Below are 69668 nucleotides of genomic sequence, written 5' to 3'. Positions count from 1 at the left end.
ATATGCATATACATACAGTATGTATTATATGCAAATAGACATATATATTTGTGCAATCAGCATTGCTCAACCGAGGCAGGAGATTCAAAGTATCAGGTATGAGCACCTAGACAGGAAGGATCGTAATTCTTCATTAAGGAGAAGGGTCGGAATTATACTTCTTACACAAAGTTATATTTCTTCTCACACATTTTCAAATATGCATTCTACGTCTTCTGTTTAAAGATTTTTTTTTTTGCAGTTCATTCTCGAAATGAAAACTAAAGTCAAATGAGATTAAGTGGCAACTGGTCCATTTCGAACATGACTGACAGGTGGTTGGTTTGTCTCCTATTGTTTTTCCAAACGCTAGTCATACCTAACAAACCTGCGGGACGTCTCCCACGAACACGTCGAAACACACCTCCTGGTTAATTTATCGAAAGAGCGAATTCCTCGGAGGAGTTGATACGACTTAGGAGACAAATACCGGCGGTAATTGATTAGCGTTTGCGTCTTCCACAACCGACAGTGAAACATTCACGCACGTAATCGCCGCGCTTCCACCCTCAGACCCCAGAGCGCCGAGTCAACAATTACGCCGCTTCATTCATCTCCTGCAGATTTCGGCCACGTGCGCGTGTGATTTAGCGCTCGGCCCACGTCCTCGGAACGAAAAAGTGGGAGAGGAGGGGGAGGGGGGGTGCTGCGAGGCCCCGGCGCCCGCACAACGTGGAACTGAGCCGCTCCGTCGTTTCTCTTTCTTCCTTTGTTTCCGCCGTTGATACGTTGGCCACTGTGAGTATTTCAGTATCTCAAAGGCTGCCACAAAAGAACGCTGGGAAATCCATTTGTCATGTCGCTCGCGGTAACAATTCATTATGGATGGTGCGCGGAGCTGCTACAAAAGAAGCAATTGCTTTAAAGGGTCAGCGTTTTGTGTGCGTGTGCATGTGCGTGTGTGTGCGTTTTCTGAAAAGCCAATATGGGGACATAATTAATGTTCGGCTGGGGATGTTTTTGTCTCGGGTCTTTGAGGTGGAACTACTGCTTTCGGACAGTAATTGAGAACAGCCAATGGTAACACAAGCACAGGCTTTAAATACGAGAAACTGACCTTTTCTTTTCTCTCCGTCTGGGGTCGGTTGGGGACGGATGTCGGCGTATTGTCCTCGGTCGGTGAAATTAGCCGCGAATAGAAGCTCTGCGAAGAGAGAAATATTTCAAAGAGAGGCATTTTCCAAAAGTTGAACTGCCTCAATTTGCACTTTTCCCAAACAAACGATGTGACGCACAACAGAGAGAGGAGAGGGGCCAACCACTGACACGCTGTTCTAGCACACAGACACACAGGTTTGTGATTAAATATCCCGATGTTTAATTCAATTTAAACGAGAGGGACGTGTTTGTGCAGCTGTCCTTGCCGACTGCCAGTGGTTCTCAGCGGCCAGTGCCTCTGTAAATGCACCGATCGGTCCAAATAATTCACACCAGCATATCCAGCCTCAATCACAGCTTGATAAGGACTTAAATGCTACAAGACACTACATCTACAAAACAACTCAGAGGCTAATATCAACCAGGAATATTCACAGGGAAACCCATCCAGGTGTTTGGCTGCACTTGCTCTTCTTCATCTTCTCTAGTCCCTCTGGCGCCCTCTGCCATTTGCAAAAACCCAACAGCCTTGCGAGCTAGCAAACGTCTCATGCTGCTGATGCTAGCAAGTGCGTTCCTGCAAGAGAGTGCCGAGCAGGTGACCCAACGCAATATAGTTGCACTTTAACTTGGCGAGTTGGTAAAATGATGTAGTTTTGTTTCTTTCCAGCTGAGGACGCTGTGTCAGTGGCATTCTTCCCACTATGAATCAATCATGAAAGAAATTTGAAAAAAAATTCAAAAACGATTTAGAAACTCATCATTTTAGGTTCAGAGCTACTGTCGCTTGTCTTGGGAAACGTGACGTGTTGCAACATCCAGGCCCTTCAGTCTCGCTGCTGGACAACTTTAGGGACTCGGTTCGCCAGGCGCTGAGTGGCACATTACAATATGGACCGCACAAGCCGAGGAGATTAATGTCACTGTCCCAGCCTGTCAGACGAGCACTCTCTTTTCTGCATATCCTCTCATCCTCCCACTGATCAATGACCAGCACTGCTGAGATCCAGGCTAAGTGCTGCTGCTGCTGCTGCTGCTGCTGCTGCTGCGTGATTCTCAGCCAATGCACCAGACTGTTGATCTGGAAAGCGTTTCTAATAGCGACACAAATTAAAAACCTATCTCCATGTTGCATTTTTACGTTGCTTTCCAAAAACTCTCTTCGGATAGCCGTTGCCCCGTGATTTCTGCCCTCGACGGAAGATTTAGGAGGACACAGCCAGAGAAAAATATATAAAGATATATATATATATTTGCAAGACAAATTGGCTAACACCAGGCGCACAGGGAGGGCGTGCGGGATGAAAAGAAGTGCGAGTGCAAGGGAACATTTCCCAATTTATCTACCCATGCTCGGAGTGGCCAGGTACAGAGGTATGGCAGCCTTACAAGGTCAATATTTTACTTTGACACGCGCACTCTAATTAAATTACAGGCAACGTGCCACAGGAGAGAGGCGGGGAGAGAGAGAGAGAGAGAGAGAGAGAGAGAGAGAGAGAGAGAGAGAGAGAGAGAGAGAGAGAGAGAGAGAGAGAGTCCCCTCCCTTTGAAACCACCTCCCCTCACGCAACTTTGCGAGCCAACTAATTGTAGCTCGAGTATGAGGCATTTGGCTCTGTCATCAAGGGAATTGCATTGCAGAGGCACAACAGGGCTAAGCTAACACGCTAGATGACATGTTTCCTAAATTTATTGCGGAGAACTCTGGATCTGGCTCTACATAAGAACCCGGTTAATACATCTAGAATGGAGAGATCGATTTTAGAAGAAAATACTGGAAATAAAATAAAGTTGATTGGACCAATCACATTTATTCCTGCCAGTGAAGGCGTGAAGCTACAGGTCATGGCTCCAGTATCTGCCCCCATTGTAAGTGTGCTGCAATGTATTGTGGTCTGGCAGAAGCCACCTGGGAATGAGGCAAACACGTTTTCCACCCAGAAAAGCCTTCAATGCCGCTCTTTGCCATCCAGTTTTGACTGTTGACACCCCAACGTGCTTGCTAGTAGCGCAATTACATATTTTACAAGCCTGTTTTCGAGAATTCATCTTATTATTTGTGGGTTTTTATAAGGGCAGTTTGCAGTCACCGCCTCCTTCTTCTGTCACAACTAAAGATGTGGTTTTAAGGTGAGAAATTTATTTTTAAAAGAACTTACCTTGCAACTTTGTGAGAGGTATTCGTGAGATTTCAGCCAAGCGTTGCAAGGTTACAAAGGGCAGCTCAGCTGGGTAAAAGAGAATCATTTAAGTGATGCTGACTTATTAAAAAAAAAAAAAAAAGCACATTCAACTACTGTAGCTTAGGGGTAAATTATCTCTTTTTTTTGTGAGCTATTCTCTAAGAAGTGTCACGCACACTGTACCGTAATAGCCGATGTGTGTCAACACTTGTTTGTCTTCAAGGTAGTGGTGGGGGGAACTGCAGACAGGAGCTGTTGATAAGTCTGACTGATGTGTCTCCTTTGTTTATAGCAGGGCTCGGGGTGCAGACGTGCGAAGTACAGACAGGCTGTCCAAGCAAAGTCACAGATCTTCTTCAGCACTACACATATATATATATATATATATATATATATATGTATATATATATATATATATATATATACATATATACATATAAATATACATACATATATATATATATATATATATATATATATATATATATATATATATATATATATATATATATATACATATACATATACATATACATATATATATATATATATATATATATATATATATATATATATATATATATATACACATGTATATATAATTTTTTTTTTATATATATATGTGTACATATATGTATATATATATATATATATATATATATATATACATATATATATATACATATATATATATATACACACACACATATTGTGGAACGACAGACTTCAGACCAAGCACCTGAAAAATTCAATAAGATTTATGCATTAGGCACTATGCTGCTTTGCGTTGTTATTATATAGCTGTGTATCGCTGATATTGGTTCATCTATAATGATTCAGTGACATCAGCACTCTCACTGTGTTCTCGCAAAATGGTGCCACATTATCATACGCAATATCAGATGCTGACGTCTTCTCTGGAGAAGTATTGCTGTATAGTTAGAAGCGTATTGTCCATCACACAGTTCTAAAAACATTGGCACCTATGTGACATCACAAAGGGATACATTTCCCAGACGAGGTGTCAGCTCAACTCCCTGCATCAGCCCCTTTGCGATGTCACAAACGGTACTGACTATACCTGGCTCGGGTCGGGTCCTGCCTTCACCCCCAGTCAGATGGCAGATCTTTCTTTTTCTCCATTCAAACACATTGGAACTAACAAAAAGCTGTAACAATGGTTAAGCATGATATGATATGACATATTTACAGCTTTCAGTTCTCACAGATGAACTGAAGTGTTAATATTGCCATAGTGTGAAAGGTGTGTGTTGTTATATTAGAACAGGAAACACGTCTTTTGGACAGAAATAAACGCATTGAAATAAAGCGAACCTCACTGGTGATGGGAGAACTGAATGGAGAAACACCCGAGGGGAGACCAGTTTAAAGCCTCTCTGATTGGCTGAGCGCACCCGGAAGCTGGCGTCACCTGACTCGTGACGCAGCAGCAGGCTGACGCTACACCGGCTTCCCGAAAGTGAAGCGCGACAGCGAGGGAGGAGGAGGGAGCAGAGGAGGAGGATGAGGAAGTAGAAGAAGAAAAAGAGCGAAAGCGTCAACATGGCTCCCAAAGTTCAGCTGGCGAACGCAGCGGCCGTCACTCTGCTGACGCTCCTCTCCTGCTTCGTGGCCCCGGCGGAAGCCTACGACGCCGGGGACGTCGTGGCCCTGCTGCTGGCCACCGTCGTGAGCACGGTGGGTCTGTGCGCCTTCCTCGGCTGGTACGCACGCAGGCGGAATGGACAGCTGTGAGAAAAAAAGACAACCCGCGGATGGAGACCCCCCCATTTTCCTCCTTCTCCTCCTCCTCCTCGGCCGTGTCACGTTCTCATCCGCCGACTCATTACCGGGAGGTAATGAGGGTCCGACTTCCGGCACATGGTTCGTATCAAAGGGACAGATTGGAAACGTGCCTTATTAATGGGAATGGAGTGGTGGGGGCTGTTTTCACGGAAGACCACGTGGTGGAAGGTGGCCGAGATCAACCCGGAAGTTGGAACAGAGACGTTTGTTTTGCTGCTACTGCCGCTGCTGATGCTGACGTTTTAGACCAAAACACTGTTGGGTTCACCTTGATAAGAGCTCCGCTGCTTTTACTGATGGATCCTCCTCGCCAGGATATGGCTTTTGATCAAGTCTGTTTTCTTTATTTCCAAGTACAGCCCCAGCTGTTGTTGCAAGATCCGCAATTGTGCTTTTGCTAATAATAATAAATCGCCTTACCTGTTGCTTTTTAGAACTTGTGGTTTCCATTGTGTTTTCTGCTCACACACACACACACACACGTCTTTCACACTGTGTGCACAGGTGGCATCCATCATATCAAGGCCTCCCTCCCTTTCCTTTTTTTCAACGGGGGGGGGGGGCATTGAACTTCTTCAAATTGAAAAGGAACACTGACAACTGCAACATGAATTTGAAGTCAAGTCAAATAAGACATTTATGAAAAAAAAACAACTTTAAAAACAGCTCCATTTACACTGTTCCATTGATGAAGAGATTTTGGGTAATGTAAATTAATCAGTTTGATTTTAGAACGGGTTTTTTGATAAATGTGATTTCCTGTTTAAAAACTATTGTTACAAAAGGTGTCTTTCTCTTCCAATCACTCAAGCTTAATACTAATGCGTCATGTTTTAAAAAAAAAACAAAAAAAAAAAAAACATCAAGCTGACAAGCTTTTTTTTGCAAAAAGCTTGTCAGGAATATTTTGACATTTTTTTAAAAGTCAATTTAAGAATACATTCAAGTAAAAAGCCAGTGTATGATAGGTGTAAATAAGACTACAGTAGCTGAAGTTTTTTTTAAACTTTTTTTTTTTTTTTTCAAAATCTGTTCTTCTTAAACAACTGTACAAACAAAGAAACAAATATGTAGACTTTTTTAAATGCAATAAAATAACAGATTTTCATCTTGGGCTAAAGTAAAACTAAATAGAATTTCCAAATCTAATTTGTATTATCCACCAGTGGAGCGGATCTAATTAGCTGGAGGTGTTTTAAATATTTGTCAGATGATTAAAGAGATTATCCCCGGGAGGATGATAAAGTGCTTACAAGGTCTGCACCCAAATGAGTGATTGTTCATCACGGAATATTGGTACGTGCTCCCAATCATTAAGGGCTTTGCTTTAATTTGTCTGGAGGGCAGCAGCGGGCTGTCGGTGAAGGATGAATCAAATGCCGGCCACTACATCCGAAAACTGCTGAGTGCACGTCTGGAGGAGTGTGCACGTCTTCACGTCGAGGAGGGGGGCGCGACATCCCCTCCCCTCCTTAGTCACACGTGTGCTATCATGATAAATTCATGTGTTTCGCAGTCCAGGCGGACGCATCAACCGATGTCGGTCTGTTTGGCTGCGTCATCCTTCCACTTGTTACGCCACGCCGTGACATCCCAGCCTTCCCATACATGGCTGAGAAATCAAGTCCCATGAATTTAACATGTGGGCAGACTGAACAACAGTGCGCAAAGTGCTTGTCAATTATGCATATATGCAGTGAAGTAGGGTTGGAGGGTAGGGGGGGGGGGGGCCTTCCACCCGGAGGTAAACGTGGTCGCCTGATTTAACCCTTTGTCATGTACAGGACATAATGCGCAACATTTCCGGCCGGAGTGAAATGTGCATGAGTGCGTCAGGGTATGGCCACGAGAGAGGACCGGGCAGCTATTGCACGACAGGTTTTCCTAGTGAGTCAAACGCCACTTACTCACGCTTCGTTGGGAATAGATTAAATAACAGAATTAATTTGGATAACATGAGTTGGCAGGGAAAAATAAGCCAGAATTTAGCGTGAAGTGATAAATAGTTGTTGCACAAGTGTTGATGGTAAACTTGTCCCCCGTGGCAGCCATTTTGGATCAAAATAGTTGGCACCAGAGGCAGTCGACATGCTGCTTCTGGTCCATGGCATACTAAATGGTACTGAGCACGTCTGTAAACCGCGTTGGATAAATCTGTTTTTTTCCCCCCTTTTTTGTCTTGTAAGCATGTCAGACTTTCAGGATGTCTGTATCTGATGTAGCAGATGTATTTCCGTGTTTACCGCTCGAAGCAGCTGACTCCAAAACCTGAATTCTCGCTAATCTCTTGCTGAGCTCCAATCAAAGCCTCTCCAGATGGTCCTTGACGTGGCAAACCAATCGGTGTCTTTCAAGTCGCGCTGAAAGCGCGAAGCAAGAGGAACTGCGGGACGCGCTGAGAACGAAACAAAAGAAGACGACGAGGAAGGAGATCACAGGTGTAGCTGTTGCTAATGAGATTAGCACGGGTGTAGCGTGGCGGCGTCTGAAAAGTCTTCGCTTTCACTCTAATGTGGTTTTAGCGAGAGTTCAGTCCAGTGGCATGCGATGCGACACCACTGGGTGGCGTCGCATTGCATGGCATCGCCATTCATCAGAACTGAACATCTTTTTGCATAGTAAAATATCAAAGGATTATAAAATATTAAAACATTAAAAAAAAAAAAAAGTTGGATTCCTAACTCGCTTTTTTGTAAGAATTACGCAAAACACCACAGGATAAATAGGCTAGCCACGGTATAAAGAACAAATTAGCATGTTCATATCAACACAAGCATCAATGGGAGGCCTTCTGGCCCAATTAGCGTCAACAAATCTGATTAGTCGTAATATCGTAATCGACTCGACTGGCTCTAGCAAGAGTTCTTGGAAACGCTTCTACGAATCATGGCTCAACAGAAGATAAGGTGTCTCTAACCAATAGGAAGCCTTGAACTGTTGCTAAGAGGCAGAGGGGAGGGAAAAATCTGATTGGTTCGCCTTGAATATAAGACAGACGATTCATCCAATCGCTTTGCACGTGCTTTATTTTTGTTCCATTCCATTTTTTTTTTTTTTTAACCAGATGGAGGAATTCCAACAGATTTTGGGGAAACCTTCCATCTGCCCTGTTTTTTTATTCTCCTTTTTTTTTTTTTTTTTTGTTACATCCAGCATCTCAACTTCCGGTTTCAAAGTTGGCTTCCGTGTTACCAGGAGAGGAAAAATAACCGTTTCTGCTTGTTACCGGCCAGCAGCGGCACCGCTGAGCAGATGTTTCACCATGAGAGAGAAAGAGGGAGGGTGTGTAAGAGTGTGTGTGTGTGTGTGTGTGTGTGTGTGTGTGTGTGTGTGTGTGTGTGTGTGTGTGTGTGTGTGTGTGTGTGTGCGCGCGCGCGCGCGCGCGGGAAGGAAAGAGTGTGTGTCAGGGAGAGAGCGAGAGAGAAGGAGGGAGGGAGGGAGGAAGGAGGGAGGGACGGAGTGGTGCTGCTGCTGCTGCCGCTGCTGCTGCAACAAGAGACAAGACGCGTCTTGGATCACAAATAGGGATGCAGGGCGCATGCGCACTGGGCTCCGTTTACTGTAGGATATTCGCCGTGGAGGAAAAAAAGGGGGGCAGGCGACAAATCGGGCTTTTTTAGGACGGTTCGGAGAAGAGAGGGGGGTTAAAAAAAAAAAAGAAGAAGAAGAAGAGGGGGACGCGGTGGTGCAATGTAAATACGTCGAGGAGGGGGAATCGACGACGGATTGTCAACAGGTAGGATTGTGATATTGATCATTAGCGATCGGCTGTTTGGTTCTCCTCTCTCCCCTCTCCCTGTCGCGATCTGGTCGAGGTGTTTTTTCTCCTTCTCTCGTCTCCCTTCATTCCTTCCTCTCTTCCTTCCTGCCTTCCCCGGCCTTGTGGCTGATGATTTGTGTCGAATGGAGGAGGTACGTTGCGGGGCTGCGTCGTTGTGTTCCATCCAGCGGATACTGATGCGGGACGAAAACAAGATTGATTCATTTTTCTTTTCTTGTTTTCCCCCTCATTTGACTTTTTCTTTTTGAATTATGATTTGACGCGTGCTCTGGAAATAAGGTGGAAGGCAGGGCAAAAAAAAAAAAAGGGGGGGGGGGGGGCGAGGGGGGATCCGGAATGTAAACGCGGTGTTTAATTATCCGGATGATTTGTATGTACATATGAATATGGCCATCGAGCCCGTGTTTTTATCACCACCGGTGTTTTTGTTGTCGTCGCCGATCCATCCAGTCGGATAATCACACCCGCGCGTGAACCGCTAACACGGCGCAAAAAAAAGAAAGAAAAAAAAAATCATAATAACAATTTTTTAAAATGCGGCTTGAGTGTCAGCATCAGGCTCCCGATACGCGGCCAGACGACCTGGATGTGAGCGCTGCTTATTGAGCTCGAATGGACATTTATTTTTATTTATTTATTTTTTCTTCCAGATAGATAAAAGGGAAGGGAAGAAGAGCAGGGATGCTTTATTGTGTATGCGCCCGCCGTCCGCCCGTGATTTTGTCCCCCTCTTTTTCCCCCACCCCAATCCTTCCATCTTCTTCTTGTCTCCACGGTGCGTTCAAGGCAAAAGGGTGTAAAAAAAAAAAAAAAAAGAAAAGAAAAGAAAGGGGGGGGGGGGGGTATTCGAGGCGGAGAACGTCCTCTATCCCTGTCGGGGTGTTGGTCGGGTGTGATCGAGGCTCGTTCTCGGCTGTTTGGGATCCAGTCGGATGGGGTGTAATCCGTCGAATTGATGCCGGTGCTTGTTTTTTTTTTTTTCTTCTTCTTTTTTTTTGTGGGGATGCCATATATTTTGTAATTTCATTTTATTTTGTTTGGCATCCACCCCTCCCCCCCACCCTTCTACTAATTTTTAATCTGGTGTGCAGATGGATTCTTGTCTCCATACCCTCCCGTCTGCCTGCCTGTCTCCCTGCCTGCCTGCCTGCCTGTCTCCGTCTGTCTGCCCTGCAATCCAGACAAAGTCCTCCAGCTGAGGCACTGCTCCGCACTGTGCACACCCCCCCACCCGCACCCCCTCTCCATCCCCATGCACGGGGAAGAAATATGAGGCAGACGAAAAATAAAGAAAGGGGCAAATTAGCACATTCTAGATTGGAGCAGAAGCGGCGCATCTGGGTGGGAGAAAGAAAAAAGAGAATAACAATGCAGCTGTCGCGTTTCTCTCTCTCTCTCTCTCTCTCTCTCTCTCTCTCTCTCTCTCTCTCTCTCTCACTGTTTGTGTGTGCGTGTGGCTGAGCGTTGACGGCTTGGATGATGTTTTTTTTCTTTCTTTTTTTTCCGGGGAATTTTTCTCCACCCCTCTCTTCTTCTCCTCCACCTCCACCCCCCACCACCCCTGTAGGTGTGATGAGACAAAGGAACAAAGAATGCCTTAGAGGAGAGGTCGCTTCTACGCCCGGAAACCTCCTGGAAGAGCGCCGCCAAATGGATCTAACGCCTCCTCCTCCTCCTCCTCCCGCCGCCGCCGCCCCCGGATCATGATACTTGGCTAGAAAGCTGCTCCCGCCGCTCATCTTTATGATCCCTCCTCCATCTATGGCGAACTATAGCCATGCGGGGGACCACGCCGCCTTGCAGAACGTCTCTCCGCTCGCCACCTTCCTCAAACTGACCTCGCTGGGCTTCATCATCGGCGTCGGCGTGGTCGGCAACCTACTGATCTCCATCCTGCTGGTGAAGGACAAGAGCCTCCACCGGGCGCCCTACTACTTCCTGCTGGACCTGTGCGCCTCCGACGTGCTCCGCTCGGCCGTCTGCTTCCCGTTCGTCTTCACCTCGGTCAAGAATGGCTCGGCGTGGACGTACGGCACGCTGACGTGCAAGGTGATCGCCTTCCTCGGCGTGCTCTCCTGCTTCCACGCAGCCTTCATGCTCTTCTGCGTGAGCGTGACGCGCTACCTGGCCATCGCCCACCACCGCTTCTACACCAAGCGGCTGACCCTGTGGACGTGCCTGGCCGTGGTGTGCATGGTGTGGACGCTGTCGGTGGCCATGGCCTTCCCGCCCGTGCTGGACGTGGGCACGTACTCGTTCATCCGTGAGGAGGACCAGTGCACCTTCCAGCACCGCTCCTTCCGCGCCAACGACTCGCTGGGCTTCATGCTGCTGCTGGCGCTCATCCTGCTGGCCACGCAGCTGGTCTACCTCAAGCTCATCTTCTTTGTGCACGACCGGCGGAAGATGAAGCCCGTGCAGTTCGTGCCGGCCGTCAGCCAGAACTGGACCTTCCACGGGCCCGGCGCCAGCGGCCAGGCGGCCGCCAACTGGCTGGCGGGCTTCGGCCGGGGCCCCACCCCGCCCACCCTGCTGGGCATCCGGCAGAACAGCAACGCGGCAGGCCGCCGGCGCCTCCTGGTGCTGGACGAGTTCAAGACGGAGAAGAGGATTAGCCGGATGTTCTACGTCATGACCTTTTTCTTCCTGGCGCTGTGGGGGCCCTACCTGGTGGCCTGCTACTGGAGGGTGTTCGCCCGGGGCCCCGCCGTGCCCGGCGGCTACCTGACAGCGGCCGTGTGGATGAGCTTCGCCCAGGCGGGGGTCAACCCCTTCATCTGCATCTTCTCCAACCGGGAGCTGCGGCGCTGCTTCAGCACCACGCTCCTCTACTGCAGAAAATCCAGGTTACCAAGGGAACCCTACTGCGTTATATGAAGGTTGTTGGGGCTTTTTTTTTTTCTTTGTTTTTCTTTTTCTTCCCCTTCCCTCCGCTGTGATATTCTTTTTCTCTCGCTCCTTCGCTCTTCATCAATTCCTCTATTTCCCTGATTGATCTTGATCCGGGCCCGGCTCCCGTTGTACAGCGCTCTCTTTCTCTCTTCTATCTCTCTTATCTGCATCCTCCATTTTTTTTTATCACCACCTGCTCCTCTTCTTCCTCCTCTTCCTCTTCCCGACCCTCCTCTTTAACGGTCGTCCAATCGCAAGGCTCTGCCGCCGTGGCGGTTGAGTAACAAAGAAAAAAAATTATGTCAAACCTGACGGCTGAAGGGAAATGGGAAATACGCAGGTGGTCCGGATCGCCCCCCCGATCCCCAAACCTGCCCTCCGCCACCCTCACCCACCCCTCCCCGTGTTTATGTTCTAGTAAACAGACATTTGTGGAAAAAGGCCGACGCAGAGAAGCAAAAAGTTACAAAAAAAGAGAAAAAAAAATGGACAAAAATCCCTAAAAAAAAAAAACAAACAAACAAAAAACCCCTCTTGCTTTGGATATATGGAAGCGTTCCGTGAGGTCTCGACCTGCGAGACGAGGGGAACATGGGCGGGGTGAAAAAAAGAGAAACCGAACAAAGAAGCGATACCTCTCAAGGAATCACTGGGAAAGTTTTACATTTTTAAGAGTTGCACTAAAAAGATGTAAAGATGCTTTTTTGTCGGGGGGGCGTTGCCAGGGGGAGGGATGGGCAACGTTGCCAGTTGCATTGCAAGGACAACTTTGATTTGATTTTTGATTTTTTTCGTTTGCCCCTCCCTCGCCCCCCACCCAATCGAAACAATGAATGCTTTAATTTGCAACAGACTACACAATCGCTGTAAGTAAGGCAAAACTCGGTGACTGTTGGATTTACACCATCGCGAGAGGATAAAATGGTTTTTTAATGTAAGTGAGACCTTTTCCCTTCAACCTGGAACGGAGCTGCGGGGAGGGGCGGGGCTCTACGGACGGGGGCGGGATTTTCGACATTGTTCTGTTTGTTTGCAAGTTCAATCCCACCAACGATCTCTCTCGTCGTTCTACAATCCATACGCCCCCTAGTGTCCGGCATTCTCGTTATTTATTCTTTGCTTTTATTTTTTTCTTTCTTATCACCTTTTTACAGGTCAAGAAAAAGAGGAGGAAAAAAATAATGTTTGGATTTCAAAAAGAAGATGATGATTTTAAGAACAACCTTGTGCTTAAAAAGAAAAAAAGAAGAAAAGAGACAATGAAGTAGTTCAGTGTTTCATCATATCCATGTACCTAAACACTATCATGTTGTTACAGTATTGCTGATGCCACTCCAGGTGTTCTTGCCTTAATGGTTACGGTATTGTCATGTTTCTCGGTTGTTGGGATATTTTTGATTTTCCCATTTTAATTTCAGTGTCACACACTCCTGACAGCTTGTTTTATCCAATGCAAGGGGAGCTTTTTCAATTCTTATCCTTTTCTTTTATACGTCGAAAAGATGAGATCATTTTTTTTTCCGTTCGAACCACATCAGTGTGAAGTGCATGTCCATTCTTTTTTTTAAAGAAAGGGAAAAAAGGAAAAAAAAAACAAAAGGAAAAAAAAATAACAAAGCTGGTCCACTCCCATGAGCATCACAAGGCCATACACTGAGCAGCCCCCATTTTTATTCCGCAACGGTTTGCTACACCCCACCGAGTGCTCAGAGCACAGGGAGCGCGTGTGTGTGTGTGTGTGCGTGCGAGTGCGAGCCTGCACGCGTACGTCGTGCGTGTGTGTCGGCAGGGTGCATGTGGATCAGACAACAGTCACTTCAAGACCAGAGCCTTAGTATGAAATCTTGCACAATTTGTAAAAAATGTAAAAGAGGACAAAAAAGAGACATTTAAGGCACACCGTCTTGTTTCTACTTTCCCTACATTTGCTCTCTAAAACTGATTGTTTTCGATGACTTTACTTTTCTCTCTCTCTCTCTTCTCTCTCTCTCTTTCTCTCTCTATCTCTTTCTCTCGTGGCCATTTTAATATTTATTATGTATTCTTTTTTGTATATTATAGATAGATCGTGCGTAAGTATGTGAGTCCGTTTTAACTTTTTTTTTTTTTTTTCATTCTGAAGTCCCGAATGTGAGTACAGTTTCAGTTAGGATTGCATTTGCTGAAAGTTAACTGTGTAATCTGTTGCTTTTTGAAAATAAAAAAAAAAGAAAAGAAACAAGTTTAAATTTTTACCCGATTTTTGTTTTTCGTGCCTGTCGTTGGGCGGCAGTTGCGGGCCAAAGTCACGTCTGAATATCTCCCTCGCGCTAATTTCTGTGCGTCCGAAGGTGCAGGTTGAACGTTTGCCCTAAAGCAAAAAAAAAAAGGAAAAAAACAAAACAAAACAAAAAAAACCCAGTTTTGTTTTCTCGTGTGAATTTGAATCTCAACATCTGAAATGCTGTTCTGTGTTTTATTTAAGCGGCCAGCGGTAGTTTGCGAGACCTGAATTCCTCCACGACATACGTGCTAAAAAGTTGTCCATCTTGACCAGCTAGTTACTGCGACACCACTTGAACGAACAACTTGGTGACATAAATCCAAAAGACAAAATAGTAATCTTAGACTCCCAACTATTGAAATGACCATAGCAACAATGGTACTGCACTCCAGATTTCATTTACTTGATTAGATCTGAATGTGGTATGTGTGTGTCATTCACAAACGGTGGCACTGCACCAAAGATTGAATGGTCTTTGCACTAATTACCAGCACAGTCTATGATTAATGTTCGTGTTTAAGTTATATCTGAACACCTGTTGGCAAAGAACGGTACTGCAGCCAATATTTAATGCACTCAGTATGTACTCATGACACTCCATACGTTTCATTTATAATTAAATGCGTGCATCCATTGGTAAACAATGGCACTGCACTGAAGACCTGATGTACATAGTTTGCTCCAAACGCACTGCACACAGTTTGATCTATAACTTTGTGATTTAATGGGCAAACAAGATTGAACGCACTTAGTGTATACTTAACATTAATCTGCATATTCAATGTGTACCTGTTGGAACAAAAATCCATTGGAACCAAAAGTGCAGAATGTATGGAAGGCATCCAGACTACGATAATGACAATGACGCGTTTCCTTCTGAACATGATGTGGAATTTGTTCCAAGTGTTTTGTTGAAACAAAACTAAAAACATGAGCATTTTGTGAACATGACCATGTTTTGTCCAAGCTGTTGAAAATCGTGAGCTTGTCAAAGGGGGACGACTTTTCCCTGCGTATTTACACACTGTGGGTCTCTGCAATGGAGGATTTCAAATGTGTCCTAATTTGTTTGAATTCATGTGTTTGTTTGTTTGTTTTCTTTCCTGTAACACCATATTTCCTGTCACTGCAGTTATTATGTCTGCTCGTCACAACACAATGTGCTCTGCCATGGAGTGTGAAATGTGTTTTTCGCCACTTAATGGAAAAAATCTCCATAGGAGTGTGTCCACGGGCGCACTCGCCCTGGCGGGGTCCAACAAAGCTGTTAAAGGGGAATACCGCTGAAAATTCAGATGTGATGTATGCGTCTCCGGTGCCGAGCGACGGAAAAACCACTTTGGATTAATGAGCGCCCTGTAGCCACGGATGACATAGTGGCTTGGCTACGTTCCCTTACTTTTTAAGGTCACATTGACGCGTGGCTGCACCGGATACGGAATAACATAACAGCAACGGGCACGGAAATGTGGAAGTTTATGAATAAATATTGTAGAATTTGCCAAAAAAAAAAGTAATACTGAGAATCCGAAAGAAAACGCTGCTACTTAAGGAGTAATGGACTCATTTACAGATGAAGAAGCAACTTTTTTTTTTCTTTTTATTGCAAATTATTAAGAAAAGAAAAAAATTCAATAGGGCTCGGATTGTTCATCAACCAATAAAAGGCCACTGGGGCAGAGTGTGTGTACCGTTAAACCGAGTGGTATTTCTCTTAGTGCAGCTCATTTACAATGTTGAAAAGCCAACACGGACTGTTTCTGAAAAAATCAATGTGCAAATCACTTTATTTGGCTATTTTCTGTCTCTCTTGTTAACTCTACTGCGTAAATGTTTTTTGTTATTCTTATTATTTCCATTTGTTTATTTATTTTAACGTGAAATGTTTTTAAGTGAGTAATGACCCGGCGCCTGGTGCCTGAAAGCAAAGTGCAAAAAGTGCAGCGCTGAAATGGCCGGTAAACACTCCTGGTAATTGCGTGTGGTGCCGCAGGTTCCACGCTGATGAGAACTATCTATTAGGGGGCCATTTCCATTTACAAGGTCCGCAATTACGGCTGTATTTTGAATATTGATGACTCGCGGTATGGAGCCTGGTGTGGAACCTGGCTGCTCTGAAGGTTGGGAACCATGAAGGAAAATCTTTTGGTTCCTCTTGCTTGTATATCGCTGCTGCTGCTGTTGTTGTTGTTGATGATGTTTTTGGCTGGTAGATTTTCAAACTGTTGCCAAATTTGGTGTTGATAACAACACAAAACAGAACCTGTGTGAATTAATATCTCACTTATGCGCTGCAAAGGTTTTTTTTTTTTTTTTTTTGTCTCATTTAGCGTAGGGGTGAGCAAAAAAAAAGGAAAAGATGGTAAAGTATGTCAGCGTTGATCGTTGGCCCATTTCCTCACACGCTCATTTGAATGCCCCAGTAATTCCGCCTCCACCTCTGCGTCTGGGGGTGGTGGGGAGGGGGCAAGTTGGAGGTGGTCGGCTTGAAAGCGCGGGCTCGATGAGGGGACGCCTCAGCCGAGAGAATGGAGAGGAAAAGAAACAGATTGTTAGCGATCAGAGCAATTAGGACGGCGTGCTCGGTCTTGCACTGTGTGACTGCAGCCAGGTTTCTTCTTCTTCTTCTTCTTCTTCTTCTTCTTCTTCTTCTTCTTCTTCTTCTTCTTCTTCTTCTTTTTGCACTCAGATCAAGGTTGGAGAGGGAAAAAAGTTGCTTTTTTTGTGAGCAAGCTAATTATGACGCTTTGCCGGAGATGTGTTTTTTAATCAGCGATTAGAGGAGGTTAGCTATTGGATTTCTGGCTGCCGATGAGTAAACTGGACCATTCCCTCACTCGGTGTCACTCTAGCAAGCATCTCGGTGGATTTTCGGCCTTTCTCATGGCCTGCCAACGGCTACAGGAGGAAAAGAAGAAAAAAAAAACAGGGGGAAAAAAATATCTCACGCTAGCGCTGATTTGCTGTCCGTAATTTGGGTAAATACCATCTGTTGGCCAGCAATTTGTATTTGGTTGTTGTTCCGCAGGAAGGGGAGCGTTGAAGGGATCTGACGGAAGCTTTTCTACACTCGGACTACTTCCTTATTTGCATAATGCACACCAGACCTTAATTAAAGTGCAGTCAGGGTCCGCGGTGGGACTCCGCTGGCATTTCAGAAGCCTTAGCGTTGAGCGGACAGCTCAATCTTCCGAAAAAGAAAAAGACAAACTCTATGCAGTCGCCTGCATATTTGCACGACCGCCACTTGGAAGTGAAACGGCGGCACAGTGCGCTTTGCACAAGTTCCCCCGGGGGGTGCGTTCCTTTTTGTATTTCTGGTGAAAATGCAGTTCGCTCAAAAGTGTTTTTCTCAAGATGTCGGATTGTTGTTGTCTTCCTGCGGGCATCGTAGCAGCTCATTGGTTTTTTTTTTGGCAATTGTGATGTGAGGCAATGTGTGGGGTTTGCGATGTTTCTCTCGCCGACTTTTTAACAGACTTGACGGATTGACAAGGCGAGGATCGTCGATCACGCCAGCTTAAAAACTGAGAAGTGGGATGCAGCCATGGCTGCACCACTTGGACAAAATCTGTAGCTGCAGACACGATGTAAAGCACTGCAATAAGTCTGTTCCACAGTCTGGAATTGGCTGGAAAATTGGTTTAAAGATCGCGACTTTTGAAAAAGAAGAAATTATCTTCGGATGTTTGCTGATCTTGATGCGTCTCGCCAAGAACCGAGGACTTTCAGCTCCCTGAAAAACACACAGCTTCACGCTATAAGCAGCATGGGAATGCTAATGCTAATGGTTAGCAGTGGATGAAGACTCTGCCACTTCCGTCGGCCGCTCCAGAACTCCTGCGGCCCGAAATGCAAACGCCCCACATAAAGAAAATCCCCGCTTTTTAAATATTAACCGCTTAAATTGGCGGATGGAGCTTCAAAGGTTCCATCCTGCATATTTAACCACTCCCCTCCAACCCCACCGCCACCGTCCTTATCATGCGAGATCTAGCCCCTCCAGGAGAAGCGACCTTCACGCCAGGACCTTCTCACGGAAGAGCCTTCGCTCGAGGTTTCCTCTCGTGTCACCATTCCTTTTACCACCTTCCTGAAGTTTGTTGTATCATGACGGCAGATGAGGAGGGACTGAATGTTGTTTGCTGTATCATGAACGTTGGTACACATTTTTAGGCTGTTTTTTAAACTCCATATCATAATGATTGACTCCAGTGAGCAGCTTTGCTTTAACCGTAACAAAATTGCTACAGAGCTGGAGAAAATGGCATAATTAGTAAAGAGTCTCGGTTTAAGCTCCCTACTAAGAGACAACGCTTTTTTGGACAGGGGCATAAACACTGTTGGTGATGTCAGAGGACAACAATGAGTTAGTTGCAAGGGACCTTTAAGAGGTAACGGTCCGATAATAGTGCTCTTTGCGACGTCACCACAGGGTGATTTTCTAAAAGCAAAAGTGAGCAGAGCAAAAGAAGAAAGTGATACACTTCTTCCCAGAAGTGGAGTAGTGTGTGGTTTGTTGAGACATTGGTGGGTTGAATTTTGAACGTAAGACCTTTGAAAAATGTGTGGTCCCATGCTTCAGATTCTCACCCTAGCACAAACACAAGTACCGAGTCCTTTTGAGGCATTTTGGGAGGTATTTGAAGTAAATCGTGGTGGCCTAGCACTCTGGATGTCAACCGACCTCAGCCAGATAGTGTGTTTTCTTAGCAGCTGGCGGGTATGTGAATATGGATATTTTCACGACTTGGAAGGAGAGAAAATTATTCAATTCTCTCCTACTGAAATCAAACAGTCCTGTAGGACCGTCTCAGTGTTTTCTCTCTGACTGTAGCATGAAGGGCCAGAAGAGGGTTTTTTTCTTATGTATGTATGTTTGTGGCATGGTAGTGGAGGAAAATCCACACTTCTAAGCCTGCGCTGGGTGAAAGGATCCGGCGGGAGGACGGGGGGTTTGCGCTTTTCGCGGGCGTGTAAACAAGGCCGCGGCTAGCGGTCGCTGCGGTTTCTGCTTTGGTGTCAGAGGTCAGGGAGATGCGAGCTCGGCTTCTTTACTGTTAAATCCCCTCGGCCGCCGACGGGAAGTCGAGGGTAAACACGTCTGCCGCCGCCGAGGCTCCAGATGAGTGACGGGGCCGCAGATAGATCCCGATTGGTGGGTTAGCGCTCGAGCGGCTAACGCGCTTCAAAGTCGGAATCTGTTGTGGGGGAGGGAGGGGGGGGGGGGTGAGAGTAGAGGGATCGGTCAGGAGAGAAAAAAATCCTCCGGCAGGAGTGAGAGGGATTACCTCCGTCTCTCGTGCCTGATGAAAGGGTCCTGAGAAACAGCGTTGTTGTTGTCATCCTCGGGCAGACTATCTGCCGGGTGGGGAAGGATGGCTGGCGGATGACAAATTATCGACCTCAACGACGTCTTTTTTTAAGCTTTTTTTTGTTAGCACTGATCGCCAGGATTAGGAGCACGGTTGGTGCAGACGTTCACCCGGTTTAGACCCAGATTTGGGACCAATTGCGACCGCTGCGCAATTCTTCCTTCTGTCTGCCAGTTTGTCGAGATAATCATCTTATCCAGCAGGCATCACACACGCACACACACACACACACACAGGCAGCCACCCAGAGACTAGAACGAGGAGTGCTAGCTGGAGGACGTACCTCCAGCAGCCAATGGAGGGGAGAGGAAATATTTGTGTCACATGATTTTCTTTTTGGAGGGGGGGGGGTCGCTGTGTGTGTAGGTATTCAAACCCAAATTGTGCCCATAATAAACCAAGCTAGTGGGATTAAAAAAGCAAACAAACAAACAAAACGGAGCAAACATCTCCTTCCCCTCCTCAACGGATTAAAAACATTCAGGAGCTGCTATGTGGCTTACGGAGGGGCTTTCCAAGCTTTTACATTTCGTGGCGAAACACATTGCCGGAGTTTTGCGTTTACGCCGGGTGCAATCTGTCGAGGGCAACATGCCAAACGTTACATTATGTTGCCTGTTAGCTATCGGCTGGCTTCGCGCGCGTGAGCCCCATATCTAGAGAGGGAATAGTTAAGGAAAAAGAAATCCTGGTTGGTGCCGTTTTTTATTGCGTGTGGGTGCGTGTGTTAAAAAGGCGTTTGCTAAGGAGCGATTAGGTTTCCCCGCTAACTCTCGGACAAAGCTAATCCACCCGGTTTCCTCCTCCCCAGCGCTCCGGTCTGTGCAGCACATCCACTTCCTCTCTCTGTTCTCCCTCCTCCCATTTATTTTTGGAAACATCTCATTCTCGTGAGTCAGGCCCGTCATGCTCACAAAGGCTCGGTCTAGCGAGCTCTTGCCTCCTCTTCCTCCCCCTCCTTCGCCTTCCCCCTCGTCCTCCCTCGCTCTGCCTCTGTCTCCGTGGCTGTTTATGGTATTAATGAAGAGAGACGAGCGAGGGACGAAACCAAGCTCTCTTTTCTTTTCGACGGGTTAACGTGCAGGTTTTCTAGCTCGGGTGTTGTTTTTTTGTTTTCCTCAAACCATGCTAGCGTCAGGCGAAGTGGAAACTGGGTTAGCGAGTGCGCTCGCCCATTCCCGCTCTGTCTGCTGGGGACAAAAATCAAGCCGATGATGCGACCGCACGCGAAGGATCCGTCTTAATTTGCAGGGCGGCAGTGACGGCGCGCCGTGATTGATGGTGCCCGACTTGACGGATAGCCGCGTCACCTGCACTTCTGTCGCCCATTTGTTGTCCAATGCGGAGACGCGCTGGTGTATGAGTCCGTACAAAAAAAAAAGTCCCAGAAGGCGCAAGCTAATTGCCGCGTTAGCATGGCGGTGGCGGCACTTTCCCCCTATTTTGAGCAGCGGCGTGAATTATTTAGCGGCACAACACGGCGTCGGTCTCTGCCCAAGTTTGGCCTCAAAAGTCTTGTCGCTTTTGCTTTTTGCTTGATCCTCGTGTTTGTTAGCGCTCTATTCGACATTATTTGAGGAGGCTGTGCAACATTTTCATCAGTAGGAGTGAGATCTCTCTGCCCGGAGACTCTGTAGACACTGGAGAGGCGCATCTCATTTTTTTCCCTCATCTTTGAGGATGCACAGATGCGTCCTCGTACGCGTGCCGTGATGCATCCCAAGTGGCTAAATCATCGGCAGTTGCTTTTTTTTCTTCTCAACTACTAAAAAAAATAGAAGAAAAATCCACTCTCTTTCTCCCTCTCTCTCCTTGCAGGGAAGAGCTCAGGAAGCGTGTTTTCTCGTCTTGAGCTGGAGACGGAGAGATGGAAAAAAAAAAATGAAAAGAAAAAGAGCCCTGAGCGAGAGCAGTGCATGCCGAGCCTTCACCATTAGTCATCAACAACATCCGTGCCCCCCACCCACCCTCCTTCCACCACCACCCAACCCCCACCGCATCCTCCGAGTGCGACGCTTGGAAGGTTTCTTTGTGCGACCGCTCAGCTCTCTGTCCCTGTTCCTCGACGTTGTCACGACATTCGGCCTGCGTCAATCGGTGCTAACCAAGGTATCACTAGCTAGCGCGCAGTCCCACAGTAAACCCACGCGCAGCCACTGGATTGTTTTGCAGACTGTTTTTTTTAAGGGACTCGTGACTCAAGATGATACGTTTCACTCAGAAGGATTTCTGTATTGGTTGGTCGGTCTAAGATTAAGTCCTTTGAAGACTAGCTTTTCTAGAACCCCCCCACCTACACCCACCCCGAAGCTCTGAAGACAAGCAGCTAAAAAAAACGAGGAAAAAAAGAGAAGGAGAACGTTCAAACCCTGCTAAGCCTCTCTCTCGCGGCAGCCTCGTGTGTCTGTGTGACATTTATGACCCTCGTGCAATGTTTTTGAAATAACTCCTGAAAGGCTTTTCTTGCCAGGATTTTTTTTTCCTTTCCACGCTCACGGTTGCCACATTAGTAAGCACAGTAACCACTTAGCGCAAGGAGGCAGAGAGGGAGGGAGGGATAGGAGGTAGACGCATCTTTTAACGATCACATTTCTCTAATTATACCTTATATAACTTCAGCCGTGCATGTGCGGCCCGGGCCCTGGCGTAAACAAAGGCACATTAGCGCGGCGGGTATACAGCGGAGCATGCTGGGACGGCGACACATCCTGCTGGCTTCAAGTAATAACTTCAAAAGTGGAAGAAATGAATGCACTCTCGCACTAAAAAGGCCTTTTGTCGGAGTCTGTTAGCGGGAAAGCAATTTGGTTCTCCTCAGATTGGGTCAGGACGATCTCTTGCGTTGCTATCTTCTAAGTAGTAACAACCGCTTGTTGTCGTTGGTTGTTGTTGGTGTTGAACCATTAGTGCCATTAAATGGACAGCAAAAAAACAAACAAAAAAAAACACATTACTCGGTTTGAATCATCAGAACCGAGCCATCTCAGGGATGTAATGGATAGTAATTCATTCACACAACTAATCTGGATTCTTTTCGCATGTGTATTCAGTGAGGCAGACATTTGTCCAGCCCGACATGAAAGCGATTCTTTCTTTTCGTAAAAATATTGATGTTGTTGACGCCAATGTTGATATGCCATTGCTAATTGGTATGTGGTCAATAAAATCTTAGGCCCTGTCCACACAGAAACGTTACCGTTTTTTTTCTTTCCCGGGGTCGAACAAAGTCGCGTCCACACACTGACAGATGGAAACGGAACGGTGGGTGAAAACGATGTAATGCGTATGCCACACCGAAAGGTGGCGCTGTTAACAGACGCTGACACAGCCACCGGACCAAAGATTTAGAAAGAGGGCGTTTCCGCTACACACGAAACACACAGAAAACAAAAATGGCGAGTAGCAGCAAAACAGTGAGTCTGAGGTATTGTGAGGTTGTGTAGTAATATTGCCAACAAACCTTGAAGCGCCTACGATACAAAGACAACTCCGCTGGCCGCTATCGTTGTTGTTTGTGCCTCTGCATGCCGTGTTTTTTCCGGTCACGTGACAGCGACGGTACGATGACGTCATCGTTTTACAAGGAAAAGCCGTTTTCACCGTCCACATGGCAACGATGTGACAACGGCGAAACGGCGTTGTCGGATTTTCCCACTCTGGGACCCGTTTTCAAAAAATAGCGTTTCGGGGACCCAAAACGCCGTTGCCGTGTGGACGAAACGCCGTAACGGTTAAATACTTTACCCTTTCCACCAAAAAACTTTCCCGTGTGGACAGAACCTTGCTCAGCAGCGCGCAACCCTCCTCTATGAGAGGATCTGTACCATCAGGGAGGTGTGGTCGAGGCGTTGACAGCCAATGAGTCGTCAACTTCAGTTAGCTTAAAATGGCAGCTCGCGTGATCACAGGGAGTAGCAGAGGCTCCTGATGAGGATCAAAGGGAGAAGCGTGAGATGCTGAATGTCTGTGTGTGTGTGTGTGGGGGGGGGGGGAGGGGGGCGGGGGGGGGAAACACCTTTCCAATTCCTGCCGTTCTCAGCCTGTTTTTCACCACAACCCATAAAATTGCTCCTCGCACCAATCTTGGGTGCACTTTGAATGGTTTTGCAAGCACAATCAAACTCCTTCCCCCCTGCGAAGCCACGGTTGGGTGTGAAATACGGCGACAACGCAGTTTTCTATTCACTATTTTGAACCGAGCGCGGTTGTATTTCCTCTGAGAGGCTCATTCATTTACTTTTTCTAAAGCCCTTAACTGGGCCACATCGCCGGGTAAAGAAAAAAAAAAAACATGTATGAAAAGGAAAAACTAGATCCTGATCACTCGGCCTGTCACTTCTTCTGCCAGCCCAGCTTTCCAGAAAATCAAGCTTCAAAAAAACAAAAAAACAAAACAAAAAAAAACAATAACAAAAAAACCACACAGTTCTGGAAATGAGTCACCTTGTATACATGGTCTAATCCACCAAGCCACAAATGGCTGATAAGCTATTTGTGTTTACAAGTTGACAAAAAAAAGTGCCTAATAGTCATTGAATATTCCTATCTAAATGTTTTAGTCAACCATCGATTGGAAATTTGTGAAATTCAACTGATATTCAATTGAAAACCAGCAACAACAAGATGTAATTCAAGTCAAGAGTTGGCCACTGTTGTGTATTAAATTAATTGAGACGCCATTGAGATTGATCAGAGAAGCGTCATGTAAATCCTGCAACAACAACAAAACAACAAACTTTCCAAGTCCTCATTGCCAGGGGCGGATTTAGGAAATTTGAGGCCCCAGGCAAAAGGCAGACATGGGGCCCTCTGAAATGAGAAGACAACACACAAAACAACAGGTCAATGATACAGACATTTTAATGGAATACGTGCACTATTTTTTTTTTTTTTTTTTTAACCGGGAGGTCCTTTGAAAGAATACCTATGATGGATCACATACATTGATTGCGCTCTGCCAGATGGTTAACAATCACAATTAATCTTGTCAGAACCTCCTTCCAGCGATTTACTTCAAGAGAAAGAAGATTTTGGTTCACCTGATCTATACCTGTGTGTGTCTGGGGTTTCTGTGATAGGTTGCGCCAAGCATCCATATTTGCAATGTGCTCAGATGACTTTTCACGTGTTCTCAGGTGGGCTGAAAGATTTTTCCAATCATTAAACCCATCCTCAGTCAGCTGAATGCTCCCTACTCTTTTTGCAAAAAGGCGGCAGCAAGAACAAATAACACAGTCAGTCTTTTCACTGTAGACAAGCCATGATCGGCTTATCTGTTCTCCATCTTTCCTTTGTATGTAATAATTGCTGCTAGTAAATCTACGCCCGTCTTCATTTCTTGGGAAGATCCTGTCCTTTAGCTGAAGTGGTCCTCTCTGCACTATTGAGCAGCGAACACCATCAGAAAGCTGTTTTGGCCAGAGTGTTGGGTCGTCCTCAAGAAGCCCACTGTGCTGACCGCTTACTTGCACAGTGGATGATGTTGGACTTTCGCAATCTGATGGAACAACATCATCCTCAAAGCCTGGCTGCATAATTTCAGAACTCTCACTGTCACACCCCATCTCTGTCTCATTCTGAACACAAACACACACAAAACATAGTATAAGGTTCATAGCCAGTGGTGAAATTCAAGTCTATTTGCTCAATTGCTAATGTGGAAGTTTGAAGATTCCATGCAACTTCAATTTTGTCTGCTCTACTGAGTCTAAGAGGCTAATACTGCATTTTCTACTCCACTACTGTACATTATTTATGTTGCTGTTACATATTTCAAACCCTTACTGCTCTGTGGAAACCATGTACCCCCAAAATGATGATTTAATGCTAATCTTTGCTATAAACTGAAAGTGTTCACCTTTGAGGGGTGACTTCTTAAGCCAAAACTCTTTTTTGAAAAAAAAAATTGTTTTGGGCGAGATGGACGATCATGACAATGTTGAAAACAGGCTGCACAAAAAGACTAGTGATGCTAAAAATACGTGGCAATTGCTTTAACTGCCCAACAGTAAATGAATTCATTTAAAATTAGCTCAACCTTAAACATCTATGGCAGTGAATTATAACACACATTAACCCACCCCTTCGACAGTTTTGATACTCATGAGCTGTTCATTTACTTTCGATGGATCCTCTCCAACAGGTGTCAACGTTGCCAGTTGTGGTTTGCTGCTGCTGATAGCCGCTCCCGCAGTGAAGAAGGCAGTCACTTTCAGCAACTTTGAGAGCTGCTTTCTGCTTTCCTCCCTCTTTTTTCTCTTTTCAGCACCGCTGGGGTGGCTTCTCTTCATCATTATCTTTTCTTTTTCTCTTCTCAACTCTTTTGTGGCGTTTGTTTTCATGTGTTTTGCTGTCTTCCTGGATCCTTTCTGCACACACACAGACACACTTATACAATAAGCATTCTGCTGGCATTTTAGCGAAAATGTCTTAATCAAAAGCATAATTAGTATTCGTAAAAAACTGGTAACTGTATTAACCATAAATGTATGATGAGTTTTATGGGGCCCCCAAGAACTTGAGGCCCCAAGCAACCGCCTAGTTTTGCCTAATGGTAAGTCCACCCCTGCTCATCCCCTCATTACAAAACTATTGTCTTTTATCTGTTCCTCTGCAAAGCAGCAGGAACACCTGCTGATTAAAGCAACATTTTTGCTGAAGAATGAACCTGGCTCCGAGTGAAATACTGGTCGGGGGTGGGGGGTGGGGGGGTCGAGGTTAGTGGTGCTAATGTAATCACTTCAATCAGCCGCTTTTTCTCATTTTTTTCCCCCTCTTTTCCCCCCCCGTTCCACTCAGCAGCCTTGGCTGCGGCGTGTCACTTGATATGATTACCCACTCATCTGCCCTGCTCTGATCTCATTGTTTCCTGACACGGGAGGTGACCGGATAACGTGCCGCCGATCACTGCAGACAAAGGCCACCACCTCCACCCCGACTCCATACATGGCCAACGCCCGGAGCATCCAAGACGGGTTCAAAGCGGATCAAACGAAGCGGGCCCGCGTTTGTTCAATTTCATCCGGCATCGCACAAAGACAGAGTTTAATAACCTGCTTATAACACATGAGAGTCCTGACTGTTTGTCTGATCAAAGTGAACGAGCGCACGAGTTATCCCGCAACCGCTAATATTCGCTCGAGCGGCACGTTTTGCTCCACTGGGGGAGCTCTTTTTAAGCTTTAAAAACCCTCTCCCCTGAACGGGTGTTGGGGGCCCTGCTTGTCTTTCGCTCCCGCTGTTGCCAGGCAACAATTGAGAAACCGGTTTTGAAGCATGCCATCTTTCTTTTTTTTTTTTTTTACTGAAAATTGAAATATTTTTATCTTCAAAGCACCACGCTGCCGTCGGAAAATGCATAACAGGCGGCGCGCCCTCCCTGCGCGGTTGCAAATGTGCGATAAAGAGGTCAGTGGGGGTAGAGACTGATACCTCATTGATGTGTAACCTCGCCGTCCCAGCAGTGTTGCCGTGGTTAATAAGAAAGGCAAGTGCGGCTTAATTGGGAGACTCGCAATGAACGGTCCAGGACTCTGTCGAGGAAAACGTGAAAAACGTACTGCCTAGATTGCAGATGCTGTGCATCGTCCTTACGCTACGTCTACTTTTTGCTTCAACGTGTTGTCTGGCTTGTTTGGCTTTGCTTGTGGAAAGAAAAGAATGGTACCTTGAACCTTGAACCTACTGGTCTAATAAATCGGCCAGCGAGGCACCAAATAAAAGGGAACTGCGGAGTTTTCCAATTTGGGATCAATAAAGTACATCTATCTATCTATTTATCCATCTATGTACAGTGTAGGCTGAGGACAAACTCCCAAGCTATGCGGGGGGATTTACACCTGTCTGCTTCTGTCTTGTACTCTGAACCAGTGAAATGGTTCAGCGAGGCCACCCTTGGAGCCCGCTGTGTTTGGGAGGCGTCTCACATCTTCAACTAGACCAGATCTTGTTTGAGCTCCAGCGATTCTGAGCTTCTTGGAGAGCGTATGCAGGACCTTTTTAATTATAAGTCAACGGTCACTTGTAAGGGAGTGGGTGCTGGTGGATATTCCGACAGTCCTGGTTTAAAGGCAAATGGTTATACCTTCAGTGCAGGGCCAACACAGAGACAAACAAACTCACCTACAGTCAATTTGAAGAGGCCAATTAGCAGTTTGCATGTCTTTGGCCCGTGGGAGGAAGCCAGAGTGGTTGGAGTGAACTCTTGTAGACACGGGGGCGGGGAACGCGCAACCTCGGATCTCCTGGTAATAGAATCCCCGATCTTCCTGTTTTGAACCCTCGACCTTCATGGTTTGTACAGGATAAAACCCTAGAATTCCACCATCATTGGTTCTTCGGTGGTTCACTAGGTTATGTGTGGTGCCCTCGGTGGTGCTACATAGCACCAAAAAACGATTCCTCAATTAAAACTGCTTGTCGGTTGTACGTAGCACCTTTTGCTTTTTGTATGCACAGCCAGAGATTTCAACTCCCCTCCCCTCCCTGCCAGAAAACAAATGTTGCCTTTTTTCTTTTTGTTCAAACGGCAGGCGGAGTGTCTGCTGACCCCTCCTCCCTACCCCCCTTCTCCCTACCCTTGCAGCTGTGTGATCTCGATCCGATCCATCGAGCGCGGAGAGGAAGCCGTTTGATTGTCGAGCGGGGCCCCTCATCCATTTCCAACCTGACCGCCAACACGCAGGTTACGCTGTCCCTGTCTGCCTTATCGGCCCCGGCGCTCCTACCTCGGCTTCAGAGCCGCAGCGCGGGCCTCGGCCCCGCCCGCCACTTGGCTGGAGATAACGCCACCTTTCCTCCGACCCCCTTCCCCGCAACCCACCCCAAAAATAGACCACTCTCGCTGACGGCTCAGCAGCGGTAGATAAGCCCGTCGTGGCGACAATCGGTAAGCGGTAGGAAGTGACGGTGCTGGACAGGAGGGCTTGTCAAATTGCTTCTAAGGTCTCTTTGTCTTTTCATTGTCCATAAGCAAGGAGGTAGCACGCACACAAATTTTGAGGACAGGTCTGTTATTGTTTTGTTTTTTTTTATGTCAAACCACATGCTAACGTTTCAACCTGATGGCTGTCATCAGAGCGTGAACGGAAAGAAAACGGCAGTCATGTCATTTATATGCAGGAACTTACGTGTGATTGGCCGAGAGAGTCATACGATTAATGTGTCATTGACAAAATTAAAGGTGAACGTCTTTTTCAAAAAGAAAAATCAATGTGAGGTTGAATTCCTTTTTTGAAAGTATATGTCAAAAATCAACTCAAAATCAACCAACCACATGTAAGCTCCTGTATATGAATGACATGAAAGCCATTTCCTTTCCATTTGTGCCATTTAGTAAAAACATTAGCATGTGGTCTGACATGGCCATATAAATTGGGCAATAAGAGACCTGGCCTCAAGATTTGTGTGTGCTACCTCCTTGCTTATGGACATTGAAGTGGCGCAGACAAAGTAGAGAGAAAGTGCATCCTTTCTGGGAACAAGTGTCTTTGTCTTTTGTTTATTTGATTGTTTGCTAGCGCTCAGCCTTTGACCCCCTCCTCGCATTCAAACTGCGAACGAAATGCACAAATCTGCTTCCCCGCCTCCCCACCCACAACCCGCCTCTCTCTCTCTCTCCTCACAGCCGAGGCCATCGATTGCGCTTATTGACGCACGCGGCTCGAACTGCAGCCAATCGGCTCATCGTGGTGTTCAGCGATAAGAAAATCATCCAACGAGGCACGCGCGCCTCACTCGTCTGCACAGGCACGTTTACGGCAGCCCACCAGCAACCTCTTTTTTTTCTTTCTGCCCCTTCCCCCACACTCTTTTTCTTGCTCGTCCTCCGCCTGACTGCGGACGCGCATCTAGAAAGGTTTTATTTCCCTCCGCTGGCATGCCGAGGCCAATCAATAGCAGTGTGTCTTAGTAAATTAGATCATGTAGACAAGACGCAGCAGTCAGCAGAGCCATCCCAACGTAACCCCTTCGACTGGTTAGTTCATTCTTTATTAGACGATGGCTTGGGGTAATTGAATTGGCTTGTACAATGCAGGTGGGGGCTCAGCCTTTGAGTGTTTTAATTTTTTTCATTTATTTATTGGATTTGAAGGCATATCTTCCAGCCGGATAACATCACAAGTCAATGCAGGGGAGGTATTTTGGAAGTGTGGGTTCACCCTAACATGTGTTCAGCTAGCCTGCCAGCTAGCTGGCTAGCTAGCTTCTTGTGAGTGGTCAACATAGCAAAAAAATAAAAAGTTTAGACTGACCTCAACCGAGACCCCTCCAAAGATCTTGACAGATGAATTGAGATTTCGAGCTCCTCTGGCTGACTCATAAGACATTGCAATACGTCCTAGAAAGCCGATGAAATGCTTCCTAATGATTCCCTCCGAGCCAATGGCCGAGCCCTGGCTTCAAAATAAGACAGATCATTGAACAGAAAAGGAAAGAGCCATCTTCCCTCATCTATTCAATTTGCACTTGGATCACTGTTTGTGTGGCTTCTCAGTTCACACAGTTACACACTGATGCTAGAAATGTAAAGCAATCAGGCCTGCCAGGGTGGCGTAACGATACCGTCGTCTGATGCATCTCCTCCTGTCTGATCATTCTAGAGTTACGTTCCTTTGAAGGCTTTTAATGACATTTATTGATTGTTGTTTTTTACTTTTTATTATTTCTGTGGTTGGGCCACCTTACATCATAAGAGAGACAAACAAAGTACAGGAGTGAATGACTAATGCCTTTTCCAAAGGTATTGCTTGCAGTTTGGCGTGCAACCGGAGAATAAAACCTTATAAAGTGCCGCATATGACACAATTCCCTACTTGAAAACCCCAGATTCTCGAAACTGTCTCCTAATCAGTGGGCACATTTCTACATTTCAGGTCCAGTGGTAGCAAAATCTTCCATGGGGGGTTTGTGTGCTTGCAAATGCCATTGGTGCTGCTCTCCAAAGGGAACAAGGTCTTTTTTTCTGTGGATCAAAGGACAGCGACACACAAGCTACGACGTGACTTTCCAACCAGTTTTCTGACTCCTTGCGAAGCAAAACCCTATCATTGCTTCCCAAGTGGCAAATCATTTAAGAAAAAAAAATGGGTATCCGCTTTGTACCATCTCTCAAAAAAAAAAAAAAAAAATTGCTGCCTCAAAACACACAAACTATGTCATGAGTGGGTTGTTTTTCTTTCCTTCCTGCTCTATCTCTCCAGCAACTACGAGTGTCTCTCTCTCTGCGACAAAAACATCCAGCGGTGTGTGTAGCCATAATCCCATGTGACATGGGCAGTCGAGGGGAAGGAATTGGAGGGCTCAGAGAAAAAAACAGAGGATAGCGACTAGGCAAGGGGAGGAGGGAGGCACAAAAGCCGGAAAGCGATAGAAAGACTTTTGAGAACCCCTGGTGCCAAACCTCCTGCTTGTATTTCCTCAAAAATAAGTGATGATAAACCAAGTTGAAAAGGAGAGTGTGCCGTACCGAATGGAGCTACTTGGTCTGGGACCGAGCCACCACCTGAACCTTCTTCTGGACAGGAAGTACTTTGAGGACAAGCAGTCCTTCCAAGATAGGCAGTACCTTCAGGACAGGCAGACAGGAAGTAGCTTCAGAAAGAGTTTGAGTAGGTTCTGGGAAGTAAGCCTGAGCACAGTGGCCCATTCCGTAGTGTCATTACAATTTGTGAGAATTCTTGACGTAAAAAGAGTTCAATGGCAAACGCTGACAGTTTGGAAAAGTCTTGAAATGCGGCCAGATGTTTTACCGCCGGAACGTACGACAGTCAAGTTGAGTGACCGTGCAGTTTGTTTCCGTATCTCATGCCCTCTGCTCAGCTCAGGATTGCCATGGTGGCAGCTGTGCCTGACAAGGCAATGGCAGTGTTCCAAAAAAAATAGCACTTGTGGCAATCCTCAATTACAAAAGGGGGGAAAAGAAGGAGCAAAAGACGTATCTCATATCCCATCGCTAACTTCCTCCTAAACAGTATGATGGCACCTGACTTATTTCCAATGTCGATTTTCAGAAAATGTGGTGAGTTTAACTTGCCGTGTATGTTTCTGTTAATCTACAACTTTTTGGACAAGATTCAAAATTGATTTTAAGACAGCACTTTATCACACACTAGTCAAACTGACACCCACGATACTTGTAGTGGGCGTAGGTGTGTGCTAGCTAACCAGAAGATACTAACATTTGCTCGCGACATGTTACGCTGCTACTTCTGAAACATCATCAACAGTAAATGGCATTTCTTTCAGATAAACAGAATCCGTCTACGCAGAGTTCTCACGCACTTGAAATTTTTAAGGATTAAGTAGAGAAGGATTAAGTTCCGGTTCCATCAATCCATCTTTCTCAGTTCCTCTTCCATTGACTCACACGGCTCCTTTCTCAAATCAGTGCAGCGCAAATACTCACTGTGAGGCCCCCAAAAAACAAAAAAAAAAAAGGGAAACAGCACCAGGTAAACCCATAAAGAGGAGAGACTCTGTCAGCGGCGATCCAAGCTGCTAACTTGGGTTAGCACTGCGAGTGGGTTGCACATTGCCACGGAGAAGCAGTGCAAAAAAGATAAATAACATAAATAAATAAATAAATAATGGGGGGTAAAAACAACTCCAGAGGGATGTTGCAATCTCGGCTGACTCCTTGCAGATACCTGGAAACCGATATAAGCCAACATCTGCTAATGAATTATGGATGGAAATGAAATGCACATGGCGGGGGCCAGGCTCTCAGCGGGAGACATTATTTACAGTCGCGCAGACGTCCGCTTTTTTGCGATGTGCGTGACACGTGGCAGGCATTGTGAGCTGAGATATACAGCCGTGGATCATTCCGCCGCCGTAAAACACAATAAACCGAGATGATATGTGCCACTGGAATAGGTCTCCCAATCTGTTTTTTCTCTCTCTCTCTGCCCCCTCAATGCTTATTAAACCAGACGATTGTGTTTCCATGAATATTGCATGTGTTTATTTCCTGTGAAACGGCAGCCGTGGCAATTAGGAACGCGATAAGGTCTCGGATGAGCCTCCACGACGTGGAAAATAACAGAGACACGCATTCGCCGGACGGATATCTGTGCGTGCAAGTACGCAAACAATGCACGTCATGTTTTGCGGGTGTGTTTGCAGAGGCGCGCGATGTTCCTCACGGGAGGACACAGGGCCGCAGCGTCGCAGCGGAAGCTGAACAAAACGTCTGAAGAAAGAAAAGCTGCGAAGGTTACGAGCGCTTGTTCACTTTTAAAAGACTCCAACTCCAAAAACGCCAACACGGTCTTCGTGCATAGCGAGCCGCTTGCTCCTGTCCTATCTGGCTGATGCAACTCAATTTAAAAAGAACAAAAAAAAAACAAGTCTGGAGAGAGCCATTTAAGCCTGATGAAATATTCATGTGTAGACGCCTCGTGAGGCGAAAGATGGGGTGCGTGAGTCCACCAGGAGCCGTTTGTCCTCATCCCTGCTGCCTGCCGCAGTAAACAGCTGGGTTTGAAATATAGCTCATCCAACTTGCCAAACTCCAGTCGAGAGTTTTTTTTTCCTTTTAAAAATTGCTTTAATCGCTCTCGATTCCAGAATGGATCCTTTCCGTTCTCATTCGGATAAAAAAAAAAAAAGCATCAGATTTAGTGGGAAGCTAACCAGAGCGTTTTCGCTGGAGTTTTTTTTTTTTTTTTTTGAAGGGGCAGAAGAAGGGGGAGTTAAAGCATTCTGCTTCCTGCGCAAAGGAGGAAGTGAAACCTTCACTAAGCACCGCCCCTTTCAGGAACTGTTGCCACGCACCTACTGCACTTGCCGCGCCTGAGAAAAGCAGCAGTTTTAACACTAAAATTTCATTTTTTTTTATTTTTTTATTTTAACACAAAGGGCAATCAGCAGAAGGGAGCCAGGCTTGTTATTCATCATGATCAAATCTAGAGAAAGAAAAAACCATTTGAAAATTGATGTGTTTGTTGTTAGCTGACTCATTTCGGATCAGTCTGTTTGTGTTTTCTCCTCATTTTCATATTTTTCAGCAACAGAATGACTTTTTAATTTCAGCAAACAAGTTTTTTGTTTGTTTGTTTGTTTGTTTGTTTTTTTTAATAAGCATAGCTGCGTTTTCAAAATGCAGTAGACAGACAAAAGCAACAGTGAGGTTCACTAAACTGCCGGCAGAAGCAATCAATATATATTTTTCCATTTCTTTTAAACTTGGCATTGCCGTCAACGTTTTTTAGTGATGATTTTTGTGTTCACATTACTGTTGTGTATTGTTTTTGTTCAACCTCAGCTCCCTGAAAGTAACTGCCTCATTGGATTTTGTTTTTTTCCCTGCCGTTTCTGGTAAGTTCTGGTTTGAAAAGCATGAATGGAATACATTCCTGAAAACTGTGGCCCCATGCATTTGGTTCAAAGAGACGTTGAAAAATAAAAGTAAAATAAATAAAGTGCCCTCTTGGAAGTTTGGCGGGGTTATGGTTAAGATCCTTGAGGATCGATCCGCACTGCACCACATAGATGCCCACTGACGGAACCTTCGAGGTGGTCGGTGACGGATATCACATCTTAGCACCTCAATTTCCACGTCAGCTTTATTAAAGAGAAAGATGATTGATAGTATGACCGAGAGAAGCTACGGCTACATGATGTTATCATAAAAACACAGAAGACCAGAAAGAGGGTAATTGCAAACAATGACCATTCTATTTTAACTGAATAGCCAAATTGAAGCCTTTTGAAACACCTGGAGGGTTAAAACGAAAACACACTGCTGGGTTTTTATACTTCATACAAAACAGAAATTGAACAAAATACAGACTCATCGCCTTGCTCACACCCTCGCGTACGTCTGCAGCCCGAACCCGGAAGCTCCCTTTCTGGAATATTCAGCAGGTGCTCCGAGGGGAGGCAGCCGCTGTCCCTCCACATATCGTTGGTCGCACCTGGAGGTCAGGGGCTCGTGCTCCGTCGACTCGCGGCATGTCAGAGGGCGACGAGGACGTCGAAAATACCATTAGTGTGTCATCGTTAAGTCCGCCGTCACACGCGGGGGTGGGGGAGTGAACGTCCATTGGCATGGCGTGTCACGATCAACCGGAGGCGCCGGCGGAGGCCTCGCTCGTCTGTCTCCCCGCGTCTTTGTCTGAAGACAGGAAGTGGCTGACACGCGGGCGAGGTGCGAGTTTGCTGCACGTGATTAATGCGGATCTCCCCTCCGGTAGCGGTTCGGCCATTAACATTTCCTGGGCTCGATTTATCCACCGATCATCACCGCTCATCCGCCGGCTGGATTCTGATGAATTGCCCCTCCGCATCAAGCTTGTCGAACCTAAAATAAACAAATGCGTGTGTGTGTCTGTGTCTGTGTTTTTCTTCCCCTCTTTTGTTATAATGAGGAAGGGTTTGTGCTTCTGCATGCTGGACTCCCCACCTAAAGGCTTCCCCACAGTGGCACGAGTCCAGACTGGATGGCAACCGGTGCTGTGATTTAACCAAGCAGTGCCTCCAGTGTGTGTGTGTGTGTGTGTGGGCGTGTGTGTGTGTGTGCGGGCCTCCGCTCGTGTCAAGCAACACCCAGCTTCCGAGCCCTCCGGCTGCCAACATCAAGCCTCTCGTTTTTGTTGTTTTCTCTTGAAGAACTCGGGATTCTGGGGTTTGGACAAGAAATGGGGAAAAGAGGAGCACTCAAGGGAAGAAAGACAATGATATGCGTGCAGGGAGAGGGACTTGCTGTCCCGACTGCTCACGGCTGGTTGGTTCAAAAGTTTAATCCCCCCAAAAAATGAAGTTCAGGTGGTAAAAGGCGGCTTTTACAAAGCTCGCAACAATTTTGGATCAATTATTTGAGCAAAGCAAACCAACATGTCTATTGTCAATGAAATTCATTTACATTTCAAGAAAGGTTTTTGGAGTGAATTGTCGCGGTAATGTCAGCAATCGTGGACTTGCAACTATACGCCTACAGAAGGTGTTGATGCTGGCAAACAGGCTATGAGAGCTTCTATGTGATACAAGTGGCTGTTGTGGGCAACAAACACGCTGTTGTTCCCTTCTCGTCGGAACTTTGGTCCGAAAAAACACATTTTTCTTTGCGCTACAAAAAATAAATCAAACCATTCTTTTGCGGGAACTCTCGCGTACAATGAAAAGAAAACATATATTTTTTTTACGTGCGTACATCGTTTGCAGTCACATATGGCGTGTGAAACGTGTGGGTGGGCAGATCTGCCTAGGCCGAGGGACTCGGCAGCAGTTTCATTTCGAGGCGAAAACAAAAGAGAGACTGAATAAAATAAAACACTCAAAATCCCGCTCGAAAAACCCTCTGAGGCCAGGACGCTCAGCCAGTGAGGCTTCCCTTCCAAACTTTTGCGAGTCAGGCCTACCTATGTTTTATTTCCGTTCTTGCCGCTGCGTCGGCCGCTCGCTAAATTATTCATGTCCATCGGCGGCAGCGGCAGTGACGGTGGCAGTTCGTTTCCGTTCACCACATCACTCCGAGAAAAGGGAAACAAACTCGGGTTAGGAAGCTGAGAGAAGGTGTGTGTGTGTGTGTGTGTGTGGGGGGGGGGGGGGGGCTGAATGCTGCCAGTTTTTTCGGCTGGGGAAAGTGGGGGGTGTCCTCACAGTGGACTAGCAGGAAGTGCGGGGGACTGCCGGGAGTCCATGGGGCTCCCTGTGGGTGGCGCTGCGCTCCGCTTCGGGAGGCTTCCTGCGGGTCAGGGGAGGCCGTGGCAGCAGAACATCCCCTCCAAACACACACAAACACACACTCACTCCTGCACATCCCGGCGCGCTCGTGCATGAAGGGAGAGGTTATATTTAGCCGCGGCCAGTATTTTTGTTTGTTCACCGGAAGCCACGCTGCCCTTGGAAAGCATCACAGACTACTGCAGCTCTTTCGTTTTATTTTGTTTTTTACCCCCCATTCCTGTCTAATCCGCTCCATCTCCCCCTTCAACCCCTCCTCTCCCCAGCCCACCGCCAACCCCCTTGCTTTCTTGGTTTGCGTTGTGTTTCCGCGGCGTAAACAAGTCCAGAATCACCGCGGGGTCGCCACCCTTCGGTCCTCCAGGGGGCGGCAAGATTTACTGCGACACCGTCCCGAGATGTCGATGACGGACGGGGAAAATGAAACACGAGATGGAGGGAGAAAAAAAATCCTCCTCCAACTCGTAAAAAGCAGGAGAGAGACGCAGGAAGAACTAAATATCTGCTGTTGTTCTGGTCCGAGTAATCGATGTGACACATCGGTGTTTGTTCCCGGGCCTTCCTGCCTGCCTGCATTGTTTTGCATAGCTTTGCTTCGCTTGCATCTCGGCAAAAAAAAAAAAAAAAAAAAGTTTTCAGTTTTCATTTTTCCAATTCATCGCAAAAAAATAACGAAATAACATAATAGGCGTTGCAGTTTGGAGCCGGAAATGCTCAACCCTACAAAAGGACGGAAATGTGATACTGAAAAAAACGTCCTGGCTAACTGGATCCTTCCTGTGTCAGCGCATCCATCTGCCATATGAGCTCCGCTTCCAACCCTTCCCTGAGCATCGGTTAGAGGAGGGGCCTGGTTTCTGGATGAAATGTCACAATGCAATTCTCTGTGCTAAAAAAATAAATAAATAAAAATCTAGAATGTGTGGGAGGAGGTGGTTCATCCTGCGCATAAATCATCAGTGGAATCGTATTCAAAGTAGACATATCCAACCCATCTGTTGTTGTTATTGTTTATGTCATTATGTAGGTCAAAGTATATACATATATATATATAACGTCCAGCAACGTTCATGACTTATGGGAGGACAGGAACCAATCAAAATGTCAGTCCATCGAGTCCTCTGCAACTGAAGCACAAGAGCGAGATCCTCTACAGGCCTCCGCTCTACCAACTGAGCTATCGCAAGACAAGAAGTTACTTGTGAACGTTCCACAACATTCATTACATTGAAGAAGACAGGAACCAACGAAAAAAAGTTCTCCTTCGAGCCAGATTTGAACCAGCGACCTAAGGATTCCTGCTAGCACCTCTACAGTCCTCCGCTCTACCAACTGAGCTATCGAAGGGTGAAAAGCAACCAGTGAACGTCCAGCAATGCTCACTACGTTGAGGAAGACAGGAACCAAAGAAAAAAACTAGTCCTTCGAGCCGGATTTGAACCAGCGACCTAAGGATTACTGCTAGCACCTCTACAGTCCTCCGCTCTACCAACTGAGCTATCGAAGGGTGAAAAGCAACCAGTGAACGTCCATCAATGATCACTACGTTGAGGAAGACAGGACCCAATGAAAAAAACTAGTCCTTCGAGCCGGATTTGAACCAGCGACCTAAGGATTCCTGCTAGCACCTCTACAGTCCTCCGCTCTACCAACTGAGCTATCGAAGGGTGAAAAGCAACCAGTGAACGTCCATCAATGCTCACTACGTTGAGGAAGACAGGACCCAATGAATAAAACTAGTCCTTCGAGCCGGATTTGAACCAGCGACCTAAGGATTCCTGCTAGCACCTCTACAGTCCTCCGCTCTACCAACTGAGCTATCGAAGGGTGAAAAGCAACCAGTGAACGTCCAGCAATGCTCACTACGTTGAGGAAGACAGGAACCAAAGAAAAAAACTAGTCCTTCGAGCCGGATTTGAACCAGCGACCTAAGGATTACTGCTAGCACCTCTACAGTCCTCCGCTCTACCAACTGAGCTATCGAAGGGTGAAAAGCAACCAGTGAACGTCCATCAATGCTCACTACGTTGAGGAAGACAGGACCCAATGAAAAAAACTAGTCCTTCGAGCCGGATTTGAACCAGCGACCTAAGGATTCCTGCTAGCACCTCTACAGTCCTCCGCTCTACCAACTGAGCTATCGAAGGGTGAAAAGCAACCAGTGAACGTCCATCAATGCTCACTACGTTGAGGAAGACAGGACCCAATGAATAAAACTAGTCCTTCGAGCCGGATTTGAACCAGCGACCTAAGGATTCCTGCTAGCACCTCTACAGTCCTCCGCTCTACCAACTGAGCTATCGAAGGGTGAAAAGCAGTCAGTGAACGTCCAGCAATGCTCACTACGTTGAGGAAGACAGGACCCAATGAATAAAACTAGTCCTTCGAGCGGGATTTGAACCAGCGACCTAAGGATTCCTGCTAGCACCTCTACAGTCCTCCGCTCTACCAACTGAGCTATCGAAGGGTGAAAAGCAGTCAGTGAACGTCCAGCAATGCTCACTACGTTGAGGAAGACAGGACCCAATGAAAAAAACTAGTCCTTCGAGCCGGATTTGAACCAGCGACCTAAGGATTCCTGCTAGCACCTCTACAGTCCTCCGCTCTACCAACTGAGCTATCGAAGGGTGAAAAGCAACCAGTGAACGTCCATCAATGCTCACTACGTTGAGGAAGACAGGACCCAATGAATAAAACTAGTCCTTCGAGCCGGATTTGAACCAGCGACCTAAGGATTCCTGCTAGCACCTCTACAGTCCTCCGCTCTACCAACTGAGCTATCGAAGGGTGAAAAGCAGTCAGTGAACGTCCAGCAATGCTCACTACGTTGAGGAAGACAGGACCCAATGAATAAAACTAGTCCTTCGAGCCGGATTTGAACCAGCGACCTAAGGATTCCTGCTAGCACCTCTACAGTCCTCCGCTCTACCAACTGAGCTATCGAAGGGTGAAAAGCAACCAGTGAACGTCCAGCAATGCTCACTCCGTTGAGGAAGACAGGAACCAAAGAAAAAAACTAGTCCTTCGAGCCGGATTTGAACCAGCGACCTAAGGATTCCTGCCAGCACCTCTACAGTCCTCCGCTCTACCAACTGAGCTATCGAAGGGTGAGTATTAATCTGTGAATGTCCAGCAATGTTCAATACGTTGAGGAGGACAGGACCCAATAAAAAGACTAGTCCTTCGAGCCGGATTTGAACCAGCAACCTAAGTTCCCAGATTTAAAATAAAAAGTTCCAATATCACCTTTTGAGACCTTTCGTCTTACCTTGTTGCACAGCTGATTATCTATGAAAGGAAAAAACTCCATAGAAATCAGAAACAAAGGCACCCCTTTTTAAACGAGAGGCATTTTACAAAAAATGAATTACAGGATTCACTGCTTTTTGTTTCCTTCAGTCATATGAAGAACTTGCCTCATTACTACTTAGGATTGAACCTCATTATTTTAACCTGACATTGTCACAGGGAACATCATTGGGCAAACCTCAATGATTTTTATCCCATCAGGTAAGCAAAAAAACAAAAAAGTCTTTCAGAATTAGGAGACTCAAAAGCCGACAAAACCAATTTGGCATCAAGTGGAACTAATCAACATTTAAATAATAAGGCAGGCATCTATGGTCCGAAATATAAATCCCTGTCCTTTACGTCATGTGATTCATGAGCAATTCTCCAAACTGCTGGTGCAACTTCCTGCAAGGGAGCCTGATTTCCATTTGAAGGGACGCACGAGGCAGCCAATACAATATCTTGCCGCTCGTCACAACAATGACTGCTCCCAAACGGTCGAGGCCCCGGGGGCGGGGTGGTTTGTGGTGGTGGGACGCTCGCTTGAAGATACAAGGATGATAACACACAGATGAACACAAAAGGGAGGCTCATGCATACGCAACCGCCGTAATGGGAGCGGCAAATCTGGCGTATAATTTTATTTTTTTGTTCCCTACTTTCACTGGGACTGATACAGAACATTTTTAGGGACAGCCGGTAATTGAGTTCGCCGGCTCCGTGGCCTCCAGTGCGCTCTCAGTAGACGCTGTCCGAAACCATTATTTAAATTTTCTGGAAATGAACCATCTCCCGACATGGCCGTTGGACACAAAAATGGTGGGAGTCAGAGCTTTTAAGGAAATTCCTCCCTCGCTTTCCTCTTTCTGAGAAGAGACGACGTCGCCAATGAGCCGCAAGGTCTGGTAGTTTGATCCAGGCTGCGGCTCCTCCTGAATTCCACCGAGCCACTGTTGCCTCAGCAGTCATTCTGGGTGGGAACAAATGGCTGCAGGAGCTTAATTCATAGTGCCCTGAAATGACCGTGTCGTAAAATGAATCTGCACAAATAAAGCTTTTTTTTATTTTTTTTTACTTGATTTGAGACCAATGCCCCATTGTGGCATGCCAAAAATCAGTTTTTGTCATAGCACGGTATGTCCAGTACGTCTTTTGAGTTGCATTCAGAGGCAGTTTTGTCTCGGAAGGGAACAGTAACAAGGACGCACCAGATGAATTCAGAAATTTGAATGAATAATGAATGAGTCTGGCATTGACTGATCACTTGGATTTGGCTTCGCCTGTCTCCTTATCCGACGAGCCACTGCATGTTTTCTGTCCAATTAATAATGCAGCTCTGAGTTTCCCTTGTTTCAGAGTTCGGCTTTACAGAAACTATGAGAAATTGCATAAATATCTTGGGAAAACGCTATGATTTTTTTTTAATCTTTGAAGGCTTTGAGGCTGTGTTTTCCCTCGAACAAATGAAAGCAAAGCAGCCTGTTCGGACTTCTTTGCATTTTCAAGAGTATTTATCAGGCCAAACACCTGGTAAACAAGGGCAACGGGCTCCCTGTTGGAATGCACAACTCTGCGATTCCACAAACAAGTCCTGTCACAACGGTATTGCAGCAGAAAAACACGGTGGGCAGAATGGCATCTCCCTTTGTGTGCCGGCTCTTTTCAGCCGTCTCGAAGGTCTTCCACCAAAACGTGCTTATCGCGGCTCACAGACAGAGAAGACTGACACATTCATTTGTCTTAACCCATATCCAACACTTCCCTCTTTCCACCCCGCAGTTTTTTCCCCCTTCTAAGACCGTGGCAATGGCTCCAGAGTTAAACAAAGCGGTGTCCACCAATTAAAGCAGTTGGCCTTTGGCCGATGGCATACCCATGTGTTAGCTGTAAATTTACAGGGAGACAAGAGTCTGAATAGTTTCCTCAATGATAATTTGGTACTCATCTTAATACCATCTCATCCAAATTGATGACAAAAACGTCTCAAGGAGATTGTGTACCTGTGGCAAAAATGCAAGGCGAACAGATACTATGTTCATGAGGTTAAATCCTCAGTGGGCTTGTTCGTCCATCCAGCCTTCAACTTATCCATCTGTCTATCATCCATCCATCTGTCTATCATCCATCCATCCATCCAGGCTAAGATTGCCTCGACAAGAAAACCAATTGGATCAGCTTCCCATGACTGTTTCCTGGAAGGCAACGGCCGCACTGGGAGTCAAGTCTCGCTCCTATAGTTTCTCAGGCGAACGTCATCTATACGCTTCACATGTCGCGCTGATGCCAATTTCCAGATGGGTGTCTAATGGATGCCCTGCCGCACCGTTGCCTTGATTAACAAAGTCTCGACGCGCCACTCGGTGAACAAGCCGCTACTTCCTGTCCTCCCTCTAAATGAAGACGTATGCTTCAATATGGAAATTAGACGGAGGCCCTAACCTGAGTCTTGCTGCTACCCTGTAACACCATCATCAGGTACACAGCAGCCGCCGAGGAGAGGAAGGAGACAGCGCTATGCAACGGTAATAGTTTATGAATAGGCAGAATAATTTTGATTAGGTCGGCCTTATCCATCAATTTCTGAAGGCAAGTGTCAGACTGAAACAGAACTGAACTATGCTTTTTATTTTAATTAAACTCTCTACCCACTGCCTTGATTGATGGCTTTGGCAGTGCCACACTGTGAAAACTTGGAGCTGTTTATGACTGCCAGATGGCGTACCTGTGTAGCGGCACCATCTGGCAACCCTTTGTTTGCTCACGCAGAAGGGAAGTGGTTAATCATTGGAAGGTTGGTGGAAACAAGCAGAAGCAAAAGAAGAAGAAGGAGGAAATTGAAGCTTTGTTGTATTTAACGCATTATTCTGCGCAATATTTGGTGTTGGCCCACCAGTGGAATTTCATGTACTAATGGAAATGACAGCACAATTAGTCCCATAACAGTGCTGCATTAGAAGTGACAGAGAGCAGATGAGCATTCATGACCATTAATGAATGTTTCAGTGAAGGCATCCTGCTTTCAAATTCATTCAAATCTCAAAAGTGCAAATTCTGGCGTTGGGGCTGATTATTATTATTGATATTTTTTGCAGCTTTTGCTCATTTTTACCACTGGCGCAGCACGCAATCAGACAAAGTGTTGCTTACATAAGTAGAATTTCAACTGGGCGTCCTTACCGTCATTAAATCTTGAATGCAGCCTTCCGAGAGTATTGGTTACAATTTACAACGTTGACGTTTACGCAATGCCGAGATTCATTATTCATAATCAATCAGCCTCTGGCACCACATGTCTGCTTGCACCCATGAGTAGGAGTCGAGCTTTTCTCCCATGTTGCGTTTTTATTCCGCAACGCTGCCTTCGATTAGGACTTGTCAGATGCCACGGATCTCGAGATCATGAGTAAGAGTCGCCAGTGTCGCACCCATCTCAGCGGCGTCTACATCACCTAATTTCAATTCATCACACCACTAGAAAGACACCAGTTTGAAAGACTCAGACGACGCTTAATTGGTAAATGGGGCACTGCGGGGGAGAAGAAAAAAAGAGTGTATTTCACCAAGCCATCTGTGGATGAGTCATGACCAGAGCAGAAAACTGACTGATATATCATTATAAAACACTGGCCTTCTGGCTGTGAAGGCAGAGGAAAAAAAAAAAAAAAGACTGATGGGTGGATGGCTGCTGGGGACTGAAAGCAAAAATATAGGATGAAAGATGATGGGGCAGACGAGGACATTTGCAAAGATGGAGAAGCAAAGAGTGGAAACAGAGAGACGCAAGGCACTAAGCAGGAAATTATACCTGCCAGGAGTTGTGGTGATGGGACCCCTGAGGGACAAGCTAGCGCAGCATGCAGCTCACTCCGATTTTAACTCAGAAATTCTGTTACATCCACACTGACGTCTAAGGCCCTGTTTGCACTTGGTCATTTCATGCGTTTTTCGTATTCCGATCGGCAAAAAACACACAACGTAACCAAGTGCAAACAGTCCAGATCCGTTTTGTCATCCGAATACCAAAACCACCTTGGGGAGGTGGTTTTGGTAGTCGCATCGCATAAAAACGCATTCGTCACGGACGTGTGAACAGAATGCGAGCTCAGTCCACATTAAGGACCGCCTACTCCACTCACCTCTCCCGTGTACGTACTTGGTCGGCGCCCCACCTCCCGGCGTCGTCATTATAAAGTTACAAACAAGAAGCGAAAATAAATCATTCTTGTTGGATTCTTTTATTAGGATGCTAATAAATTTCATTTCCGCATTAGCATATTTTGTCAGTGGAGCAGCGGTCGCAGTTTCCCACATATGAGATTAAATGTGCGACGTTGCATCCGAAAATTTGCCAGCCACTGTTGATCCGAAAATAAAGTCGTCACCACTCTGTCCCACCAGTCGTTGCTCCTCGTTCGGATCCATACGAGCTGCAGTCGAGTTAATGACTTGAGTGACTTGATACAGTCCGCAAACAGGAAGTTGATTCTTATTCGCTGTCATGTAAAACTCGCCGTGGTTTTGCGCTTTACTGCCCCCAGTCGTTAAAAACGGAAATGACATATGTTGCATTTACATAGGTTCGGCAGGGGCAGGGGGTGTAACGCGAATCACAAATGACACACTCGAGACGCATGTTAATGCTTCGTGCGAACAGATGCTTCGAGATCCGTTCTCGCGATCCAATCCCCCAAAACAGTTACAAGTGACCAAGTGCAAACAGGGCCTAATTAATTTTGAATAAGATATGCATTTTTGGTGGATGGTGGGAGAAAAGAGGCAGCTAGCCATTGCGCCCAAGTGCTCAGCGGAAAACCGGGCAGGAGTAGCTCAAACTAGCTAGCATAGCTGCTAACATAAAAGGGTACTAAAGGTTGGAAAAATTGGTTAGCTTCACTCTTGTCTGTTTTTTAAATAAACACAAGAGTGGCTGGCATCAACAGCATTAGCAGCAACACAATGCCAGTGTTGCACAGTAAAATATCTGACTGTGATACTTGCAGTTCACCCAATCACCTTCCAGGTACTAGGCCAAGGTGGCCAATTTGGTTTTACTGGAGAGAGTAGTATCCATTTAGATTCTGTGACAACCGCTTCATGAGAACTGAACTGAAGTAATTACACAATGGAATCAGGACAGAAGTTAGCAAGCAGAAGTACGAAGAGGGAATCTGGCCAAAGAATCTGACGCCAACAGTTTTTGAAAAAGGACATTTTGGTACATTTTAGAAAAAAAAAATAAGGATTTATATGTGAAATGTGTTCTAATCCCCAGAGAAGTTGTTGGCCGTTAGTGTGCGCAACAGAAAAGTTTAATCAAGAAACCATCGCGAGTGATTCATCCAAAGTTGTTTGCCCACTTTTTATTTTTATTTAAAAAACAAACAAAAAAAAAACACAGCACAATGTTTTATTGGCAGGCAAAGAGATGGATGGCATCAAGCCCGCATCTCTGCTGCTGCTGTCGCTTCATTATACGGAACGGTGGCGCCGTGTGAAAAGGTGAGACAGAGACAGAAAGAGTTGCAGCGTTTTTTTTGTTTTTATTTCATTTTTTCATTTTATTTTTACGAGGAGAGAACGCAGCAGCCGGCGAAGCGTGCCGGAGATGTTTTGGTTTTTACTGCGTCTCGCCCTCTAGCCGTTCCACCAAAGAGTTTTTACCTCCTCCCTCTCACTCTCTCACTCCCTCCACTCCCCCACAGCGGCCCATTAACGTCACCTCTCCTTCTCCTTGCCCCGCCCCCCCTCGGGACTTTCTGTTTTTTTTCATCGGCTTTGCCTTTTCCTTTTATTTTCCACTATTTTTATTTCAAATTCCCTCAAAGCTGCAATACGGTCAAGTGCAATATTCAAAATCACCCCGGGTAGATGAGGTAATACACCAAGCGTTCCATTTCCACCACATTTTCCTTATTTGTTCGCCGGGGTTGGACTTTGAAATAAATCCATGTGTGTCTTCGGGGGTGCGGTGGTGTCGTATTTTCTTTTTCTTTTTGCACCCTTGTGAAAAATAAATAAATCCCCGCTCTCTTTCAAGTGCTCTGCTAATCTACTCCAGAAGACAGTGTGATTTCACCGGCAACAAAAAGATCTTCTTCTTTCATCCTCCTCCTCCACCTTGTCCTGATAGCGTGTCTCTCTCCACCTCCTGCGATCAGGCCAAGAGATCGTCTGCTTGACAAAACAAAAAGAAAAACAAAACAAAAAAAAACACTAAATCACTGAGGATCACAACAGCTGTTCCAGGTCTGCCTGTGGGTTGCCGTGGCGACGGCACCTTCTATCTATTTTTTTTTTTTCCTTCCATGTCAGTGATTGGCGTTCCCCTTTTTCTTCTTCTTGTCGCTCTGAGCTTGGGACAATTTTGTGTGTCGCCACAAAAAAAAAAAAAAAAAAAGTCACAGAAGTTAAATGGCTCCCCTGAAACCGGACCTTCATCACGACGAGGCAGCGATGACAGATGATTGCGTTGGAACGGTGCGCAGGTACAGAATGACTGCTTACTGAGTCACGAGTCTGCGTGTCTATCCTAGTGACTCCCTGCCATGAGGCCGCGCTGTGAGCGAACAAATCAGCCGGTCTCTCGAAGCAGCCCAGCCCGGCTTCACAAAATTAACAAACCACTCCGCTCCTCTGATGAGTGGGTCAAACTTGGGTTTAAATCCAGTCAGTAAGAAGAATATAGCTTTTCATCACAAGTCAACTCATTCAGTTCTTTGCCTCTTTTTTGTGTCTATGCAGAGTTTTGTTTCATCAGAAAGGATTGATGCTAACTCAGTTCTCATCATTATCCCACTTTCACAGGTTTGATGTTTTGGCCGGGCTTCATCCGAGCTGCAAGGTGGAACATATTTAGTCAAAATAGCACTAATAATAATAATAATAATAACAATAACAAGAAGAAGAAGAAGAAGAAGCTAATCGAACAGTCTCAGTACGGTCTAGGTCTAGTCTGTGATTGGTTGATGGGGTGTCATGCGCCTTGGAGGACCGGGAAGTGTGTGGTTCATATGAAGTTTGGATACAAATGGAGAGTTTCAGTAAAGTTCTGCCTAAACTGTCTTGTGTTTTGTGTCCTATTTCTACCCCTCAAACCCTCACCTGACATTATTCCATACGGGCTACGTTGACTAAAGGAAGAAAAAAGAAGTAAACAAACCTGCACAGTGTGTTTTGTGGAAACACAATGGGTGACTAATAAAAACACTTCAGTTTGCGATGTCGGGAGATGATTTTACTGCCTCCCTCCCCAGATCTCGTTACCATTCTTGATTACACCAGAGGACGAACGATGCGTTTCTGCCTCATTCGCCTTGTAATCTATTAAACATCGCCGCAAAAGAAAAAGAAAAGAAAAAAACAGCAACAACCAGAAAGTGACAAACACCCCAGACAAATCCTTAGTGCGCATCTCCACTGAGTCAGTCGTGTATCTGAATTGGAGTGTGAGTCATTCTCTTTGCTCAGCTGTCGCTCTCGGGCGGCCACGAGTATTTCCTGCTGAAGGTTTGCATAAGTGTGGTGGACGACAACAGCGAGCCGTATCATATTGTTTGTGCTTACACGTGACAGAAAAAAAATCTGAAACATCAAAATCAGAACAAAAACAAATCTTTTTTTTTTTTGCTCAAGTTGTCGCGCTCCAGAACAAAAGCTCCCAGATTTTGGATGCGGTTTCTGAGTCCACTACTATCACGTCTCTGCGTGTTTCCAATAGAATAGAATAGAAGGCCTTTATTTATTCCACATTGGGGAAACTTGCATGATTACAGCAGCATATACAGTGTAAAGAGAAGATGAAGAAATCATATGAATTATACGAATAAAGAAATGTTTTTATAAAATAAGAAAGGAAAAGAAATATTCACATCTATATGGACACTTGGATTGTATACAAATCACTTACATAAATGAATAAGTGCTAAAAGTGTTGATAAATAACTGTTTTATTGCACCTGTATTAAAAATCTTGGGGTTTAGCGGCTTTAGCTAGAAGTTGCTGCAAACAAAGGGCTAAAAATGGAAAAACTGGAATTTCTTTTTTTTTTCAGGGGAAATAAAATGAAATGCTTTTCCCTCACATAGCATCAAAGGACCCAAACGCAGCATGAGGTGTAACAATATCACCCCCTGAATCACTCATTCTAAATGACACTCCAGCGTCCAATCAAACATCTGCTGTGCAATATCGCTGTGTGTGCGTGTGTGTGTGTGTGTGTGTGTGTGTGTGTGTGTGTGTGTGTTGGTTCAGGCGCGGGCTATTCCGTGCTTTTCCCTTCGTGCCTCCGGGCACCTTTTTATTTTTTCTCATCCTCCATCCGTGGTCTTCAAGGTCGGAAGCCGGCGGGCTGTTGGCGGGCAGACCAGCCAACAGATGCTGATTTGTTAAACCTGAGAAGGCACAGCCAGACTCCTGTAAGCCGCCCGGCTCTCTGGCAACCGTTTCCTCTTGGAAAGGCCACCGCTTTTTTTCCCTCTGCCCCCCTTCTTTTTGTCGCATCGGCGTGGGCGCTGCGCCGCGGGAAAACAAAGACAGAGCGAGCAGATCGCCGCCTCTGATCCATCTGCCGGACGCCGGCGGTCGTGCACACTTGACAAAACCGCTGACTAATCCGCGCCAATTACGCATTAAAGGCCCGAGAGCGAGATAGAAGTCAAATCCCTCGTTCTTGCGGAGCAGCGTGCGGCTTAATGAGCGGTGCCATTGCCATCAGTGCCCCGTTGATCACTCGGGCTCAGAGAAGCCCATTTTGGATGTCGATGGCGCGGAGTTGACTTGGAGTCATTTCTCACCGCGGCGCAAACAGATTCATTATTTTCTGGGTTGCTAATTTTCTCCTCGTCAGGCACAATTAATGCGTCAGAGTTTTGCTTTTTTTGTATTAAAAAGGGTGATTAAAAAGTCATCTCGGCTTTAACCGGCGATCTCGGGCGAAGGGGGCTCCAAATTAGATCAGGGATGTACGATCATTGTATTCAAAGTTCGTCAGATGTGAGCTGAGAATCAAGCAAACTGATGTTTACGGGGAAATACGACACCGTGGCTCCCATCCTTTAAAAGAAAGATGAAAAAAAACATCACGCCCGCTCTAACCAAACAATTTGTTCACCGGCCGTGACTTGACGAACGCCTTCTGTTGGCCTGACAGCGGGGATGAAGCCAAGTTATGGCTGTTTGAATTGGTCGCGAAAGACAAGTTTGCTTTTCGAGCAGGAAGTGACTGTGAGCGGTGGATTTCACTTCCTTTCAGCATTAATCAGCAGAAGAGGGGATTTATCCCCACCCCACCCCCGCTTCTCGTCCTTGCTTCACAGAAAGAAAAAAAAAGACAGCTCAGGCCCTTATGAATATTGCTGTCAGGGAAGAAGAAGGAAGAAAAATAGCTGCTTTCGCTCGTGTCCCCGCTTGTATCTGACAGCGACTCTAAATTAACCTTTGTCTGTGGATCAGTTTCAGAAGAAAGGACGACTCACCTGAAGAAGAAAAGCAAAAGTCGGCAAACTCTGTCCCCTCCTTTCTTTTTCAATTGTGTCATTCCTGCCGCTAGCTAACAGTCGTATTTTGTTCTGAAATTTGGGTGTGGCGCTACTCTCTGTGAAGATAAAAGTCTCATTGAAAAAAAACCTCTCCAAACTATCGTGCACACTGCTCCACTATCAGGAACTATTGTTAAAAATTGCACATTCGCGATTATTGATGTCGCAAAGCAAAAAACAGCTGAAGCATCCGTCGAACGCACAGCTCCTTCTTAAAGGTTAAGGGTGTCATTTTTTGAGATTTTGAAGAAGAAGAAACAGCAACATCAAGTGGTTACATTTCTGATTACAGCCTCTTTCACCCTCACTCCCTCTCCAAAGCTTGCCATTGAACTACATTAGCCTACGTACCCAAACCTGGATACCTCATCCACTTTCTTCTTCGTTGGTTTATTTGAACCATTAATATGCGAGCAGTCACCCTAACTACGAAATGTGCTCTCAGGCGAGCTGGATTGTCCACACTGGTCTTCCTTAGAAATATGGTAACTAACTGGGAGAAAAACCGTAATTGCTCTTTGTAAATTCTTATACATATTTGAGACCATTCTAAGGGTAAGAAAACAGAACTACATTTATTGTACTGCAGTATATTAAGCGCGTACCAAGACGAAAATCTTAAACCGAGCCAAATATTACACACTGGACCTTTAACAGTCAAGTCAAAAGAGATATTGAGGTTTCGATCACAATTTTTGGGATTCAAATGGTTTTTGAAATGGGATGGCGCTTCGGAGTCAAGGCCTGTCAGCGCTAAAATCAAAACTTTGCTATTCAGCGTCGGCTCTTGCCTCGAAAAGAAAAGAAGGCACTCGCTCTCGCATTTGAAACCCACCTGCGTAGCCGCGTGTTGCAGAAGGTGAGTCTGACATTAGGTTCTGCATAATTCAACCCAACCCGTCTGCTTTACTTTTCCAACGTTCCTTTTCCCCCTTTTCATCACCGTCTCACGCAGACCTCCTCCCCATCGTTTCACACTGGTCTCATTATCCACCAACTTTCTATGTGCGTGTCTGTTTTTCAGCGCATTAACCTTTCAGACGCCGTAATATATCTGCCGCATCTCCCTGAGTGTGGTCGTGAGAGCTGCTCGGCAGCGACAACGGCTCCTCATTATTACCTCGGCTGCACCCACCATCCAAAATTTGGAGGATTAATCACGTTTAATTATGCATGAAAAGAATTGTTGAGACTGACTTAATAAATGTGATGTCTCCTTTTGTTGTATTACTTATCGTCATCCTCGCGCCGGGACAAATTAATATTTGAAGGGGAATTAACAGAAGCTCCGTGGCCTCTCGGTCATTGGCGTCAGAAAGCTTCTCTTTTTCAAAGTACAAAGCTGATCCTCACTGTGAAAGAGGGTCCTTGTGGAATATGTTCCACCTGGTCTGCGGCTCAGCAGAGAAACACTTCCACCGGAATCCAACATATCCACAATGATTTATTATCATTTTAGCACCCAGGTTCTCGCCAGGTTCTCGGTGGTAGGATTTTCTCTAGGAATGCGGCCTCCTGTAGTTTCAGCTCACTGTTAAAGCTGATAGTTTGTCAGACCTTTGGCATGTCGAGGGGGGCACCAAAATGAGGTGGTGAAAAGGGTCAAAACAAACAAAGACTTCACTGGGGAGGTTTTTGTGAGCCTTTGCAACGGATTTCCAGAAGCATGACTTTTTGAACACTTTCCAAAAAGTGGAGACCAGTTTTTTAGATATGTTTGTAAAGTAAATTATGCATGTCCTGTTTAACATAAAAGTGGAAATAAAACTGATGTAAAAGGTCTTAAAAAGGTTTTTGCTACAAGAAGCAGAAGACTTTTTGTATGTTGCGCACTGTTTGCCCTTTGAAAAAAAAAAAAAAAAAATGCTGTCACGCAGAAACGCCGTCTCTATTGGGATCCTGCATTCAAAATGTATTCCTCTGCTCAATTAATATTTAAAGACCTCTGCTAGGACAAACATATCGTTTTGCATGCCTGTGTTTACATCTCATGCTCAGCCATATGCACTGTTATAAGCATGTAGCGTATCCAGTGAGCAAGCAGTCCAGGGGACTGGAGCACTGCAAATTCCCGGTTGTGCCTTCTGTCACTGATCAAAGCGACGCACACCCATGTGGACATGAAACACTCACAGACTCATGGGGGAGGAAAAACAAGCATAAACAATGCACACATTGCATTGCATTGCATTGCATTGCATTGCGCTGCTAGGGCAAACCCTCTGGGTTCTTGATAAGCCTGCTTCTTGATGTTTCCTGATCAAACTGTATCAGTAGAAAATCCTGAAAAACCCCTTTAACGTGCCTTCAATCTGTAAGGCCCTAAAAGGATTCTTATCCCACAGGGCAGCTGGTTTGTGTGGATGCAAACTTGTTTGCTTTGTTTTTTTCAGCTGCATTTTTTTTTTTAACATGCCAGAAGTTTTTTGTTGTTATCATTTGAAAAACTGTAAATTATTTCTTTTACAGTTTTTTTTTTAAATCCATGTCGTGTTTGTTATGAAAAACCATATTTGATTAAAGCAAGTGATTGACAATCATTAGGATAGAAATCCTAAAATAAAACTTTTTTATACATAGCCGACATGATGACATGCAGTGTTTTGCCATTTACATATACTTCATATGTTTGTAAATATCCGTTTAAAAATTGTTTTCAGATGCATTTAAAAAAAATAGTCTACACACTTTCATGTAAGTTTATTAACCAACAGAATTTTTTGTAGCATGTGGGAGGTACTTGAGTAATGCTGTCCATGTTTTTTCTTTTAATTATCATATCATTAGCCATGTTACAGATTACATTATGACAGTTTAGATCACAAAATTAAGAAATAAAAAATAGTTATATTTAAAAATTATGAATACATTTTAAAATATAACTACAAATAACTGTGGAACTTTAGTTTGTTGTGTTAACAGGTGAAGAATTACACTTTTTGGGACTCGTTTTAATTAATAGTTGCAGTTAGTTTTCATCGTTTCAGTTGAACTATTACATGTTTAGAACAGCCATAGTGACTTTTTCGCGTCAAGGCGACTCTCGTCTGTTTTGACACTTACGACCCGCCGTAGTAAGAGGGAATCCGGAAGTTAGAGGTGCTGTCATCCAAACAAACATCATGTAAGTAACGCTTACGCCGAAAAACAAGGCATTATATTTTCGGCTGCTTTTTCTATCATCCGAGACTTGCTGCTTGTTCCGTCGATATTAAAGCGCGAAAGCCGTGAACGACAAGTTGTCAGGGAGGCTAACGGCAAGTTAAGTTAGCGAAACTTCCGGATGTGCTGCCACATCGTCACAAAGTGGCAACCCCTCCACGTTTAACGAACACAGGTTTGACATTCTCACAGGCGTTTCCGCGGTATTTAGGAGCTGACTTCATTGTAATGATGGAGGCAGAAGCTAACTGTCTTTTCATTCCACGTTATAAGAAAATGAATCGTCAAGGCTCGTGGAACAACGACGTTCAAGGGTTTTATCATCCAAACACTGACTCAGTCTGGGGCTTGACTGTTTGCAGGGGCTGATGCTGAACGATGTCATCAAAAGGCGCCAAAGCTCACCAAGAGCCCACTGAGGAAGAGTGAGCCGACCTCTGCAACACTTGAACGAGTTGCTCCCTCCCTCCCCTTGTGAGAGACATCATGGCGCTGGATGAGGAGGAGGAGGGTCTCACTTCATCCTCCGCCGACCGCGGCCGGCCCAAGGAGGTGGACCTGTTCACGTCCGTGCGCTGCCTGGGCTACCTGTCCAGCCTCAACCTCCTGGTGGCCGTGTGTGTGGGCATGTACCTCCGCTGGTACGTGACGGACGAGCCCATGATCCTGGTCATCTTCATCCTGGGCCTCTTCGTGCTGGCCATCGCCTGCATCCTTCACTACTACTTCGGCATGGAGAAAGCCAGCCTCAGCCTCTTCCACCTGTGGTTCGGCTTCCTGCTCGGCCTCCTCTGCTTCCTCAACAGCCCCGCCCTGGACGCCGACGTCAAGGAGCTGGTCGCCAACTACCTCCTGCTGGCCAGCGTGGTCATGAAGGCGGTGTGGGCCACCACCGAGCGGGTGTGCCGCTCCCTGCGCCACAAGCCCGCCCTGCTGACGTCGGACGAGCTGCTGGAGCTGCTCGGCTTCGCCATCGCCAGCACCGCCATGGTTTTCCACAAGTCGGTGGCCATCGTGGGCCTGGCCGTGGCCCTGGGCGCCCTCATCGTGGACCTGAGGATGAAGTCTCTCCTGGCGCTGCCCAACCTGGCGTGCTTCACGCTGGTCACTGCCCTGGTGTTCTTCAAGGCGCTGGGCGTCGCCGCCAACCCCTTCGCCCTTGGCTGCTACCTGGGCCGGCTGCTGTGCGAGCCCGTGCTGGACGTGTACTTCAGCGGGCTGGGCCCCACTGAGCGCTGGTACCCGGTGCTCTCCATGGGGAAGGTGTGGCGGAGGCTCTCGCTGCTGCCGCTCAGTCTGATCGAGTTGGCCTTTTTCATCCTGGCTGCCATCAAGGTAAAAAGAAAATGAAGTTTCAATTTCTTTTCTGGCCTTTTACATCTCTATTGTACCTTTTTGTAGACAGGAATTTGCCAAGGATTCTTTTTTTTTTTTTTTTTTTTCGCAAACAAAGCACCAAATTCTTGTTCTCTATTCAATTTTATTCTTAAGGCCTTGATACTAAAATAGCTACTTTCTATTCTCCTTCTTTTCTTATTTTTTCCCTCTAGTTCTTGCCTACATCTACTTGCCTACACATATACGTGTGACCCTTGTATTAATTCCACATACGAATGGGGCCATAAATCCGATTTTCTTTTGTTTCCATATCTGATCTGTGCCACTTGTGAGGAAAAAAAAAAAAATTGAAACTGGGTCACTTGAACTTGAATTTAGTGTGAAAACCAGCTTATGTTTCTGTCCTGATTCCATGCGTTGCACCTGAATGAAGCAGAAACGTGCAAAGAGGATTTGTTTTCAACTTTCCCAAAAACGGATTCTTTCCGGGGGTGGGGGGGGAAGTCTCTGCTTCAAAAGCCCCTTCACACTAGACTGCGGCCCCCTGTTAGGACTCACACTGCTCATGAAGAAAAAAAAATTCTTACAACACAGTTGGCTGCCTCCAGACTTCCAGCTTTAAACGAGGCGACCCTGTTGGTTTTGCGCCGACCTCACCGCCTCTCTGCCTCCCTCCTTCAGCTGGGAGACCTGGAGCTCTGGTACCTGGTGATCCCGGGCTTCTGCCTCTTCGGCCTCTTCTGGTCCGTGTGCCACGTGGTGCTGCTCATCACCGTGTGGGGCTTCCACACCAAGCTGAGCGAGTGCCAGAAGGCGTGGCGGGCGCAGCGCTCGGGCAGGCGCGGCCGCAGCCTGGACCAGGTCATGGCCTCCAGGGGCATCCGCCACTTCTGCCTCATCTCGGAGCGCCTGGTGCTCTTCAGCCTCATGTCCACGGCCGTGCTGGGCGCCGTGTCCTGGCAGGTAGGCGGAAGAGAGACACTTTTTCTCACGTGTTTTTAAAAACTCTGGAGCCTGACACCAGAGGCGGCGTGTCCTCAAGCTGAGGCGCTTCTGTACTCATCCAGAACCAATTTAATTAGCGCTTTAGTATCCCTATCTTCTCGCATGAAGAGCAGCGATAACTTATTTAGGCCCATTAGACGTTCACCCCTGCAAGAGTCTCGCGGGCCCCAACGCTTCTCGTTCCAGGTCGGCTGCAAAAATCTGTCTGCGTGTTTTGCTCTTTGTTTTTGTGCGTGTCTCTGCTTGCTGCAGCTGCGATAAAGCTGTAATCTACAGTGCACGAGCTATGATCTTCAGAAGGAGCATGCAAACGCACATATCCATCGACATTCTGCGCAGCTTAACGATGAATGCGGCCCATCTGGAAGAGGAGTTTGCGGTTTGTGGACTTGCACTAGATTCTGCATCAAAGCATTTTTAATAAAATTATTATATTTTTTTTAAAACTTGAATACGCCATCCGTTTCTCTCAATAGCCTCCATGGAAACGCAACAATTTGTTGTGACTAAAATCTATTTGTCACCCTTTCAACCCTGTAATATAATAGTCAGGCGTGGGAGAACCTAAAAAAAAGTCATTGTGTGACTTTGGAAAAGTTCAGCAAACAAGTCGAACGTTTGATTTGTCTCTGTTTGTCTGCACCAAGTGTGTGAGAGGAAGTTTGATCGTTCAACGTCGGTTCTTGCTGTGATTATTCAGTTTTTTTTCGGGGGGTTGTTTTTCTTTGCTCTTGATCTGCAGCCATCCAACGGCCTGTTCCTCAGCGCCCTGCTGGTGGTGCTGCCCCTGGAGTCGCTGGCCCACGGCCTCTTCCACGAGCTGGGCAGCTGCCTGGGGGGGACCTGCGTGGGCTACGCGCTGGTCATCCCCACGGCCTACTGCAGGTAAGGACGACTGACACGCATGCAGAAACATCCACAAAGGGAAATCCATTTTTGTAGGTCCTGTTTTTTCTAATAGAAAACTCACTTTGCCAAGAGAAGTCGGTCCTTTGCGTCTGACACTTGTTCTGTGCACTGTAGAGATGCACCGATCCACTTTTTCCACTTCCGATACCGATATCTGAAGTTCTGAAGTTTAGTATCGGCCGATACCGATCCGATACCGATACAGAAAAACAGCATTGAATCACCTAACAAATTATGTCTTGTTGTTTAGAAAAAAACTGTCTTTTTGTGCAAGGCAATGTCAGACTTTCCTCATTTTCTAAAAACAAATAAAATGATCCAGATTTACTGAAAAACTTATTTAATACTGTGTACCAGTACAGTAATTCAAAATAAACAAATAGCTTCACTAGCTTTGTCAAAGTCAAACATGAACAAAAAAAATATAATAAATATCTCCCTGTTCAGTCAGTGCAATTAGGAGTATATAACACAAAATGTAAAATGAAAGAGAAGCTGAAACTGAGAAAAAAAGAAAACTATAACTTAACTATCTTGGTCAAACAACATGAAAAGGGAACAAACCCTCCTTAAAATGGTTCAGTCAGTGCAATTAGGAATTCAAAGTGTAATGTGAAATAAATAGTAAAGGAGCTGAAATTGAGTAACAAAACAAAAGCTTCATTAGCTTGAATGGCAGATATTCAAGGTAAACAGCAATCAGCTAGTGTAGTGCAATTGTGCAAACAGAACTTTAACACCCATTATAAAACCAGCTGAATAACAGAATAGCCTCAATAGCTTGGTAAAAAATAAAATAAAAAATAAAGTCAGCGGTAACGTGTTTTTTTTTTCTCACATGCAACGGCATCACTCACAGCGGGCAGTGAGAGAAGTCCCTCGTTGACTACCAGCTGTATGTGCGACGCAGCCCACACTACGCACTCCGATGTTGTCCATCGCCTTTCTCATGTTGCTGGCATTGTCCCTCAGAATCACATGGAATTTGCCACTTGTCAAACATATCCTTCAGGCTAGCGGCAATTGCCTCGCTGGTGTGTGATCCACGAAAGTTCGCTGCATTTAACATTGCACTGCGTGGAAGGAAACTCTCATCCAGCCAGTGTGCTGTTGAACTCAAAAGTGACACAGGGGAAACGCCGGAGCTCCCGATAGCTGTTGTAAAACGCTTTGACATACTTTACGTCCTCCAGTGTGTGTATCGGAACATTAACGGTGCAGATATTGTACGTAGCCGTGGAGTTTGATGGCAGAGGAAATGTAAAGTAGTTCCAGACGGCGGATCCTTTCGCTCCCTCCACTTTGAAAACCGTGTCAACTGCGTCAACCGCACGGCCGCTGCTCTGTCGCAGACGTCACTCGCATCGCACAGCATAGAAATACACAGAACGGAAGTGCTCCTATGGATCGGGCCATCGGATCGGCTCATTGTCACCGATACCCGATCTAGAATTTTATTCAATATCGGATCCGATACCGATCCCTGTATCGGATCGGTGCATCCCTAGTGCACTGTGGTCTTGGTTAAAGTGCAGCCCTTTGTGACGTCACAAGGGGCAAACAACGCCTCTCAGGTTAGTGTCAAAGACCCCGTGCCAGGTGTTCGTCCCAGCCTCGGTCGGCCTTGGTTTTTCTGTTTCCCCTCCGCATGTCCGGTTCAGTGCGAGGTTTAAGATCAGCCCTTTGTGACATCACAAAGGGCCTCAAATGTTCCTCTCCCAGGTTGGAGGCCACACCCCCTGGCCAGGTTCTGTCTTCCAGCCCCCGTCCTCGCAAAACACTTGGAAGGTCCGACGGCTCCGGCGTGAAGCTAACATCCAGCGTCTTGGTTGGAGGCTGCAAACAGAGGGCTAAATACACTCTTCCTTTCAGGTCTTTACGGCGTCTCGGTCTGTTTCTTCACATTTTCCAGTCTTTATTTGAAAATGTGAAGAAACAACCAGTCGCCGACAACTCGCGCAGTCGCTTCGTCTAATGATCGTCCCAGCGCTCCAGCGACCGACTGATTCTTTAATTACGTAATTAATCTGCGACACTCGGCGGCGGCAGAGCGCTTTGCGCCCGCTCGTCGTTCCTGCTCTGCGGGTTGAGCGTGATTTTGTTTGACAGCCTCCGTACTCTCCGAATCCCGGCCCACGCAGTCGTAACAAGAAAACGAGAAAACACACACATACACACACACACACACACACACACACACACACACACACACACACACACACACACACACACACAAACACACACTGGGCAGACTCCCTCTTCCGTCTGCATTTTTTTTTCTTTTCTGGCCGTTTGACAAACGCAATCCCTCACTCCCTCCTCAGTTAGCAGGAAAAAAACCCAACTGGATAAATAGGCCAATCACGGTGCATAAACATGCTGCTAATGTTGGCACCCTTAAGGGATCTTCGCTGCGCTAACTCGCTCGCCCGGCACTTCTGCACTCGGCATACTAAGTGACTCAGCCTGAGCCGTTAGCCGTTAGCCGTTAGCCACCGCAGGAGTTTAGTAAAATAAGTCTGGCAGATAGCGCTGCCAATTTTCATTCAGAAAAATAAAGGAGGCCTCCCTCTCTCAGTGCTCGGGGCCATGACCATCACAGGCCAGTGGCTTGCCAGTCGTGGTAAATCATAACTTAAAATTGGGTTTCAAAAAAGTATGTAGTTGACGTAGTTTGAACTGCTTTGTTACCGGTTCAAACTATGTCAACTACATACTCACATAGTATATGTGAGTATATACTATGTGAAATTGAAAATGTTTTTCAATTTTAATTTCTTTTTCAAATTAAAATGGAAAAAGATTTCCATTTTATTTTTCAATTAAAATGGAAATCTTTTAATTGAACATATTTGTACACAACAATCAATGAAATGCAGTATGGATGGCTTTTACAAAGGAATTAGATGAATAAAGCTGAAAGGAACAAGCGATCCTGATTCATGGCCCACTCTACGCAAGCTGCACTGCCAGTCCACAGTGTTGTGAGTGGGTTGCGCAGTGGCATTGCCTGTAGCTACGTAGGTTATGATTTTGAACGCAAACTCTATGGAAACAAACGTGAGTTTGCACCGAAAGTGAATTTACGTTCAAGGCAACTCAGAAATATGGAACTAACCCCGTCCCGGTATCCATTCAAAACAGGACGCACCATTTCATTGTCAAATACGGGACAAGTCTGTGTTTTAGGGGACGGTTGGCAACTCTCCCAGCAGCGTCTCAATCTCCCGGAAAAAACACCGGCTGGCTGCCCCGCGTCCATCTTTCTGCCAGGACCTTGTTAGCATTCCGCTGTTAACCCCCCCCCCTCCCCACCACCACCCCTCCTCCACCCGGCATCCTGAAAACCCACCTGGGGGGTTAGGGTCAGGATGCCGGCCCACGTTCCATCGAGGCCCGCGGGCGCGACGCATGACGGGGGAGGCAACGCCGGGTCGTTTGACAGCCGCAGATCATTTTTTTCTTTTTTTTACAATGTCAAGAGCGCCACTGGGAGATTAGAGAGGTGTGGGGGAGGGAGGGTCAAACGCGGGAGGGGAAAGCGGTCGGATTGCTTTGGAGAGCAGGATGGGGGAGGGTGGGGGTGACTTCAACAAATACTGAGTTTGTGTTGCGATCTTATAGGAAATGAAAGGACCGTTTGCTTCCGACTGTGCATGTTGTCGGTGTGTGAACCGTTTGGCCGCCTCGTCGCATCATCGTGGACAGTTTTAAATAGAAAGTTTTAGGCAGAAATTGTCAATTCTTTTTTTCATTTTTTTCTTTATGATCAAGTTTTGTTCTTTTTTTTTTTTTTTTTTACTTGCCGGCTGTTTTAAAAGAGCAAGATGAAAAAATGAGAGACGCATCGATTTCGAATCCACTTCCGTCGAGACGAGATCAAACGCGCCCAGAGGCCGGGGAGAGGGGGAGGAGCTCCCTGATTGGCTGCCGCCGCAGCCTCGACTCACTTTGCCCCCGGCACTCCTCGACCTCGCTTCTCGCTGTCTTTTCTCACCTCGGCGGTGATTTGCCCCTCCACCACCTCCACCACCACCCTCTGGGTCTATGCAAGATTTAAATTCAGGAACTTTATTGGTCACATGCTTATGCTGGATGTGCAGTGAAATGACAAGTGCAGGGATCGACCATGCAAAAAAAAGATTGTCTCACGTTCTCTTCACCCCTCCCCGCCCCCCCACCCTCACCCCAGCCCCGACGGCCAGCCCACGCTGCTGCCGCCAGACCAGGTGCAGCAGCTCAACCTGCGCTCCACGGCCATGCTCAACAACGTGCAGCGCCTCTTCTCCCACCACATGGTGCGCACCTTCGGCTGCGACTACTCCACCAGCGGCGTGACGCTGGAGGCCCTGCAGGCCAAGCTGCGAGCCTTCCTGGAGCTGTGCACCGAGGACGGCCCTCGCCACGACACCTACCTGGTCTTCTACAGCGGCCACACACAGAAGGGGACGGGCTCCTGGGCTCTGGCCGGTAAGCTTCATTCATTCATTCGTATACGTTAGGGCCGTCAGCGTTAACGCATTAATCACGATGAGTGAAATGCGATCCCTGATGCGTCTTTTTTTAATGGCATTTCAAACGTGAAGCCGCTTCCTTTCGTGGTCAGAGCTGACGCAAAGCAGCGCTCAGCCGCAGCGATCATTTCGGCGTCTGGTCTATTATGTGCGCTAGCACAAAAGCTGTCAAGCTGGACAGGAAGTCACTCAAAGAAACGCGAGAAATCCGATAAATCTTCAAAAATAAAAGCAATTTTCAAAGTTAAAATTTTCAAAATGCAATACCGCGATTGAGAAATGCGATTATATTTGTGTACGCTGTATTTGTCAGCATCTAAACAGAGTGCAGGAGAGATGAAAACAAACAAACGCAAGAGCAACAGCAACAGAGTGGGCTGGCAATGGGGCAGGGGTGGGGTTTTGGGTGTCGAAACACACAAACAAACAGGGACAGAGCGAGAGAGAGAAGAGGCAGACCGGAGTTGTTGTCAAGTCAAGATGGACGATGTAAAATTGATCTTGATGAAAAAAATTGCTCTGAATGGGAGTAAATAACAGCTGAGAAGCAGTGCTTGTCGACAATCATGGAGGACTGCTTGCACGGCTTGCACTTCATTGGCACGCCCATCATAAGCCTTTTTGTCCCTCTTACTAAGCCGTAGTCTGGCCCTCCGGCCGATTTCTGGTAGGAAATACTTTACATTATGGGGTTAAAACTGCATTGAAATGCAAAATAACAGAATTTCACACATGCAATTCAATAGCGATTAATCGTAGTTAACTATGAAGAATGTGATATAAAAATGTTTCAGTTGAGCAAAACCAAATTGATGGGGAAAGGTTCTGTTTGTGTTTTTCCAAAATCGATCGTAAAAGATGATTCTATTAAAAAACAAATGACCCTTTTAAAATAAGAGTTGTTTTTTTCCCCACGTTTTTGTTTTTTGTTTCCTCGTCTTCGATCGGTGCAGGTACAAATGTGTTGGGTCACTCAGAGGTCATTATTCTTTTCCTTTTCCTTCCTTTGTACGATTGAGTTTGGCCACTAAATTGTTTTTTTTTGTGGTTGCAGTAAAGTAATTACATTTTTTTTTTTTTTGTGCGTTAACCGAGGTCATGATAACAGCAGTTAGACGAGCCGACAGTCCTGCGAGTCAGAGTCGACGGGTCTGATCCTCTCTTAAAGAGAGGGGGCGGGGGGGGCTCTGTGTCCATCACTCAGCATGTGTCCTATTGATTCGTCCTTGAATGAGACACCGAGCCGGCAGCAGCTCTCGAGCTCTTGAGTTTGACTTTTTGCTATATTCATTTCTTTTAGCCGCAGACAAAAGAACAATCGGACTTTTAGCACAATGCTTCCGACTGAAAGCATTTTCTCCCTCTGACAAAAATCGAATGATCCCACAATTTAATAGGAAACGCAAAATTTGAATTGAGGAGAAATGAAAGAAGTCCATCCTTTTGCTTCTTCTCCTGCTCTGCCTCTCCACCAGCCTGGCACAAACACACGCCATGATTAGTGATTTTGCAAGAGAGCTGCAAACACAAGGCTAAATATGCAGCGATCTACAGAGGGGGGTTGTGGATGAAGATCAGCGAACTCCAAGTAAGAAGAAGAATAAGGTGGAAGAGGAGGAGGGACGCAGCATTAAAGGTTAAGCGTGTAATAATATTATAATATTCAGGGATTTTGAAGAAGAAACAGCCACATCCAGTGGTTACATTTTAGATTGCAGCATCTTTCACTCTCTCTCTCCCCGTCCTGAACTTGCCAGTGAACTACAATCGCCTGCGCATCCAAACCTGGACACCTCGTGCACCTTCTTCTTTGTGGGTTTATTTGAAGATGCGAGGAGTCACCCTAATTCCACACCAGGCTTCCTTAGAAATATGATGGTGAAAGATGGCAGCTAACCTTTGATCTATGTATATTCTTATATCCATGTGTGAGAACCGTTCTAAGGGTAGGAAAACCAAATGACTTTTATTGCACTTCCATTATGCTCATTAATGCATTTGTGGGCAGTATATTAAGATTTTACCAAGATAAGAATCATTAATCAAGCCAAATATTACACACGGGACCTTTAAGGACTTCTGTAGCGTCGTTAAAGGACCTATCTTTCCACTCGCGTGGACCAACAGACGAGAAGTCCCAATGCGAAAGAGAAAGCATCATAGTTGCAGTGGTGTGTAAGTGTGGTGTGCTTCTCTCCGCCGCCACTGCAGGGGGCGAGAGGCTCCACCTGGGCCAGCTGCTGGAGCTGTGGAAGGAGAAGAACAGCGGCCAGTGCTCGCGCCTCATCGTGGTGCTGGACACGGAGAACTCGCTGCCCTGGGTGAGGGAGGTGCGGCGGGCCGAGGGCGTGCACGTGGCCGTGCAGGGCGCCGAGCTGCCGGCCGTCGACCCCGAGGCGCCCGGCGACGGCCCCCTGCTGGGCGACTTCACCTCAGAGTGGGTGGAGTTCAACTGCAGCCCGCGGGGCGACGCCCAGTGGGCGGAGCCGGGCCAGGCCAGGGCGGCGGTGGCGGCCGCCTACGGCGTGTCCAAGCGCTGGGCCGACTACACGCTGCACCTGCCCACCGGCAGCGACGTCGCCAAGCACTGGAAGACGCACTTCCCCCGCGTCACGTATCCCATGGTGCACCTGTCCAACTGGTGCTGCGGCCTCAGCCTCTTCTGGCTGTGCGCCGTGTGCCTGCGCTGCTTCCGCCGCTGCAAGCTGGCCTGGTTCCCGCCGGCCGTGCTGGACACGGGGCAGGGCATCAAACTGGTCAACTCGTGAAGGGCGGAGGAGCGGCGGGCCGATCGCGGTGGTTGACGGTCGGCTGCAACCACACGGGAAGGGAAATGCTCGCTCAGACGTACCGCCAAGTTTCAGCCCTAGGAGTCAAAAAAGAACGTGGTGTCGGGATGATGGAGGTTGTGTTTGTGGGTTTTTGTTTGTTTTTTGCGTCGTGTTGCACCAAAGTACGCTGAGGCCTCGTTTATAGATCTGTACACCTTATTATAGCTCGATCCACCAAACAAAATGAAAGGTCCCACATCATGCGAAAACACCGATTTCTAACAACAACAACAACAACTACTACTACTATGACGACGACGACTACTACAACGTATCTCTTCAAACAAATATGCAAAAGTCATTCCTCTACGGCTTCACTTGCTCCCCAATGCACACAGTTTTGGAAATCACACCCTTTGTGATGTCACGATGGGAACAGCGAACGCTCCCAGCCAAGTGTTGACTTCACCCCCTGAGACCGCCTCATTTTATTTATCCCCTTACAAACATGTGGGACAGACTTAGCATCACTTTGTTCTAATACCATGTTTTTTGTATGAGGCTGCAAACACAGGGCTCAGTATGTTTTTGGGTTGCTTTTTTGGGGGGGGATAATGCATCATGTGCAGCTGCTCTGCAGCTCTGGGCTGAAAAATAATTCTGAACTTTGGTATAATGTGGGATCTTCTAGCTCGAACGTATTGTAATTCATATTATGTCGCCTGGTTTTATTTAACAAATGAACAACAATAGGAAAGTATTGGTTTTGATGGTTGCAACAGTAACTGCTGGAAATTCTACAACGTGGGTCATTTGTGAGGCCAATGCCATCTGATGAATGTCATAATGTAATGTAAAAGGGGGTTAAAAAGTAAATGAATAAATAAATAAATAAATAAAAAAATAAAAAAAATTCCATTGAATGACATCACGTCATTTATAAGAGTGATTAAGTTGAAGAAAAGACCAAATGTGGAGTATTTTTTTTATATACATTTCCTGTTTCTTGTTTACTGCATTTATTTACTGCTTTTTTTGTCAGAAGAACATTAAAGTTTTACATTTAAGTGCCTTAACAAAATGTTGCTTTCACCCTAAATATAAGTTTCTGATTCTGTCCATGTGCGTGTCACGTCTTTTTCGTATTCAGAGGACCTCACATGTAGCCTTAGCGTGGAGGAGCCTGGGACTTCCTGTCGACAGCTGACGATGAGCCAAACTTTTGAGGTCCAAAAGTCAGACTGCCACAAAATATATAGTGTTATTTCCTTTTTCCCATTTCTTTATGTTTCGCTTGTTTGTTTCCGCGTTTTCCTCCGCGCAATGCTGCCTTGAAGCGTCTCACTGTGATGTGTCCCAAAGGGTCCGGTGGCATGCTGTTTCCCTGTGCCTCCCTCCAACTCTGCCTGAAAATGGAAAATAAAAATAAAGAAAGCACCTTGTTTTACTTCGACTATTCTGACTTGACGGCTCAACCTGGCTAGAAAATTAGCAGCAGTGTAGCCTGAGTAGCTCGGGAATTAGTTTGGAATGATGTTGTTTCCGATGAATGTCTGATGCAAAGTTCTTCGGAAGACATGTTCCAAGATTTCGAGGAGACGCTCCAATGGTAAATTACTGTTCTTTGACTAGCTAGAACAAGAATAGAATAGAAGAAACACCACTTATTGCCAAAAATTAAACTACTGCTTGTACCATAATATGTTTACCATGGAACTGGTGTATTGGTTCCGTATTAACTTGCACATGAGCGATCACAAGTCTTCCTCTGGGTCCTAAAAGTCACTAAAAAAGCAATATGAAACATTTCATGATACGTCAGCAATATTACCATGTGATGTTTGTGTTTATTCAGTTCATTGTTATGTGGAAAAAATGAAATAAGAACATGTATGTACATGTAGGTCCATTCAAGAAACAGAACAAACAAGATCAGAGTTATCAAACATCTGTATAACATTCCAAGTACATCATTCAAATAAAGATGTACATGTTCAAAAAGGAGCAGGAACAAGACCTTTTTCTGCAATCTAATATTGAACCATAAATAATACAACGGATGCAAAAAACAAAACAAAGCAACAACGACAAAATGTCCTGGTAATATTTATGAATGTTCCTGTCTGTGATGACGTTCCAAAGATATCATTTGTCTATTCTTTATTTCATTCTTTATAAAAGAAAAAAATATATATATAACATGAGTTCAAATGTTGTCCTGTCTAGGATGAAAGGGAGCAGAAATAAGACTAATGTTATTATTTCTGCCCCTTTGTCTCCAGAAATGAGCTGCCAGCCAACACAGTCACATTCCTTTTCAATTCCGAAGATACAATTCAGATAATACCGTACAAACAACAACAACAAATGGCAATGGTATGACAATCAAACATAGCTAACATATTTCATTGTATTTATTTAACATAGCTTTAATTATTTGTTTAAATGTAATGTTTGATTTGGATTCTTTGATTTCTTGGCTCAGATTGTTCCTTAAGCTGATTCCTTTTACAGAAACACAACGTTCCATCAATTTTGTCCTGAATCTTGGTTCTGAATGTTGAGTGGCAACGTTTTTTTTATGAGCCTTCAACATAATTTGAAGAATAGAATAATCAAGTTCATGAAATTTCAACAATTTTAACTTAGGTAATAATGGATTTGTTGGATCTCTATATCGTTTTCTACTAAATATTCTTCTTGCTCTTTTTTGTAAAATGAAAATTGACTGAGTATGTGTTTTACAGGCATTTCCTCATACTTCAATGCAGTAGGTCAGATATGGAACCATCATGGTGTTATATAAAATGTAGAATGCCTTGTTATCCAGTAAATTCTTTACTTTGTGTAGCCTAGCTATTGTCTTTGAGATGTTTACCTTTGTATACTGTAAATGTAATTTCCAACACAATTTCTATTCCAAAATGACTCCCAAAAATGTTGTTTCCCTTACTCCGTTATTTCAATAGTATCTATATTAATTGAAGCACCAGTGTCTCTCCCTCTGATACTGAATATCATGAAGTTTGTTTTTTCAAGATTCAAGGATAATTTATTTACATCAAACCATGTTTTTATTCTTTTACATTCTTGTTTAACTGCATTCAACACCTGTGTTAGATCTTCTCCACAATAGTAAAAAGTAGTATTGTTCGCGAACAGAACACATTAAAGCAGTTTAGATACATAAACAAAATCATTAATATGCAGAATGAACAGTTTTGGCCCGAGGACCGACCCCTGAAGTACTCCACACTGAATACATTGCGATTCAGATTTTGAATCATATATCTGCATTCTATTTTCTAAATAACTTGAAACCCATGTGCCACCCCTCTGATACCATATTTCTCAGTTTTTTAAGAAGTATGGTATGATCAATGGTATCAAAAGCCTTTTTGAAAAACACTGAGAAAAGACTGTCTCTTACAGTGGCTTGCAAAAGTATTCATACCCTTTGAATTTTTCCACATTTTGTCACGTTACGACCACAAACATGAATTTATTTTATTGGATTTTTTTTTGTGAAAGACCAACACAATGTGGCATACAATTGTGAAGTTGAAAGAAAATTATACATGATTTTATTTATTTTTTTACAAATAAAAAACTGAAAAGTGTGGTGTGCAAAGGTATTCAGCCCCTTTTCTCTGAGCTCATCCAGTTGCCTTCAGAAGTTGCCTGATGAAGGCCTAATGACTAAATAGAGTCTACCTGTGTGTAATTTAATCTCAGGACAAATACAGCTGTTCTGTGATGGCCTCAGTGGTTTCTTAAGAGAATGTTGGGGAGCAAACAGCATCATGAAGTCCAAGGAACACAGCAGACAGGTCAGGGATAAAGTTGTGGAGAAATTTAAAGCAGGCTTAGGCTATAAAAAGATTTCTCAAGCTTTGAACATCTCACGGAGCACTGTTCAGTCCATCATCTGGAAATGGCACAACTGAAACCTACCAAGAGACGGTCGTCCACCTAAACTTACAGACCGAACAAGGAGAGCACTGATCAGAGATGCAGCCAAGAGGTCCATGGTGATTCTGGATGAACTGCAGAGATCCACAGCTCAAGTGGGGGAATCTACTATCTACTATCTAACTATTAGTCGTGCACTGCACAAATCTGCCTTTATGGAAGAGTGGCAAGAAGAAAGCCATTGTTAAAAGAAAACTATAAGAAGTCCCGTTTGCAGTTTGCCAGAAGCCATGTGAGGGACGCAGCAAACATGTGGAGGAAGGTGCTCTGGTCAGATGAGACCAAAATTGAACTTTTTGGCCTAAATGCAAAACGCTATGTGTGGAGGGAAACTAACACTGCACATCACTCTGAACACACCATCCCCACTGTCAAACATGGTGGTGGCAGCATCATGCTCTGGGGGTGCTTCTCCTCAGCAGGGACAGGGAAGATGGTCAGAGTTGATGGGAAGATGGATGGAGCCAAATTCAGGGCAATCTTGGTAGAAAACCTGATGGAGTCTGCAAAAGACTTGAGACTGAGGCGGAGATTCACCTTCCAGCAGGACAACAACCCTAAACATAAAGCCAGGGCTACAATGGAATGGTTTAAAACAAAACATATTCATGTGTTAGAATGGCCCAGTCAAAGTCCAGACCTAAAATAAATCGAGAAACTGTGGCAAGATCTCAAAACTGCCGTTCACAAACGCTCTCCATCCAATCTGACTGAGCTTGAGTTGTTTTGCAAAGAAGAGTGGGCAAAAATTTCAGTCTCTAGATGCATAAAGCTGGTAGAGACGTACCCCGAAAGACTTGCAGCTGTAATTGCAGCAAAAGGTGCTTCCACACAGTATTAACTTAGGGGGCTGAATACTTTTGCACACCACACTTTTCAGTTTTTTATTTGTAAAAAAAAAAATTTTAATCATGTATAATTTTCATTCCACTTCACAATTGTATGTCAGTTTGTGTTGGTCTTTCACATAAAATTTGAATAAAATCTATTTATGTTTGTGGTCGTAACGTGGCAAAATGTGGAAAAATTCAAAGGGTATGAATACTTTTGCAAGCCACTGTATCTATTGCAGTGGATATTTCTTCAGTTAATTCCCAAAGAGCCATTGATGTGGAGTGATTAGTTCTAAATCCATACTGACTATTGCTGGAAATATTGTATCTGTCTATGAAATTGTCCAACCTGATTACAAAAAGTTTTTCTAATATTTTTGAGAATTGTGGAAGCAAGGATACTGGTTTGTAGTTGGAAAAAGCATATTATCGTATTAGCAGGAAATACCCCAGTTGAAAATGATAAATTGCAAATGTATGTAAATGGTTCAATGACAAATTCAATTATATACCAATATCATATCCGTATTTACAGAATCAGTGGATCCTTTACTTGCACAACTTTTTTACAATATTCAGTATTTCTTCTTTTTCTCCCTTACTAAGAAAACACTATCCACATTATCCATTACTGTGTTTTCATCTGCATTATATTTTATTGTTGGTATGTTTGCTGAAAGAGTAGGGCCAACATTTACAAAACAAATCATTAATACCATTGGCTATTTTTGTTTTGTCATCAATGTCAAAATTGTTTTTCACAAAATAATTTGGAAGAGCTGATTTTATTTTATCAATTTTTATTACACTATCAATTATTGTTTCTATTTTTATTTAGTAAATCGGCATAGTATTCCTTTTTATTATCCATACTAATTTATTTTTATATTTCTTATCTGTCTTCTGCTTCTTTTGACCTTAGTTTAAAAAAAATATCGATATAAATATTTTTTCTTCTTGTAGGCATTTTGTAGTCCTTTAGGGCGTTTTCACACCAGGAAAGTCCTTTAGTTCGCTTTCTTTGGTCCGGACCAAAATACAATGTTTCTTTTCGGTTGGGTACGGTTCCTTTTCACATTGCAATTTTCGCAAGAGTCCCAGGATTTGGCAACAAAGCCACACGTGTGCAAAGATCGTGCAAATCATTGGACAAAACGGTACGGGGCGGGGTAACACGGTAAAATACGGAAACAATCGTGGATCTCCAGCGTGCTGCATTCGTTGTGCTCATGTTTGTTTGTTTTTTCCACACAAACACAAGCGTTTGCAGGTAATTTGGAGCATCAGAAGCTTTTGATACAACGTCGATTTTATGAGGAGATGTTTACCATTTTGCGACAACGAAGCCGTTTGGCAAGAAGCGTCTCCTCATTGCTCCACGTTGAACCGCGACTCATGTTCGCCTGACGGTCCGATGACGTGCTACTAAACTTTCTACTATGCTAACCAAAACATCATTTCCCATAATGGTTGTGGCTACGGAAGCCTGTTACGTGTAAAATAGTGTGTGATTTCACAACTGGTTCGAGCCACGGTGCGGTCGATCTCACACATCAACCGATGGTTCATTTGGAAGCGAACCGAGACCACCCCTCCGGCGAGGTCTCGGACCTGCTGTTTGCTCCGCACCAGAGTTCGCTGGTTTGTATTCACACCAGCCCAAAAGGTTCGCAAAAGGGACTTTTTTGGTTTAGTTCGAACCAAACAGGGCAGGTGTGAATACGCCCTTAGTCATCCATGGTTTTGCAATACCATTTTTCTTGGCAATACTCAGTACAAACTCAGTACTATGCACAGTGTTTTTCATACAAATCTATCAGTAGCGTCATGAATGAATCACAAGCTATATTTACATCATGTACATACACTCCATCCCAATTCTGTATTTTAAGTCTTCTTTCAGTGCCCCTGTAGGTACAGAATTAGTCCGGGTGCAGAATCGTTCCGGGCGTAATGTATGGATAGAACACGGTCAAAAATGTACATATATATATATATATATATGTGTGTATATATACATGTAGATAGATAGAGACTTAGATAGTGTGTGTTGAATACCTACTTTTGTAACTGTATTTTGATTTATCTTGTATGTATATCTATACATAAAGATAGAGAGAGAGAGAATTTCGTGTATACAACATTAATACAAACAAAATTACCGTAAATACGCCAGGGATTGACAGAAAAAAAAAAAAGCTTAATCAACCGAT

The 69668-nt window shown here is 45.4% G+C and overlaps 2 protein-coding genes, 1 long non-coding RNA gene and 12 other non-coding genes across 16 annotated transcripts; 2 read left to right on the top strand and 13 right to left on the bottom strand.

Moving 5' to 3' along the window:
* Positions 1-858: 858 nt before the first annotated feature.
* LOC142877558 (uncharacterized) lies at positions 859-3676 on the bottom strand. Its single transcript, XR_012923866.1, has 3 exons — positions 3504-3676; positions 3297-3365; positions 859-1183 (listed from the first exon to the last, which is right to left on the bottom strand). It is a non-coding gene; the product is annotated as an uncharacterized LOC142877558 (long non-coding RNA).
* A 4497-nt stretch (positions 3677-8173) lies between these two features.
* Positions 8174-14020, top strand: gpr85 (G protein-coupled receptor 85). The gene is made up of 2 exons (XM_076011738.1): positions 8174-8862; positions 10475-14020. The coding sequence occupies exon 2, from the start codon at positions 10651-10653 to the stop codon at positions 11782-11784; it is 1134 nt and encodes a 377-aa protein (XP_075867853.1). The 5' UTR covers positions 8174-8862; positions 10475-10650; the 3' UTR covers positions 11785-14020.
* A 23363-nt stretch (positions 14021-37383) lies between these two features.
* On the bottom strand, positions 37384-37470 carry trnay-gua (transfer RNA tyrosine (anticodon GUA)). The gene is given in 2 exon segments: positions 37384-37419; positions 37434-37470. It is a non-coding gene; the product is annotated as a tRNA-Tyr (tRNA).
* A 73-nt stretch (positions 37471-37543) lies between these two features.
* trnay-gua (transfer RNA tyrosine (anticodon GUA)) lies at positions 37544-37630 on the bottom strand. Its single transcript is given in 2 exon segments — positions 37544-37579; positions 37594-37630. It is a non-coding gene; the product is annotated as a tRNA-Tyr (tRNA).
* A 73-nt stretch (positions 37631-37703) lies between these two features.
* trnay-gua (transfer RNA tyrosine (anticodon GUA)) lies at positions 37704-37790 on the bottom strand. Its single transcript is given in 2 exon segments — positions 37704-37739; positions 37754-37790. It is a non-coding gene; the product is annotated as a tRNA-Tyr (tRNA).
* Positions 37791-37863: 73 nt separating this feature from the next.
* trnay-gua (transfer RNA tyrosine (anticodon GUA)) lies at positions 37864-37950 on the bottom strand. Its single transcript is given in 2 exon segments — positions 37864-37899; positions 37914-37950. It is a non-coding gene; the product is annotated as a tRNA-Tyr (tRNA).
* Positions 37951-38023: 73 nt separating this feature from the next.
* Positions 38024-38110, bottom strand: trnay-gua (transfer RNA tyrosine (anticodon GUA)). Its single transcript is given in 2 exon segments — positions 38024-38059; positions 38074-38110. It is a non-coding gene; the product is annotated as a tRNA-Tyr (tRNA).
* Positions 38111-38183: 73 nt separating this feature from the next.
* On the bottom strand, positions 38184-38270 carry trnay-gua (transfer RNA tyrosine (anticodon GUA)). Its single transcript is given in 2 exon segments — positions 38184-38219; positions 38234-38270. It is a non-coding gene; the product is annotated as a tRNA-Tyr (tRNA).
* A 73-nt stretch (positions 38271-38343) lies between these two features.
* On the bottom strand, positions 38344-38430 carry trnay-gua (transfer RNA tyrosine (anticodon GUA)). Its single transcript is given in 2 exon segments — positions 38344-38379; positions 38394-38430. It is a non-coding gene; the product is annotated as a tRNA-Tyr (tRNA).
* A 73-nt stretch (positions 38431-38503) lies between these two features.
* On the bottom strand, positions 38504-38590 carry trnay-gua (transfer RNA tyrosine (anticodon GUA)). Its single transcript is given in 2 exon segments — positions 38504-38539; positions 38554-38590. It is a non-coding gene; the product is annotated as a tRNA-Tyr (tRNA).
* Positions 38591-38663: 73 nt separating this feature from the next.
* Positions 38664-38750, bottom strand: trnay-gua (transfer RNA tyrosine (anticodon GUA)). Its single transcript is given in 2 exon segments — positions 38664-38699; positions 38714-38750. It is a non-coding gene; the product is annotated as a tRNA-Tyr (tRNA).
* Positions 38751-38823: 73 nt separating this feature from the next.
* Positions 38824-38910, bottom strand: trnay-gua (transfer RNA tyrosine (anticodon GUA)). The gene is given in 2 exon segments: positions 38824-38859; positions 38874-38910. It is a non-coding gene; the product is annotated as a tRNA-Tyr (tRNA).
* Positions 38911-38983: 73 nt separating this feature from the next.
* Positions 38984-39070, bottom strand: trnay-gua (transfer RNA tyrosine (anticodon GUA)). Its single transcript is given in 2 exon segments — positions 38984-39019; positions 39034-39070. It is a non-coding gene; the product is annotated as a tRNA-Tyr (tRNA).
* Positions 39071-39143: 73 nt separating this feature from the next.
* trnay-gua (transfer RNA tyrosine (anticodon GUA)) lies at positions 39144-39230 on the bottom strand. Its single transcript is given in 2 exon segments — positions 39144-39179; positions 39194-39230. It is a non-coding gene; the product is annotated as a tRNA-Tyr (tRNA).
* A 12738-nt stretch (positions 39231-51968) lies between these two features.
* On the top strand, positions 51969-64092 carry tmem168a (transmembrane protein 168a). 2 transcript variants are annotated; one of them, XM_076051790.1, is made up of 6 exons: positions 51969-52075; positions 52476-53448; positions 54133-54414; positions 55199-55341; positions 59558-59835; positions 62091-64092. In XM_076051790.1, exons 2-6 carry the CDS (start codon positions 52600-52602, stop codon positions 62645-62647), a joined length of 2109 nt encoding a protein of 702 aa, XP_075907905.1. In that variant the 5' UTR covers positions 51969-52075; positions 52476-52599; the 3' UTR covers positions 62648-64092. The 2 variants fall into 2 exon arrangements, with proteins under 2 accessions (XP_075907905.1, XP_075907906.1); XM_076051791.1 differs by lacking the exon at positions 51969-52075 and adding an exon at positions 52082-52288.
* The last annotated feature ends 5576 nt before the right edge of the window (positions 64093-69668 follow it).

This window comes from Nelusetta ayraudi, unplaced genomic scaffold, assembly GCF_046127955.1.
Source record: "Nelusetta ayraudi isolate G7.1 ecotype Tasmania unplaced genomic scaffold, CSIRO-AGI_Nayr_v1 ptg000135l, whole genome shotgun sequence".
Lineage (NCBI taxonomy): Eukaryota > Metazoa > Chordata > Actinopteri > Tetraodontiformes > Monacanthidae > Nelusetta > Nelusetta ayraudi.
The sequence above is the reverse complement of the archived record's forward strand: the minus strand, read 5'-3'. Positions and strand labels throughout refer to the sequence as shown.

Coding starts and splice junctions, on each gene's coding strand:
- gpr85 (XM_076011738.1), top strand. CDS start 10,651: ATGATCCCTCCTCCATCTATGGCGAACTATAGCCATGCGGGGGACCAC.
- tmem168a (XM_076051790.1), top strand. CDS start 52,600: ATGGCGCTGGATGAGGAGGAGGAGGGTCTCACTTCATCCTCCGCCGAC. Junction 53,449..54,132: donor TCATCCTGGCTGCCATCAAG/GTAAAAAGAAAA, acceptor TCCCTCCTTCAG/CTGGGAGACCTGGAGCTCTG. Junction 54,415..55,198: donor TGGGCGCCGTGTCCTGGCAG/GTAGGCGGAAGA, acceptor CTTGATCTGCAG/CCATCCAACGGCCTGTTCCT.